The 60,948-nt window shown below is 39.4% G+C and overlaps 5 protein-coding genes across 9 annotated transcripts in view; 2 read left to right on the forward strand and 3 right to left on the reverse strand.

Annotated features, from left to right (window-relative positions):
* The window catches only part of LOC144643632 (BLOC-3 complex member HPS1-like), an 11,582-nt gene extending 4,319 nt beyond the window's left edge, over positions 1 to 7,263 (reverse strand). Inside the window, exons 1-7 of one of the 3 annotated variants that reach the window (XM_078502945.1) lie at positions 7,178 to 7,263; positions 6,973 to 7,047; positions 5,193 to 5,572; positions 4,202 to 4,584; positions 3,046 to 3,505; positions 2,195 to 2,386; positions 1,492 to 1,662 (exon numbers count right to left, since the gene is read on the reverse strand). In XM_078502945.1, coding sequence (XP_078359071.1) covers positions 1,492 to 1,662; positions 2,195 to 2,386; positions 3,046 to 3,505; positions 4,202 to 4,584; positions 5,193 to 5,450 — 1,464 coding nt within the window. In that variant the 5' untranslated portion in view covers positions 5,451 to 5,572; positions 6,973 to 7,047; positions 7,178 to 7,263. Of the gene's footprint in view, positions 1 to 1,491; positions 1,663 to 2,194; positions 2,387 to 3,045; positions 3,506 to 4,201; positions 4,585 to 5,192; positions 5,573 to 6,931; positions 7,048 to 7,161 lie in introns of all 3 variants that reach the window. The other 2 variants (XM_078502944.1, XM_078502946.1) reach the window with 2 other exon arrangements.
* Positions 7,264 to 7,304: 41 nt separating this feature from the next.
* On the forward strand, positions 7,305 to 11,076 carry LOC144643637 (cathepsin Z-like). Its single transcript, XM_078502953.1, has 4 exons — positions 7,305 to 7,522; positions 8,634 to 8,872; positions 9,500 to 9,700; positions 10,391 to 11,076. The coding sequence occupies exons 1-4, from the start codon at positions 7,398 to 7,400 to the stop codon at positions 10,723 to 10,725; spliced, it is 900 nt and encodes a 299-aa protein (XP_078359079.1). The 5' UTR covers positions 7,305 to 7,397; the 3' UTR covers positions 10,726 to 11,076.
* A 3,721-nt stretch (positions 11,077 to 14,797) lies between these two features.
* On the reverse strand, positions 14,798 to 23,282 carry LOC144643619 (rho-related BTB domain-containing protein 1-like). 2 transcript variants are annotated; one of them, XR_013568942.1, is made up of 4 exons: positions 20,818 to 23,282; positions 18,437 to 18,659; positions 16,865 to 17,778; positions 14,798 to 16,247 (listed from the first exon to the last, which is right to left on the reverse strand). XR_013568942.1 is itself a non-coding variant. In XM_078502926.1 (3 exons), the coding sequence occupies exons 1-3, from the start codon at positions 22,243 to 22,245 to the stop codon at positions 17,486 to 17,488; spliced, it is 1,944 nt and encodes a 647-aa protein (XP_078359052.1). In that variant the 5' UTR covers positions 22,246 to 23,282; the 3' UTR covers positions 14,798 to 17,485. The 2 variants fall into 2 exon arrangements, 1 of the variants encoding a protein (XP_078359052.1); XM_078502926.1 differs by having other exon boundaries at positions 14,798 to 17,778.
* A 9,778-nt stretch (positions 23,283 to 33,060) lies between these two features.
* LOC144643620 (zinc metalloproteinase-disintegrin-like MTP8) lies at positions 33,061 to 56,447 on the reverse strand. 2 transcript variants are annotated; one of them, XM_078502927.1, is made up of 28 exons: positions 56,225 to 56,447; positions 55,963 to 56,069; positions 55,661 to 55,737; positions 55,474 to 55,546; positions 53,633 to 53,715; positions 53,117 to 53,180; positions 52,901 to 52,949; positions 52,217 to 52,278; positions 51,613 to 51,678; positions 50,501 to 50,572; positions 49,713 to 49,882; positions 48,523 to 48,604; positions 47,757 to 47,841; positions 46,810 to 46,873; positions 46,048 to 46,147; positions 45,122 to 45,193; positions 44,350 to 44,448; positions 43,783 to 43,863; positions 42,938 to 42,988; positions 42,519 to 42,582; positions 41,222 to 41,324; positions 40,379 to 40,489; positions 39,720 to 39,798; positions 39,556 to 39,642; positions 38,944 to 39,028; positions 36,756 to 36,824; positions 34,924 to 35,086; positions 33,061 to 34,526 (listed from the first exon to the last, which is right to left on the reverse strand). In XM_078502927.1, the coding sequence occupies exons 1-28, from the start codon at positions 56,295 to 56,297 to the stop codon at positions 33,704 to 33,706; spliced, it is 3,114 nt and encodes a 1,037-aa protein (XP_078359053.1). In that variant the 5' UTR covers positions 56,298 to 56,447; the 3' UTR covers positions 33,061 to 33,703. The 2 variants fall into 2 exon arrangements, with proteins under 2 accessions (XP_078359053.1, XP_078359054.1); XM_078502928.1 differs by lacking the exon at positions 36,756 to 36,824 and having other exon boundaries at positions 56,225 to 56,446.
* Positions 56,448 to 56,499: 52 nt separating this feature from the next.
* Positions 56,500 to 59,139, forward strand: LOC144643621 (transmembrane protein 128-like). The gene is made up of 4 exons (XM_078502929.1): positions 56,500 to 56,628; positions 56,717 to 56,876; positions 57,766 to 57,927; positions 58,340 to 59,139. The coding sequence occupies exons 1-4, from the start codon at positions 56,538 to 56,540 to the stop codon at positions 58,440 to 58,442; spliced, it is 516 nt and encodes a 171-aa protein (XP_078359055.1). The 5' UTR covers positions 56,500 to 56,537; the 3' UTR covers positions 58,443 to 59,139.
* Positions 59,140 to 60,948: the final 1,809 nt, after the last annotated feature.

Raw genomic sequence — 60,948 nt, forward strand, 5'->3', positions numbered from 1 at the left:
TTTTGGGGGGAAGGGGGGCGGGAAAAAACAATGCGTCGCAAGGGAGGCACCTTTCTTTAAGTGTCCCATGGATTTTTGTCTAGGATTGTAGGCTTAAGTGCAGAACCAAATTTACAATTGCTTTTTTTGTTAGTTTGTTGTATACGTCTGAAATTATAATAAAACATGTTAGGCTAACAAGTCCCAGTGTCAAGTTAGTTTATTAGAATAAATGTTCGGTTGAGTGAATTTACAAAAACCTGAAAAGATACAGGACAATAAGATTACTGGACCCTAATTACATTGTTTTCTTTTTGTTTTTACTTTAGACAATAGATTTCTTCTAAATAGCTTCCGACATTAAAATAGTTTTTCGCTTGCCGATAAAACAAAGGGCAGTTTTCTCGACTTTTACTTTAGACAATAGTTTTCTTCTAAATAGCTTCCGACATTACACCATCAGTAAGATTCTCCCAAAAGGTCTATATAGGCTACGAAACGAGGACGGAACTGAATTAAAAACATCATACAACAGCTCAACATTGAAAGTGCATTATCAGCCTGTACACTCACAGCCAAACGAGAGTAACGTTTTTAACGTTTTCGATTCATTGCTAACGGGATCTGTAGTTAGACGCTGTCTTTAGTCAGGTCTTTTGTTTACGACAAGCTTTGCAATGAATTATAGTAAACTTCTGTAATAATTTAGAGGCCTGCATAGAACGCAAAATTGCATCGCTATTATAAGAAGTTACATTTTTTTACTATAATAAATATGGCAGAATTATAACAAGTTTTGTGTTGTCATTCGAGGGAACGTTGAAAAAAAGTTTGCAAATGGAAAGTTTACTGAGTAAGAGGGAAACAAAGCTTAAATAACAATCGTTTAGGGAGGGGGGAGGTCAAAATCGGCGAAGGGAGGTCGACATCCGTTAGCAGATTTGGTCCGGGGGATCAAAATCGGCGGGGGTCAAAATCCACTGTGACACTGGCATCCCCGTTCCTTTCATATAGGAGCCCCCCCCCCCTCCACCCTTCCAGGACATACTTAACGTTTTGCTTAATTGATAGAAGCTTAAAATAAATACTTGTCACTGGTGTCAAGCACAGAAATAAACGATATGACACGCAGGCAGACGAGTATGTACTTTTAACACAATAAGTTGAATCCTTTTACTGACTGTTCAACACCTACTGCGTGAATTTCTTACAAAGAAATAAATCACCTTTATTTAGACACGGTCAGGATTAAAGATTTAAGCTTGTGGGGCCATGTATTCCCAATCAAATTGGAGTTTGGAAGTGTTGGTTTTTGTGGAGGGTGGAAAACCAGACAAGCTGGGAAAAAACCCTTGGGGCAAGGACAAGAACCGACAACAAACTTAACAAACATATGATGTGAATCCAGGAATCAAATCCGGGCCACATTGGTGGGAGGCGAGCGCTCTCACCACTGCGCCATCCCTGCTCCCCTAATTTTCTGGGTATCTCTGTATTACCCCACACACCTACCCCCACAGTGGTCCTCATTGAATCAAGCACTTTCTTGACAGCGGTTTCCAGTCTTTCCATAATAGCCTGAGCCTGCTGTACTGTCCGCTGACCCTGCTTGACAGAGGGCATGATACTAGCCAAGGACTGTAGTGCTTGGAAAATGAACTGAGCAACATTGCATTGTTTTGTCTGCAAAATATTGAACAAAAGAAAAGAGAAACGTGCTTGTTATTTAAAGTAGCAATACAACAGGTTCATGCTACTGTGGGAGATTTGGCAATGATGCTTGCAGAAAGTAGAAAAGTTGGCTTAGATCACAGGGTTTGACACCTATACAAGCAGGCCAGAAGTCTTTAGGCAGGTGAAAGTGGGGATTGCATTCCACAAACCATCCTAGCTGTATATTCCTTCTGTCACAAATTATATTATTTAAATTAGATGAAAGTATACATGAACCAATCAACTACCTATGTTGCACTAGACTGCAAAAAAGTCTCTTTTTTTCAAAAAATCCATTACCGAGGAGTAAATGCAAACAAAAAAATAGCTCAATCTACAAGATGCGAGTGGCAAAGGCAATAATAGCATAGGCTTGTAGCAAAAAGTATTTCACATTTGCTCTATGCAGAGTTTAGAGAAAAAGAGAGTGTTCAATGTTGGCACCACAATAATGATCTCAGGCAAAGTCTGCAGCAGCAGATTTTCTTCGTGAGTTTCTTACCTCGCTTACAAGGACCAAAACTGTCCCTGTGGCAAGACGGACAAAGTGAAGAACATGAGGTAAATATGGACATTTGTCTGAACTTAAAAAGACTGGTTGACGATAATACTCATGTCTCCTGTCGGTACTTTGTGAACTGCTGGCTGCTTCAAGTTCTTCTTCATCAGTTTCATCTACTTCTTCATACTCAAGCTAAATAAATATCAAATGAATTTTTGTCAAAACTGTTTTTGCTGTGCATAAAGTTGACAATGATAAGTGACATAAAGAAGTCATTGCCCAGCAATAAGCATTTTATTCTCATTACCCACCCATTGCAATTTAATTCAAGTGGCTCATACCGCTGGAGCTTCTGTAGCATTAAGCGACTAAGAGTACCGTATTTTTGCGATTAAACGCCCCCGGCGTTTATTTCAAACTTGGCCCGATAGAGCCGGCCTTTATTTGATTCCAGGAGTTTTTTCAAGCCCTATGTTTCTACGAATGATTGTTTAAGGGGTTTATTTTCAAATACAGCTTGGATACCCGGCGTTTATTCGGGGCCCGGCGTTTAATCGAGAAAATACGGTATTTCTACTTTCTCTCCTGGATGGGATGCTAGTCCATTGCAGGGTTACTCCCCGGTATTTAGTTATTTCGCCAATACCCATTTTTAAAGCTAGATGAAGACACACTTTGAGAGTAAAGAGCATCTTGCCCAAGAACACAACATAATAACTGTGGCCAGGGCTTGAATCCAGAATGCTTAATTGGAAGTCCAGCACAAAAACCATTAGACCACCCTGCCAACAATTTACTACTAGCAAACTAAAACAGCGAACTTTAAAGTTGCAGTCAAGGTCAGTACTTACCATTTTCTTGACGTAATCTGGAGTGTCTGCCCTTGGTGTGAAGAAATTCTCCCTTGGTGTTGCAGGAGTCTTTGGCAGCTCCTGAGCTGCAGTCTCCCTGCCATCACTTGATGTAGGCGACGGTAGAGGAGAATAAAACAACTCATCTTCAATTGACGAGCCAGGGTAACCAGCTTCATCAGCCTCGGCATTCTGTTTAGATCTTTTAATGTCAACAGGATTTGAATGCTTAGGAGTTCTTGAGCTGTGTCCTTGTGCAGAAGAACCCAATGGAGTTGAAGGGCCACCAAGAATGCGGTGCGACACTGAAGGTCCTCCTTTGCACAACACCTTGTGTGCCAGAGGAGGTGGGGTCCTGTTGAGTGTTAGAGGTATGGCTTGTTTTGAGTGTGGGAAGATGTTGTGTAGCAGCACTGTGATCAGGAGAATGTCTGCAGCTTTCAGTTCTGACGCATTCCGACTGAATATAGAAGAAAAAAATATGCTCAAACTTTGATATACATTTTAATCATGATCAATTTTACATTAAAATTATCACCTGTCACAGGGGTTTCATGCCTAATTCTAATAGAAAGAGATTACATAAACTATTTTTAAAAGAGCAAACTGAAATGAAGAGCAGTAGCAGAGGTAAAGGCAAAGCTTTAAAGTCTGTGTAAATCCTTAGAATCAGGGGAACCAAAAGGCTCATTGGTGTTGGATCTTATACAACTTACTTTGGTTTTAAATGTATTATGTAAGTGAAAGTGTGAAGAGAAAAGAAGTACATAATGGAGTTTAACCCCAAAAATCTTATCAGGTTGCCTGAACAGTTTGCCAGTACGCTACACTTTAATACTCCTGAGTGGAAAGAGGTGCACCACGTGATTAAATTGTCTCAACCAAGAACGTAACACACTGAACCCAAACTGGGGCAAGAAACCAGAGCTCTTGATCCTAAGTTCAATTTGCCACTGACTCAAGGAATGTCTCATCTCACAATCACTTATGGGACCGTCAATGAGGACAGTCTGTATTGTCATCTTTTGCACTACAACTGCAACTGCAAAATAAGTTTCTCCCCAGATTTCTTTGCATTTTTAAAGTGGTGAGCACACTTATCATAGGCTAATGTGCCTCCTACATGTTATAGTACTTACAATATACTATATCATACCTGGAATATAAAGCAAGAAGCTTTGTGTTAACCAGTAACAGTGCATGCACTACATTCTGTTCTCCTCTATTCCTGGCCATGCCAAGTGCTGTGTCCAACAAACTGATACTCATTTCATTAAGACTCAGATTAACATGAATGCGTTCAACAGCCTCAACTAAGAAGCTCTGTTGCTGCGAGGCTAGAAATCCCCATGTGTCAATCAAACCACCTAGTGTTTTCCAAGCCTTTTTTTGTGCTGACAATATTTCTGGTTTCAATAGCTCAAGGGATGCCCCAAAATGTAGAGTGGCCAGTCTGTATACAACTGATAGTTTTCTTTTCAGAAATTCTTCTGACTCTTCACCATCACCATTTACTGCTGTGAAAACCAAGTCATCAAACTAGAGGGGTAAAAAAAAAAATTACACAATATGAAGATTAGAGTCCTTTAGAAACAATGCACCTCATGGGTTTGCTTCTTCCTTAGAAGTAAATATGGCTAGTATATAATTTTGAGAACTATCAACATCTTATTTCAACTATTTCTATGGAAAAAGTAAACAACAGTTCCCTAAAAAAAAACCTGCTGGTTTCTGTCGGCCAATGCACACCCCTGTCCTCAAAAGCAGGGCACAAAAAGGACCACGGGGGCACAGCCCAGCTCAACAGAGAAGGCAGCAAGTCCATAGAAAAGACTGAGGGCTAATATGCTCCCAGTATAGTCCCAAACAAGCTTAGGTAATGAGAGATTCATACATGACATTTAATATTACATCGTCCAATAGGTAAAGTCTGCATACAGCTAGCCTTGCATCCCATCTGGCCACCATGCCTCCCATATTTTTTTATTATTTTTAATGAGTATTTTATTTACACCATACATCCTCCAATACTTAGAAAATATTGGGCCAGCAACAAAGAACTCTGATTGATTGATTTTAGCTGTTGGAACTCTCAGCTGTCTTCGCCGCATAATACAACAAGATTATGCATCAATCCAGAAACTTACCTGACTAAAAACAAACAAAGTGCCGTCTTCACACAGAATTGATGAATAAGGGTTGCCCAAATCATTCATGTATGTAAGTGACGTGATCATTGGAGAAAAGATTTGTGATAAGGCAGTCATATCCATCTCATCTTCATTGTGGTCTTCGCCAATAAAGCCAGCCTTGCGGGAAACCTTGTTGATGTGTTTGATAAATGCCTTATCAGCATGGATGAAAATAATGTCTGGTAGCGAGCTTATGATCAGAGTACACTTCATTGTTCTTATGTCAGCTTCCCAAAAGAGGCAGCTATGGTTGCAGTTTTCAATGAATCAGTTTTTAGCAATTGCATCATGGAAGGTTAATAGTAAAAAATAATGTTCCTTCATCATATTTCTAGCTGAAATTTAAAGTGAGCCAACATGTTAGTTATACTAGAACAAAACAAGGAAGCATGATAATCATGTATTTCAAGGGCCTTGCAAAATGAGATATGAAGTGGGCATGATTACTACAAATCTTCATCCCTAGGAGGCTATTTGTTACTACTTCCTCATGGAAGGTATTTTTGCTTCAATCCCCTCCCCCCCACCACCAACTTCCCTAGAAATTTCAGTTCAGCTTCTTACTTTTTTATATAGTTTTGGCTTTCATCCATGGGGTGACAGTTGCTTTTCTGCAGAAAGCACAATAGGCTTTATGCATGATAACGTCATAAGCTCAAATTCGCCACCAAGCCTCGTTTACGCAAATTATTTGCAACCTTTCGCCACTTTCATGCAGTTCTCACGTGGAAATCCTTTTCATCTTTGCTGCTTTGGGAATTCGTTCATGATAATATTTAAAAGTTTGGGCTTTGGGCTATTTACCAAAACATTGTGACTCTCATGAACCACTTTGTTGTATAATGGCTGTGACACATCTGTTTTCTATATTAGACAAAAAGAACAGGTACCTGTGGGTTTGTATCAGGGAGATCGTTCAGAGTAATCTTAGTAGGTAGCTTCCAGATTGAGCAATTTGTTACATGTGTGTCATAAGACTTTCAGTTAGCCCAGCAGACAATAATAAGAACCAGAGACAAAACTCCCTAGGGGGTATCTCCTAGAAATGTTGCATCTAGCCCAGGTCAAAAGGTTTCTCTTCCAGAATACACAAGTAGCTAACATTAAGTCTGGTGATCTCACTGCTAGTGAATCTTTTCATTTCTTCTTTTCCTGTATCACCCACAGAAAATGGTCTTACAAAACAATGTTAGAACTTGTGTTTACACTCATCTATATATCCAGCAACTTGTGCAGAGCAATTTCAGGAAATCTATTGCACTAGACACCGTGACTGATGCCTGACACAGGAAAAATAAAGAAATCTTTGGCTCTTTCTAAATCATTCCCTCTCCTGGAAGGTCAGTGAAAATTCCCATCAAATTAGAAGTCTCAACTTGTGACTTCATTTTCACCATCCACTCTCTTTTCTTTTTTGAGCACCTCATGGCCAGTCCCTTCCCCTATTAGCCTGTATGCAGATGCCGGTCTCCTGTTTTCTTTCCTGTGTTGGGAAATGGGAAGGAGATAGGAGACATCTGTACACAGGCTATCCCCCTACTAGGATGCAGTAATGTCCTATGAAAGATTGCTATAAAACAACCTTTATTGAAAACAAGGTTCTCTGTTAGAGGTTGGGGATTTCCAGGAGGTTTCTTTTCTTTTAAAGTTTCGTAACCCCAGTCCTCACGAGTCTATTCTCCAAGGAAAACTACCTGGTTAGCATTAAAAATATTTCTCCTGGGACGTGACTTACTCCAGTCTGTTTCAGGAAGGAACTCACTGCGGGTCACCGCGATCACATGAGTCACATGAACCTCACTCAGCTCACCTGCAGAATAAATATTTACAACATAATCAAACTGGATGTACTGAAGCTAATAAGCATCCTTAAATCCTTCAAACTTTTACAAAACTGTAACTTAAAAAGACTACAGTGTTCTACCTAGCTACAATAGTACCATAATCGCATTCTGCCTAAAAGATCCTCCTTGGCGCGACTTCCTTTTCCGTCCACAAAGCCGCCATATTGACCGCGAGCACTGGTGACAAGTTGTCAAGCAAGTCACGTGCTCCAGTCTTGTGACTTGCATGAGAACAACAAAACATTACAAAGCAAAAATTTGAAGCCGGCCTTTCACACAATATCTCCATTTTCCTTCGACTGCGGACAACGGAAAGATGAAGTCTTTTCTGCTGTATTTAAGCTTCTTAGGATTGACTTTGGCCTTCAAGTTTCCAACGAGCAATCGCAACAAAGATGCTTGCTATCAGAAACAGTTTGATAAGAACATCAAGGAAGTCATGTGAGTATTAAAAATTTGCGTGCTTTCATTTTGAAAGTGTTTTTGAAAGTACAGAGAAAGTGTAGTTCTTTTTTCCAAAATCAAACTGTTTAACTTTGTAAATTCTATTAACCTAAGTGTTTGGATTAGCTTGTCATCTTTTGATTACTCGAAAATTATTTTTGGGCCTTGTGTTTTTTCGAGCTTACGTAATCAATATACTTAAAAGGGTTGCATTGGAAAACGAAAGATTTGCTGAACATTTTATAAAAAAAAAATTGCTGTTGTAATGTTAAGCGTTTATAAGTACCCGAACAACCCAAGAAAAATAATTAAGTTAAGCCTAGAAAAAAGTAAAACCTTCTGTAGATGTTTGCCTTGTGCTTAACACTAATAATTTTTGGAAGATGAAGTTTCCAGGAGTTTCTAGAGGGTGTACTCCCAGTAGGATGCCGTTCAATGGCAGTTTACTTTGTTAGGTTTCCTAAACAGTTTGCTGTTTAACTCTTGAGTGAGGACCAGAGGTTCTGCGCTGTGTGTACAGTATTTTTCCAAGTAACACAGTTCCTCTGATTACATAATCCACCGCCCCTGAGCCCTTGTTTAATGTGCAGGAAGTGCTATCCACCAGACAAACACATTTCAGTGTAAATGTTTGTAAACTAACTTTGCTGTCAGGGATGGCATTATCAAACATTTGAACTTGTAACCAAGTTTCTAGATTAGATAAGTGATACTACTGATCTCTCCACATGTCATTTTTATGGGTGGGAGGTTGATAAAAGTTTCATACTTGATGTATGTCTGGTGTCTTCAAACATAGTCCCCTCTACTAACTATGCTTCAAATTGGTAATTTAATCATCATTGTTGTCAGTGGTTTTTGCTTTGATCAAGACTGAGGATGGAAACTGTAACATTGCCAAGTCACATGCCAAGCAGATGACGTTAGATCGTCATGTCTTAAGGCCGTTCATGAAATTAGATGCTCATCAGAATTCAACCAGTTTTGGACTTGAAAATTAAACAGGATGACAAATATTATACAAATATCAATACCCTGAGACCACAATAGAAAGGCAAAACATTAATATTAATTTTTATATAAACCTTTTTTTATCAAACATTTATAGTAAAACTCCACGACCACATCAGTATCTGAATGTTGAGGAGATTCCCAAGCAGTGGGACTGGAGAGATGTTGCTGAGAAAGGCAACTTTGCCAGCGTGACACGCAATCAACACATTCCTCAATATTGTGGCTCGTGCTGGGCTCATGGAACAACCAGTGCCATGTCAGATAGAATCAACATTCAAAGAAAGGGAAAATGGCCCAGCAATATGTTGTCAGTGCAGAATGTCTTAGATTGTGGTAAGCAAATTAATTTGTACTTGTATTTTTTTATATAGGGACAAGCATTTTTTTTGTATTTATAGGGGCACAACCATAGTGTGGAGACCTCACCCACTACTGGCAGTATGGACAGTCTACTAAGTTCTGGAAAGAAACAATCTGTCCCAATACAATATTGTTATTAAAATTACTGACACTAGGGTCTATTTGGTTTGACTGTTCAAAAGTTTACCATTAAGTTAACTTTCCCCACAAATTTCACAGATTCTCAGTTTCCACTGTAAATTTCAGTGACAGATCTAGAAGAGCCCCCCAAAGGAAGGGTACCCAGCCCCCTAGCCCCCTCCCCCATATAGATTGTGATCAGTCCCATTAACTGATGCACAAGGGCCCACTTTTTAGCCCCCTCCCTGCTCTTTATTGGAACGAGAGGGAGGCTTATCTTAACTCTGGGCCAGTGAGACCCCTTCCCCAATTTGAACAAGATTTAGCCTGCATGTGTATCATTACACCCCCACCCTTTTCAAGCAACGTGGATCCACCACTGAAATGGTTGCAATCGCCACTGAATTTTATCCTGTGTCTAAAAGTATCTTGGTTGTAGGAGCTAGTAACAGGAGTGCTTTATTTCTTTCCTTTCAACAGCCAATGCAGGAACTTGCCACGGCGGTGGTATGATGGCAGTGTATGAATATGCACACAAACATGGCATACCCAGTGAAACATGCAATAATTATCAAGCCAAAGACCAGGCCTGCAAACCATTCAACCAGTGCGGTACATGCACCACATTCGGTGAATGCCATGTTGTTGAGAACTACACCTCGTGGAAAGTCAGTGAATTTGGTTAGTAAATAGTTAAGTGATTATTGTATTACATGACCTTGCTGGTGTCCATTAAATTATACTCCTGGTCCCAGTTGTACAAAGGGTGGAAAACGCTATCCATGGGAAATCACTATCTCATGAATAGAGAAGTAGGTTTTGTGTGACATTTATCCACTGGGTAGTGGTTTAGCCAGTGGATAGCGTTATCCACTCTTTGAACAACTGGGCCCTGGGTGGAGAGAGGTACTATGAGAGTCAGGTTTCTTGCCTAAGAACACAATACAATGACCCTGACCAGGGCTCGAACCAGTAGACTGCTTGATTTGGAATCCAGGGTTCCCTTTCTCGAAGATCCTGAAAAGTTTTTGCACCCGGAAACCCCATAGCAATATCTCAGAGCTTGCATAATTGCAGAGCTGTTTTATTCCCATATTTTCAATATGAACATAGGTTCCCTTCATACAATGTTTCAGGCCCATACACTTCTCTGCTTTTAAGATGCAGATAACTAAAACTCATTTTACAGGCCCGAAAAGTTTCCGGGGCTTTTGAGAAACGGGCCCACCTCACTAATGTTAACCACAAAGACTCCCAAATTGCAGGCTACATAGTGAAAGGGATAATTGGAAAATACGAGATACTCAGACCCCCTAATGGGCCTCCATGCTGTAGTCTGTCATACTAAACATTATTTCCATGCATTTTTAGGCAGAGTCAGTGGACGTGAGAAGATGATGGCCGAAATTTATGCCAGGGGTCCTATCGCTTGTGGCATCATGGCTACCCCCTCACTGGAAAATTATCAGGGAGGAATCTACACTGAATACAACCCCTCTCCCATGATAAACCACATTATCTCAGTCGCTGGCTGGGGCGTGGAAAATGGCACTGAGTACTGGATTGTGCGCAACTCCTGGGGTACACCCTGGGGAGAGCAGGGTTGGTTAAGGATTGTAACATCTGCATACAAAGGTGGAAAAGGAGGCAGTTACAATCTGGCAGTCGAACAAGATTGTGCATTTGCTGTTCCTATTGTTGAATAAAAGAGAGTGTGAGGAAATCTGACATTTTTTTAGCGTACTGTTTGTGATATTTTATTTCTGTTTTTAATGACACAAAATGTAATATAATGTAGTCGTAAATTGTAATATTAGTAATTTCATTTAACCAATGAATTTAACTTTTTATCTTTACTTCAGTTTGCTTGCAGTTAGCTCTTACAGTATTTGTTGGTTAAAGCAATACTATGCTAAATTGGGACATTGACATTTGAGAAAGAAAAAAAAACCTTTGTTAATTTTTATATGAGTTCCACCAAAATGGAACAACTTTAAACATTATCCAACAACTTGTGCATGCTAAGAAGTGAAAACTAAAGCAAAGAAAACAATAGACTTACTGTCTATTGATAGTATCTACTGTAGTAATTTGTGCTACGTTATTTCATGGTGTTAGTGAAATCACTTTTCTAAGCTAATATTTACAAAAAATAAATATGTCATTACGGTAAATATATTTGTCATTTATTTTATTGTTGTAAAAGCAGTTAAAAGTGCCCAAAACTGTTTGTATGCCTCCCTTGATTGCTGACAGTAATTCCCAATGCATGCTGATAGCTGTTTTGGTGATTGTTCTTTTCATTGCCAAATTGATTTATTTCGCTCTTATTCGAGCGTTGAACAGTGTATGTCCACAGTCCAAAGCCTTTTAAGCATGACATCATAATTATGGCATGACACATGGGATCTGTCATCTGCTGTGCACGATCAATCACAAGGATTATACATGTAAACTGAAATCTTTAAATTCTATAATATATAGATACAAAGGGCCAGTATAAACACTGTTTGACCTTGCTCATGTGTATCATCAAATGGATATTTTTATACAGGGTTGTATATTTGATATCGTTCATTTGATGTCGCACTCCAGGCCCAGGGGGGGGGGGGGGTACTCAGGATTTCAAGTGACCAAGATGAGAGATTTTTTTTTGGGTTAGAAATTTTGGATACCAGGATTTTTTGGGAAGGAAAATTTGGCAAGTATTTTTTTGGGTGGCTTGATTGAAGTTGGAATTTTTTGGGTATTAAAAACAATGTTAAGTTTCGTGGTGGTGCCTTGGCTTCATAGTTCTGCAAATAAAGTACAAACAATCCTGTTTTTCTAATGTTTCTCTTTGTGTTATATCATTCAATCTTTCTGCAAATTTAAAGGGTTGGAAATTCTGCATGTGATCTTTTGGGGGTTAATTTTAGGTATAGGGATTTTTGGGGGTTTTGTTGGAAGCCCTAGGGATTTTTTTGGGTCTTGCCCCCATTTGATCACCCCTGTCACTTGAAATCTCAAGTACACCCCCCCCCCCCCACTCTAGTGTAACACAACTTCCAACAACGATGGGGAATAAAAAAAAACACTTCAAGAAAATCCGTTTTTTTTTTAAGTATTTTTATCTTATCGTCATTTTACAAACTTCTTTTCCCTATTTTCTGCTCTTGTGTACAGACTAAATATTCGGATCTTTTTTTATTACAATCGTTTTATCGAACATTTAACTATTTTTATGCCTTCCAAAATATAGGGACTCTACTGACAAATAGCAGTACGTGCATTTGTAAAAGGCCACGGGTTATATGATGGATTGGCCGCAGAGAATGGCCGGTTTAAGTGTACTCTTCAACTGGAGTATTTAGAGTGCGTTCTACAAGAAAGAAGGGCTCTGGAGACACAAATTCCAGTCCAATATTCTAGGACTTCCAGCCTTCATGTATGCAGTTGTGCTTAGCTATTTCTAAATACCGTATGAAAAAGTCATGGCGTGTTTGACATCTGCTCAAGATTTTGTTTTAAACAGCCAATCAAAAAATAAAATTGAATAAATTCAAAAATCCCCACAAAGTGCCAAGGCCCTACAGGCTAAGAGAAGTGAAAAGGCTATGGGGACGAAAATGTCTCTCCTCCAAACCCAAAACAGGCACCAGTCTTTCCTATGGTACAGTTCTTCACTTCTTTTGGCCTATCGCCTTGTAGAATTTTTACCCAAAATAAGGAATATTATGAACCAGTGGAAAATTGTCCAACTGTAAACAACAGCTTGCACAATTAACTTGTGAATTTTATCACTTGTGCAAGCCAGTCTACCCTGAGAGTGTGTTTCCCTTAAAACCCAGGGGGGTACTCGAAGTATACATGACAGGGGAGGGGGGTCAGACGTATTTTTGGGGGGTTGAAAATTTACACTCTCAGTATTTTTTGGGGTCAACAGATCTGTCGCATATTATTTTAGGTCTTAAAAAAATATGCATATATTTTTTTGGGTCTTATCTCCGAGCAAACTTTTCGTTTTGGGTTTTTGTTGTGATCAGTGGATCAGAAAAATATTCAAAATTTTTTTCAGCACTGTGCATTAGAAAGTTCTGCTTAATTGAATAAATAATCAGTATTGAGGTACTTTTAAGTCTTGGGTTGGGAATTTTAACGCCAGGTAATTTGTTGGGTCTAAAATTTCAAAAAAATCAAATAATGAACACAGCTGTAGAAGGAAATCAACTATGTTTATTAAATATATATTTATTTAAATCTTCATTATAACAACTATAATTAAATCTGATATACTTATAGTAAATATTTGATTACTTGATAAAACAACTCATCTCTGCTATAAAACATATATTAAACAAACCATTATTCTCTGCATGACCAGACTAATATATCGCTAATCATGAAATAAGAACACGCATATGCCTCGTACTATTGTTAACAAATCTCATGTTGAACCGTCAAGAAAATTAATAAACACTTAGGAAAATAGACCATATAGGAATGATATGTTGTGTTTATTTTTATTTTTTTTTTAAATTTTTTTTTTTTTTTTTTTTTTTTTTTTTTTTTTTTTTATTAAAAAAATAAAATTTTTAAAAATTTTTAAATATATTTAATATCATATTTCTACAAATTATACCCTGATATATATCTGAATTATCTACATGTTTATAGTCAAAAAAGGCTCAAAATATGTTTAAAAATGAGAATATTCATTACCCAGAGTGACTGTCTTTCTTTTCTTTTTCTTTGTTTTAGAATTTTGAATATTATTTAAACTGAATAGCACATGTACATCAAGTCAACCTTAAGCATACATTCTGTATAAGATATGGCATGGTTAAAATCATTCTATCCAGTGCAAACTATGGTTGACTGATTCCGTTAGTTAGAAATTTTAAAAAGAATTAAAACTGCTCTGGATTAATGAAATTTGTCATTTTTAAACAGAACACTTCTGATCAATCATTTTGACTGTGTCATACCAGTTTAACTAGTAACTAGAGGAAAATGTAATATATAAAACATATTTGAGAGACAGTCACAGCAGTATTGTCTACAATAATTATTATTTAGAGCCTTCAAACATAGCAAAGCTCTTAATTAGGGGGGAGCCTTCAAACATAGCAAAGCTCTTAATTAGGGGGGAATTGATGGGGGTGCGATCAGGTAGCGACTCTGGTAAGTTCTCACACAAATGGCTTGCTACCCTTGGAAACAATGTAACAAAACAAACAGAAAGAATGGGAAAAAAACAACAGGAACAATACCTCCAAACCCCAGCTAACCCCAGAACAATAGCAACTGCTACACAGAGGACCAGTAGCCAGAATACAAGCTTACTAGGGCTGCTACACTACTGTTGGGGAGAATATCCACATAAAAATTAACAAGAACTTGTTGAATGCTTCAATTCCCAAAACCAACAAGCATCTAATTTATCATTACATCATATTATTATATTGTGACTCAACGTCTTGCTGAGAGTCTCCCTTTTCATGCTGATCTGACTCTTTTTAAACTGTATCCTGTATTTTTATTTTTCTACAGAAATCATCTCTTTTGTAGCTAAAACTGTCATTTATATCAGACAATGATTGCATTCTTGCTTCTGGGTGTGTCCAAGAGGGAGTGCAACTATGTAGCCTAAAACAACCTACAGCAATACATCGAGCGAGTGAGACCGAGAAGTCCAAGAATGATCAAGATATCAGTGCCCAGTAAGGTAAAGAAAGCAACCTAACCAACCAACCACAGTGACTGTTAGCCATGTTTCATACTGTGAGTTTAGGAAAGTTATTTTTTGCAGTGGCAATGTAATGACCACACCACCCAGTGTCATATGTCAACACAATGCTTGATAAAATCTCTACTGTCACTTTGTCAGTTGTTAAAGAGCAATATTAACACTTAAAAGTTTTAGCACAAGTCTTTCGCATTACTTTCACTAGTTTATGGCCAGAAATGTGAACCACTCCAAAACAGCTTGAGTAAACTCTACTAACTATGAGTAAACACAGTGGTTATCATGCAAACACAAGCAACTAGCTACACTAGGCACTACTTAACAAATAATTTGCAAATACAAATGTATCTCACTGTTGTATTTGCACATGTACATGTAACATAGCCAAATAGTAAAAAACAAACAAAGAAACAAAATACAAATATTTGTTAAGTCACAAGTAATAAATTCAGTATGAACTAGTGCTTAGTGCTGGTTTAAGTCTCAACGAAAACACGTAATGAGACTGCATGTAGTAAAAAAGAAAAAAAAGGTTGGACGATAATAAACAAAAAATGTTGCATGTACAGTAAGTAATACTGTGATAGACAAAGGAACTGCAAAGCAGTTAACCTCTTTTTCACAAGCATGGCAGTGTAGAATTGTCTTTTCAGTTAGAACATACAAGGTTTGAGATAATGTACAAATGATCCTCTAACATATCAACTACGATTCTATACTCTTCCTATAAATAAATCTGCATTTGCTTCAAGTATGTTATACTTACAGTGTTGTTATAAAAGTAATCTCAGTTATTCTCAATAATTTTCTAATCACAACTAGGACATGAATGTACAAAACAGAAATAATATGTATATATATATGTATACAGGTACAAACTGAATGAATTTACCTAATAACAAATATCTTTTTTAATTCCTTAACATTCAACGTCAGTGTTTTGCATGACAATAATTTTTTCTTTACACTAGTTAAAACATATATGTGTAGTTTCACAAAAGACACTCATAATCTCCCAAATAAAAATATGTGTCAAATACTTACGAAATAATTTTGTTTTAAGCAAAGGAAAAGTGATCTCTTTTTGCTGAAGCAAATACTGCTACAACTACACTTCACCCCATCCCACCCCAAATAATTAATTACAGTTTGATGCCCTTCTCGTGGGGTGGCCACAGGCTTTTAGCCAGGATTCCAACATTGCTCAAGCAAATACAGTATAAGGCCTAAGGAACCACCCTCCAAGGACGATCCGGAGACATGCAAAATTTAAGTATCATGGTGTATGATGCAGTTTTATAAGTACTCTCCATTACGGATAGGCGCCCATTGAAACGTGTCGCCCGGGAAAAGTGGGGTACCCATGATGTTTTGCGGGCACCGAGCCTTGGAAACGAGACTGCAAAAGCTGCCGACAGTTTCGGTTTCTTTAGATCCTGAAGTGACAAATTCTCAAAAGGGAGTTGAACGCTATGCCCCTGAGTCCTTTAGAGGACAATGCTGATTGTTTGGAAGTGTCGGCAAGCTCTTTTTATCGAACAGTTTATGCAAAACCTCGTATGTAATATTTCACGACCAAAATTCGAAGCGCCGTAGACATTGTGTGAATTTTGGAAATCCAGTCTGTTATCAGCATCTTTCCAAGTCAATCTTGTTGTTTAAAGCTCGGATTTCTGTGAAGAAGGCAGTTTTTTATGTCAACAAGAGAAAGCGGTTCTAAATCGAATGAAATTTGCCACGCGATACGGAGGTAAAATTTTAACACGAGTTGTTTATATTTTAGCGGCCGATTACGCGTGAATATCGTGAACGCACATTCCAAGTTTTGTTTGAGGTTTGCTCACCAAAAGCCATGAAAATATCTTTGTTGTAGCGAAAATTTCGACGAGAATTATTGTTAAGTTTAAAGCGAAACACTTTAAAGCGAAACACTTCGTGGCTCTCGCCGCTTCGGCACGCGTTGTAAACAATTTGCCGCTTTAATTTGCTGCATGTGTTATTTACTTTCATTTTATCGGGAAACCTTATTTAAACCAATTAGAAATCATTTTCTCAAGGAAGATAACAACTGTTTAGAGAAAGGGTAATCGACAGAGTGAAAATTCCACCGAGCAAACGTGTAAACAACAAATTTCTAATCGCTAAATTGTCTAGTAGTGGCGACTGACAATTACGTTTGCCTCCCGGGACTAACCACAAATTACCGTCTATTATTTCCGCCGTCTTAGCAAAAACAATGGTTAAGAAATCGACCTACACAGGGGATTACTTGATTGACAGTACGTTACGCATGCTCTGTGTTTAATTTTAAGCCTATTTGCATTTTCCCGTGCGACGCTTTTCAATGGGCGCGTTTCCGTCATGCATAACATATTTAACTTATTTTTCTCCAAAAAGTAAGCAATCACAACATCCCAGATCTGGCTAAAAGTGTCTTGTTAAAAACAAGACCCTGTTGTGGGCATTGTTTGCTGTTGCTGTTTGTCATCTCTTAAACCTGGACCACTTGGTCCAGAGAACAATGAGCTGACCTGTTGCAAACCTGTGAGAGATACTGGGCTGAATACAGTTCAGGAAAAAATGTAAAAATTATTATTAACTTTAAGAATACAGTAATACACAATATGGATCGTTCTTATCATAATAAGTAAATGTCACTATACCATGCCATGCAATGAACGATACCATATTTCCACTTCACTGCAGTGATAGTACTCATATCATCTTTGAGGAGCTTCTCACAAACAGCTGCACTTTCGCTTGTGCCTGATGTGTTTGTGTGACTTACGAAGCTTCTCTGCTGCCTTCTCCTCATCAAGCTCTTTTGTGGCCTTCTCATACCAGTCAGCCTCCAAAATGTACCAGGGTGGTGGCCAACGCTTCTTTTCGATGGACTTGAGAGTTGCTGAGTCAAGGTTCTTGACGTGCTTTGGACACTGTCGGCAGACAGCATTATAGTGCGTTGCAATGAAGTGTATGCACCAGGCTTCCAGTTGTGTTGCATTGTGAATTTGAGCATCAAGCAGATATCCTGGAGCAACAACATGCTTATTAGGAAACTCAAGACAAATGCAGATGAGATGACCATACAATAGGCTTCTTTCGATATATTAAAATTCAGCTTGGTAGCAAGGCTTAGAGGACACAAACAAAAGAATTTTTACAAGCATGTTTATTCATTCTTTTGTTCATGTCTTTTAGGCCTCGCTACAAAGCTGAATTATAATATAGCGAAAGAAGCCTATTTGACCATACATTGAACCTCTTTTAACATTACAAGTGCCAAAGGGGTAGGGTGGGGTAGGGTAGGGTGTGTAAGGGTAGAGTGACTCCGTATCATGGAGGTGGCCATATTGTATGTGGTACAGATTATTATAAACTATGGTTCAGGTTACTGTGGGACCAAGCGACCTGCGCATACTATATTATTATAAGTGTCTATATGAAGGAAGTGTCTCTAAGGAGAGGTTCAACTGATCCATTTGCCAGTGAGTAATTCATATCTTCCACATGGTGACACAGAGAGCCTTTAACTTTTTACCTTCTGTCTGATTACTGCTAATTGTATAGAGCAACATTCAAGGAATACTGTAATGCTAAACCAGTTTTTGTTTAGGATCACTGCACATGAAGAGTTAAACCTTGTCTAGTGTTCATTTCTAAATTAAAATTAAAATGTTCATGCATACCAATAATATCCTCTGCAACAGCCATTTCATCTGTTGCCATAGCAACCTGAAGTTCTTTGACAATGAGCTGTTCACAAAGAGCAACAAGTTTGGGCAGACAAAAGAAGTTGGCCAGAGCCATCACACCAATGATGTCATCTACAGTTAAGCAGGGGCACTGCCCGGTGTAGAGATATTCAAGGACTTTCAAAAATGCATCAAAGTTGGTGTCTTTAAATTCCACCTACAAACAGAAAAGAACCAGCATTTAAAATTCAAGAAAAATGTTGATTGCCTCCAGAAAGGTCTTGTCTGCATTTTCACCTAGCTTACAGGTGAAACATTTTCATTTTTGGTTTAAAATAGTGAAAAGTGAAAACTTAAATTGCAAACCTAGCACAATTTTTACGAATTTACAATTAAATACTCAAGGCTTCGCAAGATTGATACATTTTACATGAGTAACAAAGACACAAAACATGCAGATGATTTTAGTCTTGAGGCATGTGCACGCATCCCGCTTACTGCAAAAGCATATATTGTGCTCACTTGATAGAGGGAATGTGCAGAACTTGTGCACAGAAAATATTGATACTCACCCCATTCTCTATTTTCCAATTGCCCATAATGCACTTTGTTTGCCCCCCAAATTTTGCATATAATTGTTTTGCTATTGTTTTGGAAATATGCAGTCCTCCCAAGAGAATTTGAAAACAATAGTTTATGCAAAATTTGGGGGGGCAAACAAAGTGTATTATGGGCAATTGGAAAATAGAGAATGGAAGGTCTTTGTAATTCGGAGAAGGGGGGAAGGGTCTCAAAAGCCAAGATCGTTTAAGGGAAGTATGAATGTAAACTATGTGGGGGGAGTTCAAACCAAAAACCTTCTGTGCGGGAGATATCCATGGATATTTTATGGAACAACACAATTAAATTAGTTTGGTGCTGAATCCTTGTTGTCTTACACAGTGACTGAAGAGTTTCAACTCTCCTTGTGGTCTTTGGATCTACTTGGCTCTGCCTTGTAGATCCATAGCTACTTTGGCAAGGATTTATCATTAATAAGGGGACATGTGCATAAAAAGCCCCTGTCAATTTGTTAAAAAAAAAAAAAAAAAAAATTGGCCCTTTTGGAGGGGAGGGGGTAAAAATTTGCAATCCTATCATGGTACTTTTTGGGTAAGCCTTGTTCTAAAAGATATTTGGGGACTTAAGTTCGACATACATTTTGGGTGGTTTGAAAAAGTCAACATATTATTTTGAGAAAACATTGTAAGTTTATCATGTGGTTATTTTTGGGGGTGTCAATGCACAGCTTCATTTGCACCTGATCTGGCATCTTTTTTCTTGAGCAGCACCTGGGATTAACTACTTAGCAACCACAGTGAAACCATGAAAATTGAAACTGAGACTCATACTGTCTTCACTAATAAATTCAATCTGGTGTTTTTTTCTAGCTTAGTGAATACTTGTCATAACAAAATGGATATATATTTAAACATATATTTATCTTAGTTTTCAATTGCCTTCTTACAAAACCAATATATCTCTATCCTTTTAATAAAACAATTATTGTATCTGGCATGTAGATGCCAATAATAGATGCATGTATATGTAGATGTACATGACTGTACATTCCAAGTTACAAGTAAATATATTTGAATTTCACAGGCCAATAAACAATGAACAAGTCAGATGGCAAGACAGATCAACTGTAACTGTAATAATGCTACACTACATGTACTGAATATTGAAAGCTGGAGCATTTTTTTTAATTGCTAAATTTAACAGAGCTGAGTATTGGCTCCAGGTGTCAAAACATGACCTCAAGCTGTATAAACTGGCATCAATTTAATAAGTTGAAAATTATCCAACTTTCTCAATATGTGTACTGAAACTTTGTTGCTGTGTTAGCTTGCATCTCCTTCATCTTTTTATTATTTTTGTGGTGATTAAGTATTTTACAGACACCTTTAATACATGCATATAAAGAATGAATGTATACATATATTTTCCACATTCGTCATATATAAAGACAACCACCCTACAATCATCCCATGTAGGATTGATTCACAGTGTTCTAATTATAAGAACAGGCAAATGACAGGGCGAAAGAAAACAAATTTATGACAGGGCAAAAAATGTCCAATTGAAGTCCTGATCATGCTTGTGTTTTTGTCAATCTGTTTTTGCGGGCTTAATTCATGCTTTGCATAATTCCGCTGAACACAAAAGTCTGACTTAAGTAAAGTGTGAAGAACAATGAGACAGCAAAGAACAACAACAGAGCGCAATTAAGTAAAACGACAAGGCAGAATGCCCTGTTGTTTATCCCTACAACACTCATTCACTTACACAAAAAATCTTCACAAAGTTAAAAATAAAATTGAGGCATTCCTTACCATTTGTACTCCACTTTCTTTGAAGTGCCCTGCCATGAACATTGCTGCCATCATTTCACACTGTGCTACTAAAAATGCCTTGTGCGCCACCACAATCGTGCCTTCAATTTGGAACACAATGTCAGAAAACATCTGAGAGTTCACTAGTTCCTTTGCACGAGAAGTCATCCCTCGCACCATCCTTGAGTGAACTTCAGTGTTCATGTACTCTGTATTGTTCATGACATTGGCAACATAATCAGCAAGATTAACAAGTTGAAGATTTCTGGCAGCATCTTCAAGTTCCTCCGTGCAAGCCTCAAGGGGAATGTTGCCACTATACAGAAATTCAAGAATGAACATGAATGTTCTGTATGAAACAAAGTTATCAACCTTAACTTGAATGGTAGAGGTATGATCTTCACTGGTCCAGGCGTTTTTGTAAGAATCAATAGACACAAAACCTCTGGGCAGGCTTCCTGGCTTTCCAAACACTAGTGCATCTTGCAACACTATCTTTTGTGGAGTGCCAAAACTACTGTGGATTTTATCTTCCTTGAAGGAGAACAATGCAGCGAATGTTGGTGCTGCTGCACAAAGAATTGCCCTGTGAGCCTTGATGGTCTGACCATGTACCAAAAATTCCACATCTACACACATCCCACTTGTAATCAGCCCTTTCAAGTTTTCCTTGTACGAAGAGGAAGGCACACTGACACTTGGAGCATCAGGTTTTTTAGGAAGGTAAGGGGGCTGAAGCTGTGGTTTCTGGACTCCCTTCAAGTGCGATGACCAAAACCTGGTCTGTCGTCTTGTGATCAGTGCTGTGCGGATTGTATTTTCAAACACGTGCTGCACTCCCCACATGGTTACAACACTTGTCTCGTAGTATGTTGCACCGATCTCTTTGGCCACTTGACGCCCCATGTCAGGCGTAATGAGGGAGCACTCTCGCATGCGCTTTGACAAACTGCTGCTGGTATTTACTGCAGTGTATTTACCATACAATCGCCAATCAGACTGCATCCCAACCAGTATAATTGGGGTCCTTGGACAGTATTTCTTGATCTCGCTATACCATACGGCATTGACATTCTTAAAGGTTTTGGGGCAGTTGATGGCAAAACAGAGTAGTACCACATGAGCATTCTGATAGGCAAACTTGCGGTTAAACTCGTGATCACCAAAGGTATCCCAGAGTCTCAAAGCCACATCTACTCCGTCAACGCGAAAGTTAGCTCGCTCCCTTATCTCTTGAGAAACATGATACTGATCGATTGCAAACACTGTCGGAAAATGAAGATGTTGCTTGGTGTCTTGAGGCGCAGGAATCCCAACTCCAACAGCTTGTGCGCAGATCAGTCGGGTCTTTCCTACACCTGTGTCTCCGACTAAGACACATTTGATGAGCTCACGTGGATGCTCTTGTTCATAATCAATTTCGTTCATACTTGTTTGAAATTCCCGCCCTGCTTAGAAGGCGCTCTGATAAAATAGCTCAAGGCAAAATTTTAGATTGAGCTGCTATTGTCTGCACGAATGAGTGTTAAAAGAAAAAAAAGCTTTACCAAAGCAAGTGGAAAGCTTCTGAAAAGAAAATTCTCAACGCCGTAAGCTATTGAGAAAGTGATATGGAGCTTTGTTGTCGGTGACGGCCCTTCCAAATCAAACTGCGTGATAATGTTGTTTAATATGGCGGGCGAACTGGCAAGAAAAGCGACTTTCTCAGTTTAGTGTGAAAATGCCTGTTTACGTCAATCAAGGCTCCTTGAAACATAACCATACCTTGGAAAAACAACTCCTTTACAGCATAAGACTATCCACGGCCAGTTTCGTCTCAAGATGACGAGATTTTTTAATCGTTGCGGTGCGGAAACTCGAAGCAGGAGTGGGCGATGCGTCGCATCAAAACAAACGGCGGAAATCAATAACGTAGAACATGCCAATGGCGACGATCGAGAAATTCGTGCCGTAGAAAGCAAGCATCCACGAGAACGGCCAAATTTCCGAGATAAGGTACAAGTTCAGTTGTATGAGCTGTCTTACGAGTCCTTTCATAGGCTTGGCGATCTAACAGACCGCACGGGTGGGTCTGTTCCCTGAAGCTTTGTGAAGATAAAAACGCACAGTAAACAAGAATTTAATGTAATCCCTCGGCGTTAAACACGTTTCGTCCTTTGAAGAAGACTACAGCGGGGCAAAAGTGGTTATCAACAACTTATCAGAGCTAGCCCTTCTTCTTCCATTCTTTTGATCGATACTGCATGATGAAATTGAAGATGTTTTTGTTTTGTTGTCGTGCCTGCTTGACTTCAATTTTTTCCCCTAGACAAAGCAACCAATCGAAAGTGAGGATTTTGTCACGTGATCCTGTGGGTTTTTGGATTTTTTTTCAAATTTTTCACATGAACAGCTTTCAAGATAAAACTGTTTAACCCCAAGAACGGTGGTTAATTTCCTTTACCATTTTCAAGCTGATACTCCGCTAAGTGAATTCAATTGCCCAAGTACGTGACAAAACAACATGCGATATACAGAAAAAAATCCCGATCATTTGAAGTTGCCCGGTGACCCAGGTGGCTTTTGAGAAGAGTGACCGTGTCTAAAAATAAACCACCGAGCACGAAAAATATGTAAAAAAGATATATTGGCCGCAGGAAACAAACTCAATTTTAAGCCATTGTTCTTGAGGTCTTGGTATTCTTGTTGATCACTTTAAAACGTCCGCAGTTGTAGGGAACGTGACGAAATGCATCGAAAAAAAATATGCGGCAGATGAGGAGGCGCCCACGTTTATAAATTGATTTCCTCAGGTAGCAAACCGAAATTCACTGATAACAAGTCAAAAATAAATCACGACCGGAAAAAAAATTGCACGCAATCCAGCCACACGAATTTCGTTACTGTTGCTTTTTATAAAGGATCTACTGGAATTGACGAGCTTTTCATGCCGTGCGTGTCGAATCTGTTGAATGACCTTGAATGTCTTGTTTGTTGTTGTTTTTTTGTCTAGCTCATTTTCACCCCCGGATAGGTTGTGCCTAGGAACGAATGGCTTTCTGCGCGAAATACTCGATATGCTCTTGTAATGCAGTGGTAATGGGCAGGGGATTACAGGCAGATATGATCGGCATGCACAATTTTACAGAAACATAGCATCAAATTGCCACTGAAATTAAAATTGCCAAATCATGGGACAAATAACCCTTGAAACGCCAGCTTGCTGCCTTACAATGTTTTTATACGCCTTTTTTTATTTTAATTGAATAAATTATTTGAAAAAGATAAACGCAGCACACGCAATATTTAACCTGATGTAATATGCAAAAACGTCAAATGATCGGGAATGTTTTTGGTCTTTTTGTCGTTTGTCGCGGTCGAATAAGGAAGAATCGTTACTTCAAGGATGTTCTAAAGTCGGTAATCAAACACCCCAAGTACCTCCTTTGTTGGCTTTTACAAAATTTCTTTGTTATGTAATTAATCACGACCTCCCTCTTAAAAACATCTAGCTAAAAACAATTTGTTGCTAATATTGGCACAGTCTGAATATTAGGCCCTGTCACCACAGGAAACCCACTCTGTATCGCAACACAAGATCTCTTTAATAATGAACTTGATCAATATCGCAAAGCATCTTTTTGTGTCGTTTTATTCCGAAGCGTGTCAAAAGGCATTACGCGAATCAATTCATCTACGAACAATTTGAAACACAGTGGAATTGTTTAGCGTGGGTAGAAGTAGAAGTAGATTTGAATGGAGAATTTGATTCTGGTAGTTTCTTCTACACCTTTTGTGCGTACCGTATTTACTCGAATAAGCGCCGCGGCGCTTATTAAATTTTTCGCGCCTCAAGTGCGGCGCTAATTCGAGGGCGGCGCTTATTTAAAAATTGGACGCCACAAATAATCTTATATAGACGAAACGTTAACAGTACTACGTATTGTAAGAAGTTTGGATAGAAAAAATAATGGGAGAGCGGTAAAATATAATAACTTTGAGCTGCGGAACATTGCTTTTGACGAAAAGGCATTTCCAAGGCTGTTTTAGAGTTGCTTTGTAGTGCTATTTTCAGTTACACGGAATTCCTCGAATAAGCGCCTCATCGTGACTGCGGCGCTTATTCGGGGGCGGCGCTTATTAACTTCTTGGTCCCAAATTATGCGGCGCTTATTCGTGGGCGGCGCTTATTCGAGTAAATACGGTATTCAGCTGCGTTGTTACGTAGCAGCATAGGCGTACGGGCAATTTTTTGCCAGGGGGGCGGTGAACCATTTGCCCAAAAAATTATCGCAAATTGCCCAAATTTTTACGAAAAAGTCGAGAAGAAACGAGGGTCCTGCGATGCACTAATATAAGCTGCCATAGGCCTACATATGAAGAGAAAATATTCTCGTGCAGTTCTTGCATATGAATTTATCATATGAGCCCATAAATCACCTTAAAAGAAATAGCTATCTGCCATTTCGACGGCCGAAGATTTCAATGATACGATCTTTTCATTGTTGACTACAGATTTGGCATATGCCCTTTCAATGTTAATAAGTGCGATGTTACTGACACGTTGCCCCAAGGTGCTGTTGAGGTAAGTTTTCAATCTGCGCAATGCACACAATGATCTTTCTGCAGAACACGATGTAGCAAGTATCATGCACTGCGAGGATATGTACCACATAAGGAAACTTTGGAGACATATCAAATAGAACATTCTCGTGCATTGTCTCCAGCATTTCTGAAACCGAGTCATGTAGCCTAATCCGTGCAAACGACGAAAACTCGCGTACATTTTCTGCTCGGCTTTCAGAATCTCGCCGTCGATTTTGTAAAATTTAGCAACGCGGGAGAAGCGTTCTTTATCAGGGTCGTGTTTTACCGTGACATAAATTTCCCAAGTTGAGTGACCATCATTGTGTCCATTTGTAACGAGAGGAAAATGATTATTTGGTTTAGTTTTATTTATTCGCTTTGCTGTTAAAAACATAGAAAATCCAACGTAGAAATTATTGTTTTGGTTTGTTAGCTGTGAGATCATAACTGTAGATAACTGTTAAACTGTTAATGCAACCTGCAGAAAGCTGTAATCCACCTGCGAGTTTTTGAAAGTTATTAATGTTTCAGAACTAGGATTAACTTCAGCCAATCGAGCTTAGAAACGTTTGTTTATGTTCTCAAAAATAGCGTTTTCTCGTATGATGTAATCTGTATCGCGTCACTAGCTCGCCCTTAAGTAGAACAGCACTGTAAAATATTATTTGGTTATGTCCTACTAACGCACTGGTTATGTCCTGCTAACGCACTGGTTATGTCCTGCTAACGCACTGGTTATGTCCTGCTAACGCACTGGTTATGTTCTGCCAGCGCTTACGCACTGGTTATGTTATTGGAATAAATCTCTACTGTTGGAGCCAAGTAACTGCGTGTTCTCTGCCGTTCCGAAGGACTGCATGTTGTTGCTGTGTTAGATCCCGAACTTCCCGTAGCTGCAAGCGTGGTTCCCCCTCTGTAAGTGTATACGGACGAACGACCGAAAACAGCGCTAAAACATCCGTTTCAGTGGTGGAGAATCCGGGTAAACACAGCAGGCTTTCTAGGAACAAGCAGAGAAAGTGCAGGACGTAACCCCTTGGAGCGACTAACGAAGGATCGCCCAAGTAAGTGAAGTAAATTTGATTAATGAAGAAGTCTTCAAGAAGATCGAACAGTAAACCGTATTAGTTGAGAAGCCAGAAGCATTTGAACCAGTATTCGCACACGCGCCGACGACATTTATTGTGAACAAGAAACAAGTACATCAACAGTGGAAGAAAATCGCAACCAGAAAACAATTTATAATAAAACTACAGAAAAAGGAAAACAACAAGAGAAAATTACGGATAATTTAGAAGAAACTGTCCCTACAGCAGGTGGTTTAAGGCTACCAGTAATTACCTCACCCGCTGACATCTATAAACATTTCCCGCGAAGAGTAACCTTTCAGGACGAAATTCGGGAAAGTTTTAGGGAAACAGACACTTCAATTTCAGACGACATTGGCAGCAGAGAAAACGTTAGCGACTCTGACGACCAATTAAGCGACGAAGACAAGGAACAATTTTCGTCGCACACCCAGAGAACAGGTACCAGTTGCCCTGGTCACACTGCTAAGAAAATGTTTAGTCAAGAAACAACGGAAGAAATGGCCGCAGATATATTTCAATCATATCAACAAACACTGAACAATTTGGCACAAAAGATGCTAGTTAAGGATGTGAAAATTGACAAGTTTCATGGGCGAGATAATGAAGATATCTCGCGATGGTTTGAAAAGCTGGAATTGCTATTAACCACAAAAGGAATCGACAAGACAGGTCCATTGGCCTTAGCGCAAATCATCAATAATTTGAGCGGACCAGCTGAGACGTTTCTCTTTGAGTTACCAGCCGAGGAAAGAGAGAACTTCGGAAAGTTGAAGTCTGCATTGATGAAACGCTACGATACGAAGGATCGTACATGGGTCAAGCGCCAACGCCTGATTACTCGACGCCAAGGATCCAATGAACTGCTGTCTGATTACATATATGACATGCATGAACTGTTCAGTGGATTGCAGGTAGCTGAAGTAGATAAAGTGACATACTTCATAGAAGGGTTATTACCCTCACTGAAAGTTAAAGTTCTCGAACGAATGCCAGAAACATTGTTAGAAGCCGAAGAATGTGCTAGAACTTTGGATTCAATTAACAAACGCGTAAACCAAGACGGCGATAGCAGTCAAATTGAACGACTAATAAACGCGCTAATGGTTAGTGGACAGGTACCAGCTACAGCGACAGCTACCACTTCTCAACCTGTGGATAAACAAATACAATCATTAAACACAAAGTTGGACGTGTTGGCCAGTAAATTGAATGGTGTTTCCCACAAGCAATCCAAAACAGAAACTGTTGCCGCTTATGCTGAGCCAGAGAGAGACAGCCAGCAAGGAGTAGCAAGGCTGATAAGAGAATTAAGAGAAGATTTACTTGATGAGTTACAAAAACAGGACCGGCGCTTAAACGCGCGAATCAGTGGTCTTGCCCGAGGTGGCTTTGGTAACAGGTATGAATACCAACCAATGAGAGAACGAACTCGTTATGGACGACCTACCTGTTATAACTGTGGTGTCGCAGGTCACTTTGAACAGAACTGCCCTCAGCGAGTGAACTATCAAACAGGCAACCATTATACAGCACATGAACCTGTACAGAGGCAAGATCCACGCGGATACCAGTATCATTCTGAGTACCAACGAGGAAGAAGAGAAATTATGCCACCAAACCGCCAAACGGAAGCCTCAACCAATCATGACGCCAACCCGCCGTGCATAGGTACTTTTAGTACCGTTAATGCAGACCTATCAGCGACTATGGCTAAACATACAGAGGGAACAGCACGTCGAGCTGGACGCACACTGCCAAAGCAAAAGCAGGAAAACCCTGTGAATGAAAGCCAAGCTAAGGGGAGCGTGCCTATAGTCCAAAAGAAGGAAGTGCCTAGTCAAGACCAAGAACCAACAAGTGTACAGAGCCAGGAAATTCACCCAAACATAGGTGAGGTGACAAGAGCAAGAAATACCAGTCCGGAGAACAGAAGTAATGTACGGCAGACTAATACTGCTAATAATTTTGTGCCGCTCCAAAGCCAGCCGCCAAATGAACCTTCTGTCCCAGAGAACCTAAGTCAATCAGCGCGTGCGCCAAAAACTGTGGTTGCCAGCCAGTCAAATGATGAATGCCCACAGCCACAAAACCCAAGAGCGACGAGCAATTATCGTGCTGTGTTTAACAGAAATACACAGTCCTTCTACGGTTCTGGTTTAGCTATACGTTCTAATCCACCTGTTTTTGATACGCCACAAAAGGAAGCTTACGTGAATGCCTTTACACACTGTACAGGAAATAAGCCGTTCAGAAAACACGTGAACGATGTAGTTCCCAGAGGCGTAAGATCCGTGATGTACATCGAAATTCCAGACAACAAGAGTTAGCCAAGTTATCAGATTCAGTAAAGGAAACAAGAAGGGAGAAAAATGCAGAAGTGTACCAGACCAAATGAAGCTCAGAAGCAGGAAGTTAAGCGTCAAGTGTCGATTAGCCACAAGGAGGCGTCTCCGCCTAGACACGTACATAAGAAAAATAACAGGCATGAAGAAGTGTACACAGACAAACAAGCTGCCAGAAAAGACGACTACCGAACTGAAGACTAGTGACCTTACGATGGTTGGAGATATGAAGGTCATTCAATTGAATACTCGTAGACACTGGAGAGGTCTCAGCAATAGCCGGGCAAATGCTGAAAAAGAATATGGCCATCGACCTGCAAGGATGACTGATGGTTTCGTTCCTTCTGTCAAGACAATAAATGGAGAACGGGTGCCGATCTTAGGCAAGATTGAAGTCCCACTGAAGATAAATGGTATCCTGTACGAAGCTCAGTTCCATGTGATGCAAAGCCTTACTCACGAAGCCATACTTGGACAAGATTTCTTACAAAAGAACAGCGCTGTAATAGATTTGGGAAACAGCTGTCTGACATTAAATGAAGGGCCTATGAAACTAAAGAAACCGTCTGCTTCAGGAAATGATCGTGTGATGGGAACCTTTGTCTTACCCTCTTCAAAGAAAGCCGCATCTGAAAGGAAAAGTTCTGCTAATGGTGACAAGGAAAGAAAGCCCAAGGCTAATCCAAAGAGAGAGAAGCACCACAAGAGTAATTCTCATTTATTGTTTTTGATCCTCATTTTTTTGTTTTACCTATTCATGACCTCACAAGCCCAACTTTGATGAATTCCTGCCAACAGACGACAGAGCAAAGACGGAGAGTACTACAGTGCCACACAGGATCAATTAAAACTCAAAGAAATTTCGTGTGTTCGTGAGCATCCCAGCAGTTCTTTACCAAGATATTTGCCCACGACTGGCACGATGCTTACAAAGATGATGGCTACAAGCCTTTGCACACCTCAGATATCCTAACCGCAGAAGGAACCCAATAAAATAAGACAGTTTATTGAAAACAAATAAATAGGAAGATGTCCGTCAAGATTTCGAATATATTTAAAGGCAGCAATAAAGCTGTTAAAATTGAATAAAAGGATACAGACGACTTAAATCAAAAAATAATAGATAATATTGAAAAGATAGTTACAAGCAAAAAAAATAGATATTTTGCCTACTACCCAAAGAAAGTTGTATACCGAAATAAGTTAAAATTGCCAAGACAGGAGACATAAGATAAAGCGTTTAGTTTATTGGACCCCGAGGCCAGTTATTTAGGTTGTTCGGTTAATGCCGCGGTCCAGGCAAAAACAAATTTAAAATTTAACAATATATACACAGTAACGTGACAATAAGTACTTTGCTTTAAGGAATGTTTGAACTTTGATAGTTACTTTTAATTGCTTGACTCAGGAGAGTTTCAAGCTAAGGTCGGAGGAATGTAACGAGAGGAAAATGATTTTTTTTATTTTTTTATTCGCTTTGCTGTTAAAAACATAGAAAATCCAACGTAAAATTATTTTTTTTTGTTAGCTGTGAGATATAACGTAGATAACTGTTAAACTGTTAATGCAACCTGCAGAAAGCTGTAATCCACCTGCGAGTTTTTGAAAGTTATTAATGTTTCAGAATAGATTAACTTCAGCCAATCGAGCTTAGAAACGTTTGTTTATGTTCTCAAAAATAGCGTTTTCTCGTATGATGTAATCTGTATCGCGTCACTAGCTCGCCCTTAAGTAGAACAGCACTGTAAAATATTATTTGGTTATGTCCTACTAACGCACTGGTTATGTCCTGCTAACGCACTGGTTATGTCCTGTTAACGCACTGGTTATGTCCTGCTAACGCACTGGTTATGTTCTGCCAGCGCTTACGCACTGGTTATGTTATTGGAATAAATCTCTACTGTTGGAGCCAAGTAACTGCGTGTTCTCTGCCGTTCCGAAGGACTGTTGTTGCTGTGTTAGATCCCGAACTTCCCGTAGCTGCAAGCGTGGTTCCCCCTCTGTAAGTGTACACGGACGAACGACCGAAAACAGCGCTAAAACATCCGTTTCACATTATTAAAGGAAATATGAATTTATTTGTTATAACGTTTAGAAAAGGAAGTTCATAATAACTGCTGACTTCCACGTACAAGCAACGCTTCTTTGGTGCATTCATCAAACTGTCCATTCACTGGTTCTTTAAATTAAACATCTCACTAGATTCCACGTTCTTTCTGGATGTATCGATTCTCACTGACGTCTCTACTTGAAATGGTGGCCGCCGGAAATCTACGTCCTACAGTTACGAAGATATCAGCGCCTCTCGAAATAAGGAATCTTGGGTAAATCTTGTTAGTGAATCTGGTCTCACATTGTCAAGAAAATAATAACCACGCCGACTTCAAGTTAAAATAGAAAATATCTATCTTTTCGAAAAAAAAAAAGAAAACTACTTTAAAAACTGGCTTTGCCCAAATTTCTCTTGCTGCCCAAAAATTCGAGTTGCCCAAAATTTGGGGGGGCGCAGCCCCCCCAGCCCCCCCGGCCCGTACGCCTATGCGTAGCAGTGTTTGATTTAGTCATGCATTGGGGATGTAAATGCGCTGTAATGGACAGGGGGGGGGGGGGGGGGGAATTGGAGGGAGAGTTTTCCGCCCAGGCTTCTCCCCTTTCCACTAATTCCGCTGCTGTCGTGTCAAGCAATGGAAAGGCCCCGGGCAAAAGGCTTGTCGTTGAAGTTTAAAGTATCGTGCAATTCTAACTCTCAGGCGCTATTAAGCTGCTATCACGTATTTGACCTATCATAAAGAAACAAATCCGCAGAAAAGCCGCTTTTTTGCCCAGGGAAATCAGTGCTGACAACAGGCTGACTGAAGTGCAATGAAACATCCGTTTAGTCTAGAAAAATTAAGGAAAGGAACTTTGAGGTGAACCTTAATACAAATCGACCAGAAATACGTACAATAATCTCCCGGGGTGTGGGGATTACCTGAGCGGGGTACACGAAAAAGTTTTATACGGAGAGGCTACGCCCCCATACCCTTCCATATATCATTTTCGACGGAAAAGGTAACCCGTTCTTATTTTTTCCATAGGAAAATGGTACCCCTTTCACATACCTACAGAGGGAGGGATACACTGCATCTCTTTTCTTAAATTTTCACTTAAATAACTCTTAAGGACGTTCGCGCCAAAATTTTCTACTCGATAGATTTCTTTAATTTTTTTGCTGCGGTCAGATTGAGTTACTTGTGTCAGAAACGCAAAAAAAAGTTGGGGTCACCGACTTCGTTTCAGAGAAAAAGCGTGTGGAAAACTACCCTGATTTTGATAGAACGTCCTTAAAGTACTTAAATCTTAAAGTACTTAAAGGATCTACCGTTAAGCGGGTCTGTTCGCGATATTTCGAAAGGTCCTTTTAAATACATAAATGACAGTCTTGCAATAGCTGGATAACGAACACAAAAATTCTACTATGGGAATGCAGTTGCAGAGAAGTATTCTGTTTTCATAACAAGGAGATGTAAAATCTAATGTTGGACCAAACAAATTGACTCCCTGGTTCAAAAGCAATAATTTTAATTTACAGCGCTCAATGTCGTCAATTCAAGGTATAATTTAAATGTAAACATGTATATAATTTTCAATGATCGCTCGCGTTTTAGTCTAGCTCGTGACTATAAAAAACACTGACATCTTATTTCACATATGTTTGTACTTACTTAAATAACATTTTTAAAAAATACTGTTTAAGATATTATTTGCCTTACCCTCTCTCCTCCTACAATATGTTTAAAAACCTAATTATCAAATGTAGTTGAATTAAAATGACAGTTATTTAAAATATAAAATAGCAACATGTATAAAAAATAAATACTGTAAGAAACCCCAATGTCGACGTTCTGACAATGCTAACTTATCTAAATCATTTGTGAATACAGCATGCTTCTCCCTTCTGGGTTGAAGGAAACAAGCACAAATAATAACTCGATGTGTAGGAATAAAAACATTTTTCACAGGTAAACACGAATAACAGAATCCACCACATTTAACTTGGGTTTTGTGACGTCGCTGTGTCGCGAGGGCAACAATAGCGACCTTCAGATTTGATTACGGTTAGGGTGGGTTGGTTTTAGATTTCAACATTTTTTTTTCCCAAGTTTACCTCTCCCTTTTGTTGAGTGACTAAAAAATAAAAAAGTTTAGGGATAAGTTTGTGTGGTAAATGGTTATATGGGGGGAAATTTTAAACACGAATTATGACGTCATTACATCCAAGATGACTGCCCTCACGAGAAATGCAGTTATAATGCGTCAACAACTACAACTACAACTCTCTTTATCATTCGAAGTTTCCTAAATGGGGTAAGGTCAAGCTAGAACTTTTAAAAAATGAAGATTTTATGTTCTAAATGAATTTTCAAACTGTACAATAAAACATGACTTGATGAACTGACAAAGTAATATTTAATATTTAAAAACACTAAGGCGCACATGAAATTACCAAATGAAAGTACCTAAATATTTTGGCGCAAATGTTTCGTGACTGTTTTGGTGATTCAGTAAACACCTGGAATTGAAACACCAAATTGATTTTCACATTATTTTGATTAAACTCATAATTTAGTTCTCTTTATAGTTCCTTGCCCCCTGGGGGGGGGGGGCATAATTTAGTTAATTTACTTTAATTTCGTAATCTTGGTTAATTTACGAAAATGCAAATTTAATTTACGATTTATTCGATAAGGAAAGACTTGGGGCGTTCAAATAAAGCCAATTGTAGTAATTATTAATGAACTATCATTTTTAAATAAAAATCAAGAGAATCCAGTTGAAGAATATTCCTCTAACCGCCTCTCAGAAGTAGTTTCTTTCAGCATGTACACGAGTTGCAGTAATACAAACTCATGTCGGCTTTGATGCAGGTCGCGGGGGAATGGGACCAGGGGGCTTGAGAGGAGCTTTCTTCAGTCCAGCATGTGCATCTGAGAGAGGTCGTTCATTGCCTGCTTTAAGTCCTTTCTTGATATCAGATGGTTTGAGCGGCAAAGACGTTGGCCTTTCCTCTGAAGGTCGTTTCGGAAATCTCTTGTCAATCGGTTTTGGAACAGGTTTAAGTGCAACTTTAGGTTGACTGCCAGCCGGTTTGGCACTCTGATCCGGTTCTGGACTTGCATTCTTTTTCTGGTCATGAGGGGGCCATTCCCTAGGCCCCTTTTTAGCAGGGGGCGGACGCACAGGCGCTTTATCTAGGATACCCGCGTGGCTCTCTGGTCTAGGAGGCTTAAGAGGTTTAACAGGTTTGACAGGTTCTGTCACTACTGGAGGACTGGAAGCGCGGTTTAAGGAATTCTTCTTATCACCTTTGGGTGGCCACTCTCGATTTCGAAGCGCTACGGGTGGAAACTTTGGAGGGCGTTCCTCCTTCTCCACAGCAGGTGGTTCAGGTTTAGCTGGTTTGGGTGGAGTAGGTTTAAAAGCTACTTGAGGTTGGGCGGCCGGTTGAGTTTGTTTAACAGGTTCAGCTGGGAACATAGCTGTCCCTAGCGGATTAGGAGTTATAGTTACAGTGGGCTCCGCTCGGGTAGTGCTTGTGAGTGTAGGCCCTGATATAGCAGGTCTTGGCAGTCTTGGCTTAGGCGCCTCAACGTTTGTCTTTGCAGTGGCTCCTGCTTTATAACGCGCTGCTCTACCTTGTTTAGGAGAGCCAGTGGACACACCTTGGTACCTGTGGAAATGGTTAAAATTAATGTTAGCACAGTGTAAGGTTGTATCGGCAAAAAACAGTCAATCCATAATCCCTCTGCGCAAACGTCGATAAAAATTCCCATTTCTTTCACGAAGCACAAGCAGATCACAAAGAATTCCAACAAATGTATTTTTACACCCGCTTTTAGTGTTACGTGCAACGCAGAAAGCGAATGTAATTTAACACAGAAACCAACACGATACAAATGGAAGGAAGAACGAGGAAAGGCAAATAGATCAACGGACGGACGGGCGTAAGGAGAGACAGACAGACAGACAGACAGACAGACAGACAGACAGACAGAGACAGACAGACAGACAGACGGACAGACGGACGGACAACCAGACAGATAGACAGACAGTGTCAGTTCCTTTACCTTTTACTGCCCGGAGCCTTTTGCTGGAAGGCTCGCCATTTCTCCATCAATTGTTTTCGATAAATAAAGGCACAAATAGCACCGACCAACAGGAAAATGATAAGAAATACGGCAATCAAAATTCCAGCTAAATTACTTCGCCTAGCCTCTGGCTCCTCAGTTGCTGTTGATACAAATCAAGAGGCCAGTGTTAATCCTTTTAGTGCCAAATGAGTCAAGATTCTACTCACAAGTTCTCATACTTTCCCTCTAGTTTTTCTTGGGAGAATTTAGATCAGAATCACCCTACTGAAACTTGTCGTTATAAAAAGAAATGGAGGAGTTAAGGGTTACGTTGTTAATGACCCGCGGTTAAAAGTAAAACATTTTGGGGTAAGCGCTTACTTGTAAGTTGTTGTCCGTTTTTCTACCTGTATTTGTTCACACTCCACTTTTTAAGCCAGTTTAAGTTTCACTCTAAGAGAACTTAACTGAAATTCGCACAGGGGTCGATTCAAACCACGCGTTCACAAACGCACCCCGCATGTAGCGACGGACCAAAGTCGCGAACAGTTTTTGTGAATCCCGACAACGGCAATTACCGATAAGTTTCAACAGATTTGGCCTCCCTTCCGGTAATTCCGGCAAGTAACGACCCTTTTCAAATTAACGAGCACAAATCCACCCTCCTGAGGCCTCTACCTCCTACGGTACTTTAAAGTATGTGACCATTGATTGGTAAAACGATAAATCATCATTCAGCTGCTTGTCTATACGTTATGAATTCGCAGCTTTCATCTGGGCGGGCACTAAATAATGACTGTACTCAATAAAATGCACTCATGTAGCTTATTTTAATTTATGTTTATTGCACGTGGACGTACGCTAAACGTAACAAAAGGGTGTAAGAGATGGCAAAAGTAGAGGTGTATTCCGAGATTTTAAGTCATGTGAAAACGGATCGGTATTTTATGAAACAACCAGTTTATCACAAAATGTGGTGTATTTTATATTTAGTGGGTCATGAAGTATTCTCAGCGTTAAATATCAAGTGCGTTTAGATGCGCTGTTTTTTGTATACGAGTTAAAATGGATATGTATTATCAATGTCTGTCAAGTGGTGCTGTGCCAAGTATTAAAACATTAATAAAGAGTAAAAAGTAATGTTAGCAATTTTAATTTACTAAATAATTGTATATAACATACAGCTGCCTTTTACATTTAACATTTAGAAGCATTTACATACAGGTCGAACCCGATCTCGTCCCCAGACCCCGCTTTTCTTCTGGTCAGTATTCTCGTCCCCATTCCCTTTTCTTTTTTCTTATCGGGGGGGCCTGGGCCAAAAAAAAAATTTTTGGGGGGATCATTTTTTTCTTTTTTTTTTTTTTTTTTTTTTTTGTTTTATTTTTTATAAATTTTTTGGTTTTTTTTTTTTTTTTTTTTTTTTTTTTTTTTTTTTAACATAAATAAAAATTTTATTTTTCTCTCTTTTTTCTCCCCCCCCCAACCAAAAGAAAAAGGGAAACAAGAGCACGCACCCCGCGGGCTATGGGTACGAGATCAAGTTGAACCTCCCTGACAAATTATCTCGCGCATGCGTTCACCTTTAACCACATGCGTACGATCCGCTTCGTATCACATTAGGTTTATGCTTATACTATTCTTAAAAGCACCTCATCAATGCATTTAGCATTACAGCATTATTAAAGCATCATGGTGTTATTAAAAGCATTACAGCATTATTACAACATTGAGGTGCTGTTTAAAGCTTTATTATACTATTATAGCTTACTTTTACGCATATTATATATTAATCGTGCAGAGTGAGGTGGAAAGAAAACCGGTCTTACCTGGCACGTCATCTGTGTAATTAGTTGTTGTAGGGGGGCCTATAGAGGCAGAGTGCTCTGTGCCGTTACCTGTACGTGAGGAAGGTGTTTAATACAGTAGCGAGAGTGCATGTGTACGGCGTGGCTTTATCAATCACGGGTTTAGAGAAAAACTACAAGTTATTTGTGCATACAACAAAGGGAGGTTTAAACCTGAAAATATCTTAGGTGCTCAGAATTTTACAAAAAAGGTACATCTAAATGATAATAAGCTTTTAACAGTTTAATTCTTTACTCATTTACTACTTACTTACTTACTTACTTACTTACTTACTTACTTACTTATCCTCATCGGGCCAATGAGGACTTTGAGGCCGGTTTACTCATTTACGTTCAACTAAAAAGTAGAGCGTTTTTCTAATGGCGGTTGTAAAACAAACCAGAGCAGTCTAACATCTGGCCAATCACAACACAAAAATAACAAAATAAACCAAACCGTTCCGGGGAATTGTGCACTCAGTACAACGCGCGGGAAAATGTGCACACACTGAGTACAATGCGAGGGAAAACCCCGCCTGATTGGTTAAAAAACAACATACCTTTTTTTTCTAACCAGTCAGAGAAAGTACGACAAGAACTAAGCGGACACAAAAAAATGTCGACAGTCAAACGAAAATCGCTCTATTGTGTTTCTGTATCTGAGTATAAAAATATTTTTTTGAAATTTATTTATAAGATCTCATGGTCACGTACGGATAGTAAAAGTGGACTACAAAAAAAGCTACTTTACAGTGCTCGTTGCCTTAGCAGCTCAGCCACGGTAACTGATTCTGAGGACATGTTTAACATTCTGTTTAGCAGCGTTTAGAGGTTATAGATACGGTATTTTATGTACGAAGTTACAAAAGCACGCAGCGTTTGGTTGTTTTTATGGGAAAATCGCTACTATTTTCAACTTCCCAGTTGACGTAGTCGTCGTTGTTGTAATAACAGCCAGTAGCTTTTGCATCTGGCTAGAAAGGTGGAGTGGGAACAAACCCGATGTTCATGAACTAACATGACTTCATAAAAATTAGTGCTCATTGTTTTGTAGGGCTGGAGTTTTTGAAAAAGAAAAGTGTGTGAACTTTCAGGAAATTATTTTACAGCTAGTGTCAAACCATGAGGCTTCTAACTTACTGCAATTGTAATTTTATTCACCCACGTAACACGGATAAGATCTCGGGAGCTCGTTACTGAGAGCTCGTTATAAAGTGTAAGTGCATCAAGATCGAATTGAAATTTATATACTCTAGTATTTGGCCATTCAAAATGGATAAAAGTTTTTGAGCCTTAATTTCATTTAAGAGGCTGTTCGTTTTTCTATATTTTTAAACGGAAAATCTGATTAGTTTTTTAATCCTTTCCTTCTCCCGAATTTAGTTAAGTGAAGTAGTCCCCACCAGCTTGCAAATTCTTGGCCGCCTCAAGACAACTCCATGCAAGTCTTGTCGGACTAATTCATGTTAGCATTATTAGCATTATTATAATTCAACATTTTACAGGTTGTTTTATATTTTATTTTCAACTATGTTTTAAGTTACGTTATTATTTAATTTTATAACTTAAATGCATCATTAAAACAATTACTTCTTTATTTTTTTCTTAATTTTTAAACAATTTATTTTGATTTTAATGCAGTGTTTGTACGAGCTTTGCCAATGCAATTGAGTGGAGATGAAGGAAACAACTGGAGTGAAAGCGTTTTTGTGTGTCTGTGTGGAAGTGATAAATGTTGTGATGCAATAAGAACAATTAAACGCAAGGCATAAGCGGTGTAGTGGACAGTAGCGAATAACACGATTTGAAAAAAAGGGTATATAAGCAGCTGATTCGGTGGGAATTGACGAGGTAATCGCACAATCTGGTACATGTAAACTTACGTTGTAAAAACGCAACTTAGTTCGAATGCCGTTATAATACAAAGTAGTTTGAAAACACGCACGGTAACTCATGACGCGCTCTATTCCCGGACAAAAGAACAGCGCGCCTTGAGGACTCATCCCCCTTCTCAGGCAAGTCAGAAATTACGCCAGATAAAATAAAAGAAACAAACTGAAAAAGACGCCTATATAAGGAATTTACAGACGCGTTTGCAAAGTACCGATGACAATATGTAACAGACCAAAGGACGCAAAGGAACGCGTGTCAGCCTCGGTTCGTAACATACCTTGCGTATTGCACTCTACCCAGAGACTGCAGTCTGGTCCTTGCCAACAGCTGTAACAGAAACACTCAAACTCGTTGTTACAAACCTAAAAAACAACCAAATAAGCAGTCCAGTTAAACACCAGCCAGAAATGTACTCAGCTAAATGACACACACCATATCCAGGAGCTGATTCACTGAACTTTTCGGGATCAATTATGTAGCGCAAAAAACTATCTAACGCAAATCCCAACGGCAACAGCACGAGAACGTCGCTTTAGCAAAAGGTCAAATGGCTCTGCACAGTGTGCACTAAACGTTTTAGTAAATTGCAGCCGTCCCCTGCTTAAGTTAAACAAAAATGTGTCAGACAACCGCAAACAGACTAAATGGATCTGAATGCTGTACTAATGTAAGATTCGTGGATAAAATTAAAAATTTGTTGTCATCAACGTTGTGCTAGGCGTGGTCCTTACGGGTTCTTAGACTCCTTATCGAGTCGTTTACGCGACCGAACATGAACACTTCATTTGAAAACTCCAGTAAGGGGCCACTTCCCAAATGCAGACGCTATCCGCAAGAACTACCACAAATGAACGAAGACACTTTGTGAAGCTAATATGGAGTCACTTACCCCATTTCCATCGGAACAGTTGTTCGGACAGGGTTTGAGGCCAGCGGTGAACGTCTCTATACTGGTACACTTCCGGTTTACACAAAGCTGAGAAAGAAACAGCAAACAATTGTCCCCTTCATTCGAATAAAATATTTTGGTTTAATTAGAAATTATTCACCTACCTTGTTCTCTCCACATTTTGTTCCGTCCACGGTTTCGCCTGGATCAGGAACGTCTAAACCAAGGCTCACAGAAGCGCTTCTACAAACAAAAGAAACAGAAGAGCTTAAGCCTTTCTGTAGATGGCAAATTGTACAGTCACATCTGGGCCAAACTAACCTACACAAACGAAGCCCCCCACCCTCAGCCCCCGACTCGCAGCATTTTGCCAAGTTGCCCTTTCAATTAGCCAGGGCTCATTTGGTCAACTGGGATGGAGAGGGGTACTGTGCGAGAGCGACCTTCAGATTTGACTACAAGTACGAGATCGAGTACGAGTACGACTTTGGAATTTCGACACAATTGTATCCCCCAAGCTATAACTCTTCCCTGTTGCTGACTAACACATAAATAAACGTTAGGGATAAGATTGGTGCGATAAGTGATTATAGAAGGCAAACGAATTTGGTTTGAAAACTTGTGCTCGTACTCAATCTCGTACTCGTAGTCCAATCTGAAGGCCGTTAGAACGAAGAGATTAAAAGCAGGTTTTGGACCAATCACTTGTCCCAAAAACGGTTTTTGAGTGTCAGAAACGACAGGAGGGTAAAAAAGCCGCCTTTACCACTTGGTTATTACTAAAAAAACAATATTTCCATAGAAACAACAGTTTGATACTAACTTGCAGATTGTTGAACCATATTTATATGGGTAGCTGCTTCGATGTCTTCCAATTATCGGTAAATCAACATCATCAATGTTGGTACACTGAAGCATACCGCATTGCCTGTCCCTAAAAAACAACAGCAACTTGAAGGTTGGTAAGGAACGTTCGGGCCAAGAGACCCATCAGGCTGGAACTTATCCCGGTTTCTGCAGTATTAAGCGACTAGGAGTATTTCGACTCCCCCCAAGATGGGATGCTAGTCCATTGCAGGCTTATCCCAGCATTCAATTTGCTTTAACCCATTTATTCATCTGGGTGGAAAGAAGCACCGTGAGAGTAAAGTGTCCTGCCAAAAACACAACACGTGCCCCGGCCTGGGCTAAAACCCGGACGGCTCGATCCGGCATAATCATAAGGTCACCAAGCCTCCCATAAAAACTAATTGAAGGGTGAGGTTAAAGTTTGTAGGATGTTGGTAGTAGGTCATACGAAGTTGTTGGAGCTACCTACTATAGCAAACACTCACCGCATAAAAATTGGGATTTACATGAAATTAAAGGTGGTTAAATCTGGTATAAAGTTGGATAACCAACTTAATACCATCAATTAAATGTTCTTAAAAGGTGGTTACACTTTTTTTTTTTTTTTCGAGCTTTACACTACCGTGTGTAAATGTGATTTAAAGTTGGTGTAAAGGAGTCTCTTTTTCTGCCTTTATACTTGTGTTTTTTAAAGCTGGGATAAAAGTCAGCTTTAAAAAATGTAAAGTCAGTGTAAAGCTGAATAAATTCCAAATTTATTCCAGCTTTATTTGAGCTTTACAACACAGTAAAGTTATATTTTCATGCTGTGACTTACTTTCTGGCACACTTCAGATAAACGTTATCACCCTGATGGCAGTTTCCTATCACGGTACCCTTTTCGTTCATTCCGTAACAAATGTCAGGACCAGAGAGAGCATCTGAAAGTGAACATAGCCATTAGCTAGGATCCTCACCAAAGAAAATTCTGTTTACTGGCGATAATCTTAAATAACGAACAAGTGACTATCAATTTTGGGCAGTACCTGGTGCAAGCCTCACTATCATGTCTCGAGATACACCCATCTTGGTGTAAGCCTAGTAGCCCAAATTTTAGATGAAACGCCTAAGGGCAAACCAGCTCGAAACGTCAGCTTTTCAAAATTCCCTACGGCGGTTTATTTACCTTCATAAACTTCCAGTTGATAATCAACAGCGTCGATTAACGTAGCACAACAGTTTCTTTTGAAACTAATAATTTTGTAAAATTTTCCATAAAAACGGCCCTGGAATTCCTCGGGAATAACGCAGAAAGGAAAAAAGTGACAGTGGCGAGGGAAAAAAACGGCACATTGGCATTTGGTGACTTAATGTAATTTCCACCAATCGTTCGAGAACAGCACGCTGCGAATGTTTTCATTCTCAGTAGGAGGTTTGAGCCGCCATAATTTTTTCAACATTTTTTTTTTCCATTGTATTTTCTTACAGTGTGAAATATTTTTATATCTTTTTGATACTTGTCTCAGGGGGTCAATGTCAATTGGGGCTTTGCCCTGTTTCTGCCTCCTGTCGCACGGTATTTTGTATCTTTTTTTTTCTTGCTATTCATTTTTTTTTGTTTTTTCTCGTAAATGTTAATTTGTGCGACAAAGAAAATAAAATACCGTAATGATTCGATTTAGCGCCCTCCTTCAAATAAGCGCCCCCATTCTAATTAAAGCCCCCGTTCTTATAAGCACCCCTATTCTATAAGTGCCCCTATTGTGGATACGCCCAACGAAGTCATGACGTCAACTAGATACTCCTGACCGTTCGCCAACGTTCATGAATACTGCAAAATGAACTTTTTAAAAGTACTCTTAAACATTCACTGTTACAGTTTCTGTTAGTAGATACGGTGTTTCCAAGATTAATAAACGCCCTGTCCCGAATAGCGCCCTGCCGAATAAGCGCCCTCCCTCGAGATGCCAAAAGTAAATAAGCGCCCCGGGCGCTAAATCGAATCATTAAGTAAACTAAACTACCAAAAGCCTGCTGAGAACTGTGAAGTGGGTAGGGGAGCCATAATTCGAACTGGCAGCCAGGGAACTGAGCTACAATTCAAACGTAATTTTTTAAAGTGAGACATTCCGTACCTGGTCCCCACAAATCTTGACACTGGACGTCGTGTGTAGGGCACTCGCTTTTGTAGCAATATCCCTTGAAAGAAACCAGAACAACTTATCAAACCACAAACACACAACTACGGCGAAAAGAACTTGGTATCCCTTCTTTATATGTTGAATGTATTTCTCTTTAAAAGCATTAAGGCTTTCACTGGATCTAATGTGAGCGGGTAGAGAATTCCATAGTAAGTTGAAGTGGTGATAAAAGTCTTCCTCCTTCAGTCGCCCTGTTGTTTTGGGGCATCGTAGCGTAATATGACTAAAACGGGAGGATCTTACAGATTTGTCGCTTATATGTATTAACTTATTCGATAGGTATTCTGGGCATTGACCATGTAGACATTCTGGGCATTGACCATGTAGACGGTGGAAAGTGGCACACCTCTCACCTTATTATCAGCACACGGCATACCATCACGAACGTATTTATTACTGGGACACTGAAAGAAAAATCATTGTTCAATAAAAGGAACGATTTTTATGGTAGCTCTTTCAAATCAAAACGAATAACAGTTCAGAAAACGCTCATTTAAACCCTTTGTACGATAGTTTTGACCGACCCCCACCCCAAAGCTTTGTGACATCTGATAGTATTTCCAAATGAGGTAATGAACATGTGCGAAGATCATCTAGCCTGCGTGGCAGGCGCCGTAGTTTCGAGCGCGCGGATGGGAAAAAAAAAAAGGGGGGGGGGGCACGAGGAAAAAAAATAGGGTTTTTTTTTCCCGGGGCCTTCCCCCCCCCCCCTCTCTTTTTTTAATTTAAAAAAAAAAAAACCAGGATCATCAGAAAATGACGAGAAGAAAAACAGCGAGTTTACCGTGTGGGTTTAAGACAGTTTATAGCTGTGAAAAAACCAGGAAAACCAGGAGAAGCTGTGAGTTATCCGTATATATACTGTTTGGAAAACGGCTCACCTTCAAAATAAGCATACAAATTCTCCTTACTGATCTCCATACATTTCTTATAAAGAGTTGGGAGAATTTGTCTAAATATCAAGACGATATTCTTTTGGTGAATATTTCGTTCCTGCGATCACCATGCAAGACATGAATTGATGTTACATGGTGGAGATGCCACAAAACGATCACTTTTGAAAATGAGCAGAACACTAGAGAAGCGGTCCCTAACAATACCGAGGGCAATTTCAGACCAACAACGCCATTGTCTGCCATTTTCATTATATTTTTACACTTGCCTCAAGGAGAATTCTGCCCTGTATGTAAGGACTTACCAATTCTGATTTTCCTGTGCAAGATTCTGGTAAGTCACATTCATTAAATTTTTCTCGACAAACCCAACCTTCAGGCCTCAGCTGCAACGAAAGTGAAAGCGAGAACGTAACAAGTTGTGAAAACTGTGCTGTGATTAGCCAAGAAAAAATAAATAAATTCAAAAAAAGAAACAAGAGCTCTTTAAATCTTTTTTCAAAGCGATCACACACTGATTCTCGACTGGTCAAACAGACACACAAATAGCCATAAGTTGAGTTTGCGCACGGACTTGAGTTAGGTGGCCAATTTGAAAAAAAAAGCCATTTCAATGCTGCTCACTCAAAATGTAACGAATGGGGTGCGATCAAGACGACATGCATGCAAATTTGACCCCGACCAACGAGACTGCAATTTGTCGCAAGTCACGCAAGTCTTGACTAAAAGGCAGAGTCGCTAATAGGCATAAGCTTTTAACTTGCATCTACTTGTGAGTCTCTTTGGCCAGGGATTTTCTTGCGCACACAAAATATGACCCAAGGAAGGTTACTGCTCAAAGAACGAGTCTCCCAGAGTTGACGAAGACTTACCTTACAATTGAAGCAACATGGACCCGTGTCACATTCAGAATCGGGATGAAGCTTACAAGTTGTGGCATTACAGCAGTTCTCACTGTACTTCTCACACTCCTGAAAAAAATGACAATGTTGAGTTCGCACACGAGCCATTTCTCTATTATTTTAGAAAGCAGAACTGTCGGGAGTCCATCATTGCAGAAAATTCCTCAACATTTTGCGACCTCTCCAGCTACTGTATGTCTATAATAGCAAGGTTTGTGCAAGTAAGGAGCTGACTGACAAAAAAAAAACACTTCAAAGCCAACCTTGTTCCCAGGGTGTCTCTCTCTTCCCCCGCCCCCCAGAGCAGGGAGACCCTGGGAACAACGCTGGCCCAAAGCATGCACTCTAACTTAAATTTTATGATCAGAACTACAGGCCAATTTTGCTTGCTGTTTGGTTCATAAAGACACAAATTATATATTAAATATAGTAAAAAAAATGGTTAAGTCTGTGTCCAAGCCAAGTGGCCCATACAGCCGGAGCTATCCCGGTTTCCGTAGCATTAAGCGACTAGGAGTATTGCTTCTCCCCCCTGGATGGGATGCTAGTCCATCGCAAGGTTACCCCCCAGCAGTAAATTTGCTGGTACCCATTTATACCCTTGGGTGGTGAGAGGCACTATGTTTTGCCCAAGAACACAACACAGTGCCCCAGCCAGACCTCCAACCCGGGCTGTTCAACTCAGAGCCGAACGCACTAACCATTAGGCCACCACGCCTCACATATATTAAATATATCATACCTCAATGGTACCACAGTCACACTCTTCACCTTCTTCTTTGAAGCCATTACCACACACAGCATCTCCGAACAACTAAGAAAATTACAGGCCATGGTTAAATACGTCCCCAGTCACCGTAAATGATCTAATTAACACCCAGGCATCTATTAAATTTTGGGGGTACTAGGGGAGGCGTTAAATAGATATGAGGCATTTATTAAAGAGAGGCGTTCATTTCACGTCAAGTGTAACAACATCAACAAAGCAGATAAGATGCGTAGTTTGCTAGCGGAGTAAGATACAAAACAGAGTTGGTGAGTAGGAGACTAGTCTAATTTGCAAAGCCCAGAGATAACGTTCATAGTTTGATATAGACGTTTTCATTGTCATCGAAGTCAACCATGTTGGCGTTGTTGGACACTTTGATGTCCGAGTCAAGCAAGATACTAACTATATTGCGTGATTTTACAATATGGAGCATTTCCTTGGTTTTTGAGGTACTTCTTATGTATTCTTGGAGGGGGCGTCTATTAGATACAGGGTGTTTAAAAGAGGGGGACGTCTAATACAAACTTAACACTTCAGGGGAGGCATTTATTAGATATAAGGAGGCATTTATTTGAGAGTGGGCGTTTATTAGATCATTATTTTACGGTACTGTTGTGACACCATAGAGCTGATTGCAAAAGACTGATAATAGCACCATAAATTAATCTATCTCATGACACTGGCAACAACACATGGAAAAACAGTTACAAAGTAAACATGTCAAGGATTCGTCCATGAACAAAACACAATTTAAGCTGTGAGAAAAATGAAATTATCGAAAATATATTAAACATGGGTTTTTGTTCAGGCTAGTATCAAGCAGGTCTTAAAATTGGTTACTTAATGTTCAAGCTACCAGTAACTAAAAGTTCTACTATTCCAACTTTATAAGAGCTTACAGTTGATGGTTTGTCAAACAAGCAGGCGTCCAATCCTCTATGCAAATACTTGTCAAATGAGTCAAAACTACAGCTTGACCATTCCACTGATGGTTTACTCCTGAAAGAAAAAAACGTTTTCTTTAAGACACTGACACTAGGCATGAATTGTAGCTTCAGTACACATATAAATAAAAACAGTTTTCCCAATTTGCTGTAGTGTAAGGAGAGTGTCCTTAAGGTCAATGTTATGTGTGGGTTGTCCATAACTCTGCTTGAACCTCAAACCTGTACTCAACCTAGCATATGTCACAGCCTCTAGTCACCTTTGGGTCTTAGAAAGATCAACCTACGCATGGGATGTAGCCTGCCAGCAGGCTTACATTTGGGGAGCACGTGCGCAAGTGGTGATAGTGTAAGAACAGTCAGCGAGCTTCCTCATGCATCTGCAGCAGACTCTTGGCTTTGCCGTTCTCGCAGCTTTATCACTCATAAAATTCCGCTAATGTGAGCCTGCTCACAGGCTTAGATGGGATGGTGGTCCATCATAGGGTTATCCCCAGCATTAAATTCACCGGTGCTGCTTTATACACGTGAGTGAAGAGAAGCACAGGTGTATTACCCAAGAACACAACATTTAATGACCCTGGGTAGGGCTTGAACCTGGGCCACTTGATCATTACAAGTGCACTAACCATTAGGCCACACCAACTCCCAATAAAAACTACATGTAGGCCTAAAATAAGGTCTATACGTAAGTCTTAATAATGTCTGAAATCTTACTTGGCCACTGCTGACATAATGCAACCTTGATTTTCAGCTGGTGCATTACATTTACAACCTTTAACTGAAAAAAAAAAAGAGGCAAATGTTAAGATATAAACATTTAACCTGTTTTTAACTAATGGAAATTAAATCTCATCCCACCAAAACAGCTTGCAAAAACAGCCAAACTGGGTTGGTCTTCCAACAAAGCCTTGACTGATAGAAATGCGTTTGCAGGCTGCGAAGTGCAGTTGACACCAACCACATGATTTTGGTTGTTGGCACACAAGACTGTGTCAGCTGACAACTAATTCGAACTACCGGAAGCATGTGTTTGCACCACATTTTGAAGTAGAATCAATAGATGATCAGATGCGCAGCAAGAATGGAAATTCTTGCCCCTCTGTTTAATAAATTGCTATAAAGTGCTTGGACTTGGGTAAGGAGTCATTAAAAACAGTAATTTCCGAATGTTAACGAAGAATATTTTGTTTCGTGATAATGTAATATGTTGAACATTGACATATCGATATTCATATTTTGACAAAAAATATCACGATTCACCAGTGCATCCTTGCAACACTATTGCAGGCTCTACTGGTCTGACAAAAACCAGGAAATCTACCAATATAAAGATTCACAGACTCAGGAAATCAGCAGAATCTTTAATACATGTACCAGTATGTTGCATTTTAGAGACATTCCAGCCCCATCCGTGAGCGGAGACGCAGTCCAACGGGCCGCCACTGGACGCCGAGCGAAAACTGGGGAGAGGAAAAATCCTGTGGGTGGGGGGCGGGATGCTCAAGCGTGGGGGGGGAGAGGGAAACGCCACCCACCGGATTTGCACCCCCCAGTTCGCCGCGTACAGAGGCGCCGGGGCGCCCCGACTGGGAAAGGGGCGTGAATAGTCTACATTTGTAGCATTTACTTTTAACATGCAAGCTGACTTAAACTTTACTTACTATCTTCGTCATGAATCAGGCCAAAGTTGTGGCCCATTTCATGAGCCAAGGTTGCTGCTGTAGCTGCCGCACTGAATGAATGATCCTGACAAAAAAAAAAATTCAATGACTAAGTTTTCAAACATTTTATAAAGCGCAGGCTTAACAGCTGATACACTGTTTTTAACCACTTTAAACATGGTTGACCTGTAAATTGTCTTCCTTCACTTTGATTCCTCATGAACACCAAATTTAAATTGATGAAATTCCAAGCTTTTTTAATCTCTTTTAGTCAATCATGTCTTAATTTTACCACATAATATTTGTATCCCTCAATTTGAAATGTGTTGTTCCAGAAATATCCATACCCCTCCCATGGAAGGTTTTGGTGAATCCCCCCACCCCCTGGAATTCCAGTAAGCCCCTCTTCCTTAAAACTTTTGGCTGAGACCCCCCCCCCCCGGAATTTCCAATGACCTCCATGGGGTGGGTGGATTTTTCTGGAACTACACAATGTCCTAATAATTTTAAACTATTTGTTCCAACTAATTACGAACCTCTAACAGAAGGAATTACGATCAGGCATTAGCTATTTCAAATAACATATTAATGCACAACACCCAGGGATTCAGAAGGTGAAGGGAAAGAAGGGAAAGAATGTTGAATACTTGCACAAATCTGTTCTAAGCTGTTCTAGGCAGTTAAGAGTGGTGTTACAAGCAGTACATTTAACAGGTTTCCGCCTGGTTTGATGAACACTGTACATACATATGGATTAAATTTGTACCTGTACTACACCACCTGATTTCTCTCCACACATGGCCATAACTGAAGCTTTGCCAACAGTGGAACCTTTAAAGCCTCGATGTCTGGAAAAAAAAATTAAATAAAATACTCACTCTATAATATTGAATAGTGAATTCTGACGATCATGTACTCTACTATGATCATGTTCTTTACACCCACAGAAATGCACAGTCTGAGTTAGACTTGCTCCTAGTTGCTCGTTAGATTCGCAGGAGACCGATGGATACAGAATCGGAGGGCACGCGCAGGCATGGAAACAAAATGGCAGAGGATCGTGGCGGAACAAGCAAATTGTCTCACCTGCAGCATGCCAATTCTGTAAAGTGGCGTCACCAGTGGATTTTTCCACTGGTGACGCCATCAAGATTATGTCAATCATATTGTATTGCGCGCGAACTTACTGAGCGCGCGTGCCGCCAACTTAGTGCGCGCTGCTCGCGAGACAAGCTTGCGTTTCCCTTTTTACCTCTTGAGCAGACTTGCTTCCTTCTCACATCCATTCAGCAGTTTAACCCAGTTGTGGAACAAACATAACAAATGTCTTCTTTTGTGTCCCTCTTAAATCTTACAGAAATGAGAGAGCCACCAAGTGCATTGAGTATGATTTCCCACAAAAAAAGGAAAGAAAATCGCAATTTTAACACACGCCACAGCACGCGTCAGCTGCACATGGCACACGAAACTGACATCAACACGATAAAAGAAACCAACTCAATGCACACGAAATGATGCAATATTTTTGCGCGTTCAAAGCCATTCCTTGCCGAATGTCATAGTTTTCCTTCGCGCGCCCGTTCACACAAATGAATTTGCGCGCGATTTCAAAGGCGATGTTACTCAAGTGGTCTTTTGCGCTTGATTTCAAAGCGATTTTATTTAAGATACAATAGATACAAAGAAAAGAGTGACGACTTGGGGCAAGTCTAAGTCTGAGTTAATCTCTTCATTTACAAATCCTGTTAATGCAGCCACCTTAGTTATGAATTTTACTATATTTTAGTGGCCTGCTTATGGATGGCATAACAGGAATTCACTTTTCTATGATACAATGGACCTAACCACACAGAAATTACCTAGTATCCCAGGCCTGCAATGCGTGCAAAAGCCTTAAGCAACACTGCATAAAAATTATCTGATGTGTGTACATGCTACATTATGCTCACTACTCACGTTAGCAGCTGCGCATTGTCGTGATCATATTTTTTGACAAGTTCTTCGTTTCTGTACTTCATAAAATTGTCTAAACACTTGTCTGAATCTTCATCCACAACGATTTTATCTGACTGGGTCCAAATTTCAACTGCTGTTAAAGCTATACGTACGTTGAGAGGACGGTAAAGCTGAAAAACAATCCATACCCATAATGATAAGCTTATATTCACCACATTACAAATGTGTCTGTAAAAAAGTCATTCTATGGAAAGGAGGTGAACAACTTGTTTTGGGGGGAAGCAGGGTTCAAAAATTAAAAATGACTTCTAACTAGAAAGGATTTGTCACTGGGCACTATTCTGTTAGGTGACCCACGGCTAGTACTAAAAGCCGGAACGCCGGAATGCTGCCGAAACGCCGGAATACTAGTAGGCTTAAAATTCACTCCGGTTAGCCTTCTATTCACTCCTGTTAGCCTACTATTCACCCTGGTTAGCCTACTATTCACCCCGGTTAGCCTATTATGTACTTTCAGTTGGTTAGCCTGTTTACGGTATGCTCTTTATATTTGTAAGGGTAACACAATATATTTTATGCATCCCGGGTTATAGTATTCCAGCGTCCCGGGTTTTAGTATTCCAGCGTTCTGGCATTCCAGCTTTTAGTACTAGCCGTGTCCCAAGGACTTTTGTCTTGAATTGAGAAGTTGGTATTTTACTCAACAGTTCTTTGACATTGATGTACACTGCTATTTTTAGAGTGGTGCTAAAAATCATTGGCATGAATAACAATCATCAGTTACTTACAGAGTCTACCAAGTTTGCAATGTTCTTTGAGCGATATTCTACTGCTGTCCTGTTGCTCTTAAAGTCCAAATACTTTAAAAGAAAAACAATTATAGCAAATTAGATCTTAAACAGTGGTATTATAAATTGTGGTCTACAAAAATTTAATGCAAACTAGGGATCAGTCATTATTTAGAGGGGGGAGGCCTGGTGCACATGGAGGAAGGCTACTTTAAAATTCTCCTGATCCTGTCCTGACCACATTTTTTGCTGAGCCTTTCCCCACTTAGGGCCTGAGTACATGGTGAATTTGAACCTGGACTGGAATTTTGTTGCAATAACATGGCGAATTTCAGCCCGGATTGAACACTTTTAAAACTGAAAACTATTCGGGCAGCCATTTTCTTTCGTTGAAAACCATCACTGCGCATCTGTAAGCTCACTTTTAGCCCGGGCTGAGATTTGAATGTGATTACATAAGGTTTTTCAGCCTGTTTTCCCAGGCTGAGATTTCAGGGTTAGGCGCCCCCCCCTGAGATTTCCAGCCTGGTTTCAAAAACCAGGCTGGAAATTTCAGCGCAGGGTGTAATTCGGCCCGGGATGAAACTTTCTTCATGTAATCACAAACATCTTTTCACCAAGAATTTGTTTTGGAAGCCAAGCTGAAATCAGTCAGCCCAGTAAACCGGGTTGAACTTTCAGTCCGGGCTGAAATTTGCCATGTATTCAGACCCTTACCCACTCACCCCCTTTAACCTCCCTAATTTGGGTGCAAAACTTTAAGTGCCCCCTCCCCCTTTTTTTCCCGACACGAAAATCATTGACCCTTCCCCTATTTACACCAGCCCTCCCCACTGTCTAAGTAATGACCTTCCCTTAATATAGAAACCAAAGGGGTAGAGCTGAGTGTCTATATTTTGGAGGTGTCCATATTATAGTAGGGAGAGATTCTATAAAGTCTGGTTTCTGGGTGACCAAGTTAATTGTCTATTATATAGAGGTATCTGTATTATATAGAGGCACCCATAAGATGAGGTTCCACTCTTTTGCAATAAATAGAAACAAAGCTGAGAATGGTAAAGAGCAACTGAGTCAATAGCAAATAATGATTAGCTTGAGCAAGCTTCACTAACCTGACTGCGATCATTGACTATTAGCAATTCCACAAACTTTGTTTCACTATCAACATTCCGACGTGTCTACAAACACAAGTTAAAGCCAGAAAAACTTTTCAATCAGTCACAATGAGTAATGCACGCTATCTATAAATTTTATAATGTCTCTATTCTTCCAACAGAACACAAACCCATTCACAACCGAGTCAGACATTCTTCAGACACATGAGGGCTAGCCAAAGTATTTAACTTGGTTTGGTGATCGCTCATAATACTTTTCGACACTTTGTCTTGGTCCATCATGTACTGAATGATCCTTACTTAAATTACAATAGAAAACATTTGATCCAGACTTAATACAAGGCCACACAATTTATTGTAAGATATCAAAAATACTTATTGCAGCTATGGAAGACCGTCCTAAAACATCTGAAGGAGATGTCTACAAAAAAATCTCATTATTTAAAGGGAAAGAATTTTCCTGATTCAACTAGATTTTCAAAACTATTTCAATAGCTTTATTAGTACTAAAACTTTAAATTTGTTTTTTTTTTTTTTTTGTTTTTTTTTTTTTTTTTTTTTTTTTTTTTTTTTTTTTTTTTTTTAATTAAAATTAACTCACTCGGTGTTTTCCTAATGTCACCAATTCATCCACAGAAGATGGAATATCAGAATGCTTAACTCCTGCAACAAATTTATCAAGGAAAAACCCAAAAGCATTTATTATTCATTACAAATAAATCCAATTCAAAAGCTGAAATAATGAATTATCAAGAAATATATTTATCATCACTATTAGCTTAATAATATTATTTAGGCTTGTATAAAAATAATTATTATAAGTTACCAGGTAAGTATCAGGTGAGCCTAAATATTGGCTAATAATAACATGACATCAACAAAGAACTGGCATGTATAATTTATTGCTCTTTAGACTAGCATATTTGAGATGATAATGCAAATAATGGTGGAAAGATTTTCGAGTTACATTTCAACTTACAGTGATGCCAGGTGAAGCGTGCCCCCTAGATGTACATTTATTGATTTTTTTGAAATTTGAATCAGTTAGTCAATTTCAAGAATAGCATAGTGCAAGACTTCAAAGCCTGAAAAAACACTCACTGGCTTCAATGACACCTAAACCCATGACCTTTGCGATTTCTGTGCAAATATTCCACTGCCACAAAGCCACTTTACAACAATTTTCTCAATCGAGCTGGTTAATTTTAATATATACTGTGAACATATTAACTCTTTTTTTTAACACATTTACTGGTACTATGAAGTACAGAAAATTATTACTAACCACATCGTTTATCGCCCATTCTCAGGTCTTTAGTGCGGTACATAATATGCTGTGTACAAAGTCAACAAAATACAGGTTTTAAGACAAATACGTTATAGTCTTTTTATTTACTGACCCATTCAGATATGTGAGGTAAGAAATAACCAACTAAATATTTAATAAGTAATATTATAACATAATCATATTAAACAAACAATTTATAATAATAGCACTTACCCTATTCATATCACCAGGGAGAGGTTGAACATAATAGGTCTCATTTCCATCATAAATCATTCCTCTAAAACAAGAGTACAGTAAGAATTAAATCCCTTTAAAATATATGATAACATGGGCTTGTTTCTGTTTAAATGCTCTTTTTGTGGGCAGGACATAAAGATTTGGAATGGATTTTGCTCCTTGGAAAGGTTAACTACAGGTACAAATCAAAACAAAAGCTTCCAGTTATCAAATGAATGTTAATATTGACTTCTACTGCTATTATTATTACTGCAGCAACAATATATAAAAAAAGCAAACAAAGCCCAACAACAACAGGCCTACATGTAGAATCAGAATTTTGCTAAAGCCTAATTTAACTGTAAGCTCACGGACTCTGTAAAATTACAAAAAAAAAAAACCCTGGCCAAATAAATAAATAAACAAACAAAGAAATAAAAAAATAAGCATGTATGCACATGCAATAATTTAATAAAACACTTGATTTCAAACAAATTTGTGTCAATCACTCACTCAATTCCTTGACATGTACTGATAGCGACAACTGAGTGCTTTAAGCCTTGCACAGTTCCTTGATAGAAACAATTGTCATTGCTCTACAAAAGCAAAACAGTACAACTTTCTAGTCATACTTATGATCACGAACAACCCAAAAATCCTTCAGCCCTGGGACGATGGACTCCCACATAAAAGTAAAAGGGGTGCCAAACCTTTTTGGGGTTAAAATTTGTAATTAAATAACTTTTAAGCCTGAGCCAAAAGAGGATGAGAGTTGATGAGAGTTGACACTCATGAGAGTCTTGTCAACTCTCATCAACTCAGGCCAAACAAGAAGGAGAGTTTATCAAACTCTCATCCACCCTTAGAAAAATTGAGCACGTTCAAAGTCAATGAGAGTGCACGAGAGTCGATGAGAGTGCATAAGAGTTCCATGCCAAACAAGAGTGAGAGTTTGAACTCTCATCAACTCTCATCCTGGTTTGGCCCGGGCTTTAGTGTTTAGTTGTTCCCTGCAAGCAGTGTTCCCTCAATCTTCCTTGAAAAATCAAGAAGAGGTCCCTTCCTCTTCCCAATTTTTCTTGGAAAATCGAATGGCACCCTGCTTGCAGGGTAAAGAATTATTTCCTCTTAGGGGTGAAATTGGATTTGAGCACAAACCAAGATTCTGGTATGTTTTCAGGGTTCCTTTCAATCTTTTCCACAATCACCGGCATAAACTTTTTGAGAGGCTCCTCCCCCCTCCCCACTATCTTCAGCATCCATCTTTTGTGATAAACCTCTCCCTGGTGAACTTGACCTTGATTGAGACCAAGTAAACAACTTAGCTCACAGTTGTAAATCCCAATCAGTTCAGAGACAAACATAATAAAATACCAAACATCATACAGTGGAACCCCGTAACGGCCAAGGGGGAGTCGCGGGCGAACGGGGCCCACTCAGCGGGACATAACAACGCGGGACGTCGAAGACATCGGGGTTCCCTGTAATTATAAAAAAATCACAAAATTTATTAAAGAGGTCTAAGGGCATTAACTTCCATGTTTTGTGGCAAAAGTTAGTCAGTGGTGAAAATTATTTCTAGGAAGCAGTCAGATTGTGTTGACACGCAGATGCTGATGCACTGACCAACAGCTGTTGAACAGAAAATCGTGAAATAGCAAGCATGATGTCACGTCTGTTCCCACACATGTACATTTTGGTCAACATGCTAATTGACCTTTGCTATTCATAGTTATGACCTAATATGGTTACTTTTAAACTTTTAGAGAGAAAGACATAATTCAATGTGATGTCGGCATAACACAAGGGTGATTCCCTCGGCTGCACAGTAATCAGTGGAAATAATAAATGTGCACGCATGATGAAGGATGTTTCTGGATAGATCGATTGTAAAATGGATTTTGAAGCCCTCACTAAAACAACAGGAACTTCTAGATATATCTCGTTAGATCGGAACACGATCGGGGTCCATTTGCGGACATCCTTCTATTTCATGGCTGTCGTCGGCTGATTAGATTGCAGAAAACGGAAATCGCTTAATTTACGCTTTTAAATATCACTCGCGCGACAAACAACCTCATAAAAATTGCTTCGTGCCAGAATTATCGAACACTCAAACCGCGCCGAAACCTTGGAAAAACCACATCTGGTTTAGGTTGAATTTAAACTAATTACATCGTAAACAAATTAAAATTCGACTCTTCACCTCTGTTTGGCCATACTATTTTGAGAAGATTTTTCTTTTCCCTTGAGCAAATATCGGCCCATTTAACAGGAAAGCTCTAAATCGCGTTACATTAAATAAAGCCAAGTATAAAAGAATTAAATTTACAATGTACAAAAGCCGAGCAAACCTCGTTCTTGTTTATTATTTCGCCGCCGTCTGCATCAAAATATCTTGACACGTAATTGGCAGATAGCAGGACTCTGTGGAACAGAAATAAAATTTTGATAAGCGGATAAGACCCAGCCGAATCGAAAAATATCACGGAAAGTTTATTGAATAAACTTGAGCTCTGAACAAAAGAATGAAAGGCTTACCGGTTTTGGACGACATCCAAGACAAAATCCTTGCCGAATCCTCTCAAGGAAATGACCGCTCTTCCCGAATTTTTATCCTAAAAGGAAAAAAAAAATAATCGTCGACTGGTCATTCAACTGAAATGGGCTGCAATTTGGTGAGCGCGCGGAATTAAAGTCGATCGACACTCACTCGACTGCCCTCAGCAAGTCGGTTTATGCTTGGGTCCAATAAAAAGAAAACACATAAAGATTTTTAATATCAGAGGAAAGGGCCGGAAAAACTAAATTTTACAGACTAGGGTTGATATTGGCACACTTACCGAACTGGATTTCGCAGAAGTATCTCGCTTCCATCGATCTTGTTGATGTAGCCGAGGTGACACAAATTCGTAGCTTGGTAGTTCTTGGTTAAAACTACTTTCTGCATCTAAACGCACGAAAAATACAATAACACTGGCAATGTAAACTCTGTACACAAAATGCTGAAGAATAAAAGTTTGCATTTTCCTCCACTTGAATCATGAGGAGAAATTTTAAACGGAAAATAAACAGACAAAACAGCGCGCATGAAGGATTTCTTACCTGCGTTGACTTGCAGCAAACTTAAGTGAGCAATGAGGACAACACATGAGATTTCAAACAGGTTCATTCCCATTTCTTTGTTTCAATACGAAGAAACGTCTTCGACATAAACGTGACTGGGTTATAAAATCATTTGTATATCATTTACAGCTCATTTCGTCTTCCTTTCTCACCGCCCGTCATTACCTGCCTCACGTACTTCCTGTGGGCTGCGATCAAGTTACTCACGCCCACTGTATAGCGCAGTCAGCGGCACGAGCAAAATAAACACTGTCCGGGAGAGGGTAAGTAGAAGGAAAGGAAAGAAATCAAAATGGCGTCTCTAAATCGCTCAGAACTGCACGACGATCTTCAGGCAGCATTTGTTCGCCACAGAGAAGGGAGATATGATGCTGTGTTAGACAGTAAGAAACATCAATTCATACTTAATGAACAAATAACAGTTTACATGATCAGATATGCCCAAACACATTGTATTTTTTTAATTTACAGAGAGAATAAAAGAAGAAGGAGAGAGGATTCTAAAGGAGAATGACCCGAAGCAAACTTCTCGTATAAACCCTCACTCTGTATTCTGGATGGTAGCAGCAATAGCTGTGTTCTATTACACAGACTTTTACATTGCAGTGAGGTTTGATCCAAGAATACATAGGTGAGTATATGCCGAGAGTATACTCAATTGTACCTCAAGGTGTTTTTAATTAATGTTGACTACTGACAGTGATATTTTGGGTACTGTACTTGCTTTTGGATATGGCAAGCCATAGCTTTCAAACTGCAAGGTGCCTACATTTAATGTAGTAAATATCTGAAAAAAAAAACAAAATGCCAGCTGTTTGCATTGGATGATCACTGGATCGATGTTGAAAGAGAGCGAGAGGGAATTCTTTGCTTAATTTGCTGACCTTCAATGTCTACTTCCATAATTTTTTTTAAATTTGTTATTTCATAAAGGCAGTAGATAGACAGTTCATAATGGTTCCTACCAACCTTACAGTGGTACTATGAATAATGGATTTCTTGGTCCACTCCAGGGACCTTTTATTTTTCTGGCTTTTATGCCGTAAGGACAAAGGAAGTTTCTGTTCCTCCCCTAGCTAGATCTGCAACTGGGCAGACTGTTAGCGTTGCCAGTGTATATTCTTTTTAGGAAAGGATTTATTTCCTGGGAAAGTTATCTGGCAATGAAACCTTTGCTTGCTTGCTTGCTGTCTTGCATGACTGACTGACTGACTGATTGATTGATTGATTGATTGATTGATTGATTGATTCACTCACTCATTGACTAATAATAATATATAAGACATCATTTGACATGGCATATGCAAGACAATCACTACTGACTAAGTGTCATGTTGTGTGGAGGTGATGGGAGGGACGACTGGTGGAAGGGAGGGGGGCCTGACTGATCGAGTGTTGCCCGTCAGGAGGCCATGGTGGTGGTGCGTGACAGAGAGCCATAGTGTGCCACGGGATCCAGTCAAGGACGCTCCATGGACACAGATTGATTGATTGATTGATTTGAATTATTTTTCTTCCAGGATGTGGCTGTACATTGGAGGTGCTCTGATTGGATTAAACTTGTGTATTGGATGTTACTGTGTATTATGGCTGTCCTACTACAAGAACATCACAGACTGGGACAAACATTCTCCCTACCTCATCCCCATTGCCACAGCATCATTTCTTGCTGGTATGATTTGGTAAGGGCATATTTTGATAATTCATACTGTGAAACTGAAATGGGAGACCAGTAGGAGTAGATTGAAATAGTTTCAGGACCTTTTTTGAAAATTGCTTCAGTAAGAAAGTCTCCTGGTCATAAATATTATTATAAAATAGTCCACTGTAACGTCAAACAGGGGCTGTGTAGAGTAAGATATATTATTCCCTGGCATATAAGTCCTCTGCATGCAATGCGCACCTATCTGTCAAGGTATTACTGCCAACTGTCTCACTCTGTCACATAGTAGCTGATAAAATTCCTCCCAACTGGTTTCCTAAAAATGTTCGAGAACAGAAAGGAGAGTCTGTGTATTGACTTCAAAACTGATTATTGTGTGAAAATGTGATGCATATCTTGGGCTAATTTTTTTTTCTTTAATTTTGTTGCAGCTCAACATATTCACTGTGGCCAGTGTGGAAAGTCCTGACACCTTTCATAACCTTCACATTATTCATGGGAGTCATCTTTTTAGCTACCTTAATACCAGTATGAATGTATGAATAATAATTATTCCTTCATTGGAATGTACAGAATTTCTACATGAACATGTTTTATAGAGTGTAAAACGAAAAAAAAAAAAATGAATGGCTCACTGCTTATAGTTTGCCATTTGAACAACTGAACTATAATAAACACAACTTTACACAAGAAAAACAAATAGAATCAACCTTTTAAAAGGAAAGTTCCAAAAACATTCTTGAAGAAATATTTTTCTTACCTTATAAAAATAGCAAAATGGTGTAATTTAGTTTATCGGGCTTTCCAAGCGTTCCATTCTATAAATGTTTGTATTTATTTGTAAATATTACGACTAAAATAAATTGCCTAACTTGTTTATTTAACCAGGTTGCAAAAATTTGGAACAACATTCTTCACATTGTTTCGTCTGGGTGATTTATTAAGTCAATAAAACTTTGCATAGGACTTTTATTCATGAAATTGTTTCAACCACGCTTATGTAACAAGCTTTGTAGACATGTTACTCTAAACTTTGATGTAAGTCAGGCTAAATAACTGGTGCATAAATAAAGTAAATACCTTTTGCTTATTCTTCTCAATTTATTTAATCAGTGTTGCAACTTAAAATTAAATTAAAATACGATTGCCGGCTAGACTAGCAAAAAGAAAAAGGTTTATGTTGTTCTTTTATTACTTGTTAAAATCACTACAGGACACCACGTTATGACAGCGTGTCTTCAAATTTCCGTGTGTGAGATGATCAGAGAGCTAAAGATAACCCAATTTGGGGGAAGGGGTAAGGATGGAAGACCATGTTTTCACATACGGTAGCGACATCTTGTTTGCGCCACCGGGTTACTTAGCCTTTTCTTGGGAAAAGCTAGAAGTGGCTTACTCGTTTTATAGTATACGGTTGCGAGAACAACACCGGTGATTTTCTTTGTACCCTACATCAAAAACAGGGTATCTTAAACTCCCTATTTGCAAAACAGCCCTGTAGTTTCGTAAAACCTGTCGGAAAATTTTCTTCAAGAAGCACAGCAAACTCCCAGGCCCACTGAAAGGGACTGGGGTAGGGAAAGCAGGCGCCTTTCGTCAGTTTCCCAAAGTAGGGTGTGGTCGGTTATACATCCCGGGTACTTGGAATGCAGTCCAAATCAAGACATTTGAATGTAAATTGTGTCTGAGCCACTATCGCTATAACTGGAGAAAGCGTTCTCAGTTGCTCTGAGCTTTGATACCCAGTAACGAACCCTTTTATTTTTTCAAGGACCACCACTTCCGTCTACTATTCTAAGAGTTGTCATCGCAACTCAGGGACGGCGGAGCCGGGGGGTTTTCCCCCCCCAAATTTCTCAACAAATAAAATTTTTTTATAGGAAAATTTTTTTTTTCCCCCCCATTTTAATACACCACCCCCCCCCCCCCCCCCCCCCCCCCAAAAAATCCCCCCCCCCCCCGCAACTGGAGGCAAATTGTAAAGGCGAGGTTTTGTGCTCGCGGTTAGTGCTTTGTCAGAAGGAATCAGATCTTGCTACTATTTCAGTCGATTGAACCTTCTTGTGCTGCAAAGGAAGACGATTTGCGGCTTAGTGAGTAAGTCTTCCGCAAAGTATGAGCCAGAGTTAAACCGGATCTGTCGCGCTGTGCTGATTTTTTTGTTTGTGATTGTACTGAATACATGTAATCCGCGATTAAGGAAGCAACTGAGGCAGATGTTGGAAGATAAAGTTAACCCAATTCAGAATTAACTAACTTAAGCTAAATACTCGCTATTGCCTTACAATCAAGAAGATGTAACATATCTGGAAAATCCGCTTGTGAAAAATACGAAAGTCAGCCAAGATGTCGGAGATGATCATTTAGCGGTATTACTCTTCACACGGATAACAAGAAAGACAAAAAGGTTTTAGCAGGGTATCAGCCCCTTGTGGTTTTGTTAGAGCTTGCGACGGAACTAAAAAGGGGAACGCTCGTGACATAAAGACGAGAAAGAGCTGTAAGGATCTGTAAGGAGGAATTTTAATTCTTCCTTACAAAAATTGCTTCATTGTGCTCTGATTGGGTAGTCTACACCCAGTTTGCCCAGCACGGTGAGCTATTCAGTCCTTTGATGTAATTCAGTAACCGTGAAGTCGATTATTTATCTCGGTTAACAAAATTAAGTACACTGTGTTTAATTTCCCACAGGGCGGTTTTTGAGTCGGTTTTTGAGTTATTTAGCGTGTAGAGAAAGGAATTTTTAAACGACTTAGCGATTAAGAAATGGCCCTATCAAAACAAAATCCGATTGAGAAGCAAAAAGGAAATAAATACGGAAAAGCCGAAAATCTCCTTCGTTCTCTAGCACAGGAAGGCTTATTATTAATAGAAAATCAATCTGAAACAGTGCCAACTTATTTACAGCACCCTCAACATGCAGTTCTTATCAATCTGACTGCGAAGAAACAGTTCTTTTTCAGTTACACAAACTATATGGCCATCCCAATAAAATGTTTCGTTTCCCATCGCCCCGTCTCTTGTGATGGTGGGTCGGTCG

The sequence above is a fragment of the Oculina patagonica genome, chromosome 2 (assembly GCF_052425735.1).
Source record: "Oculina patagonica isolate OP01 chromosome 2, crgOcupat, whole genome shotgun sequence".
Classification (NCBI taxonomy): domain Eukaryota; kingdom Metazoa; phylum Cnidaria; class Anthozoa; order Scleractinia; family Oculinidae; genus Oculina; species Oculina patagonica.

Excerpts from the sequence above, each read along its gene's own strand:
- LOC144643637 (XM_078502953.1), top strand. The coding sequence starts at position 7,398 with ATGAAGTCTTTTCTGCTGTATTTAAGCTTCTTAGGATTGACTTTGGCC. Across the intron at positions 8,873-9,499 it reads GCAGAATGTCTTAGATTGTG|CCAATGCAGGAACTTGCCAC; the intron begins GTAAGCAAATTA and ends TCCTTTCAACAG. Across the intron at positions 9,701-10,390 it reads GTGGAAAGTCAGTGAATTTG|GCAGAGTCAGTGGACGTGAG; the intron begins GTTAGTAAATAG and ends ATGCATTTTTAG.
- LOC144643619 (XM_078502926.1), bottom strand. The coding sequence starts at position 22,245 with ATGAACGAAATTGATTATGAACAAGAGCATCCACGTGAGCTCATCAAA. Across the intron at positions 18,660-20,817 it reads AAGAAAGTGGAGTACAAATG|GTGGAATTTAAAGACACCAA; the intron begins GTAAGGAATGCC and ends TTCTGTTTGTAG. Across the intron at positions 17,779-18,436 it reads TGTTGCAGAGGATATTATTG|GATATCTGCTTGATGCTCAA; the intron begins GTATGCATGAAC and ends TTGTTGCTCCAG.
- LOC144643620 (XM_078502927.1), bottom strand. The coding sequence starts at position 56,297 with ATGGGAATGAACCTGTTTGAAATCTCATGTGTTGTCCTCATTGCTCAC. Across the intron at positions 39,799-40,378 it reads TATGGTTCAACAATCTGCAA|AAGCGCTTCTGTGAGCCTTG; the intron begins GTTAGTATCAAA and ends TTTTGTTTGTAG. Across the intron at positions 39,029-39,555 it reads ACTGTTCCGATGGAAATGGG|GTTTGTAACAACGAGTTTGA; the intron begins GTAAGTGACTCC and ends GTTGTTTTTTAG.
- LOC144643621 (XM_078502929.1), top strand. The coding sequence starts at position 56,538 with ATGGCGTCTCTAAATCGCTCAGAACTGCACGACGATCTTCAGGCAGCA. Across the intron at positions 56,629-56,716 it reads ATATGATGCTGTGTTAGACA|AGAGAATAAAAGAAGAAGGA; the intron begins GTAAGAAACATC and ends TTTAATTTACAG. Across the intron at positions 56,877-57,765 it reads TTTGATCCAAGAATACATAG|GATGTGGCTGTACATTGGAG; the intron begins GTGAGTATATGC and ends TTTTTCTTCCAG.